The following is a 72,089-nucleotide window of genomic DNA, read 5'->3' on the forward strand; positions in this document are numbered from 1 at the left end:
TCCAAAACCATAGGTTCAAATACCAAGGACTAACTACCACGGACCAAAAGTAAGTTCTCCAACATATACGCACTTTTTCTTGCATGAAAGTGCATGTATACGCATACGCGCCTTTGTAACGTCTAACCCGCGTGTATACGCGCCTTTGTCTAGGTGAACCTGTGTATATGTCTTTTCCTTCATTCTGAAATCCTGAACTGAGATCTGTTACCAAAGAGAGTTGCCATCAAGGACAACACCTGTGCCATAGCTCCAAACCTGTGCCATAATGCCAACAATCTCCCCCTTTGGACTTGATGGCAACCCAAAATCCTCAAAGTCATTCTCCCCCTTTGTCATCAAGGGCAAAGGGTTGTGCTCCCCCTAAGTACATGCTGAAATTTCTGCCCTGCTGTGCTGACCATGCTCCCCCTAACTGTAGGAAAGATATGCAAAAGATGTTCTTCAAGAACAACCATGACTTATACATCATAAAAGACCTTCCTATCACCAAAAGACTCAATACATACATCCATCACCCAACCAAGTGGGGATACATCAGAAATTTATATATGACAACCAAGTTCATTACATGCTCATCCCAGGCATAGTGGGGAAACCAAAATAGGCTGTTACATGCCCTTGACACCATAAAAGAGATACCACGAAAGAGATACATGACATAGAGACGAAATATCTAGAACAAGACTTATGAAAGTCACCAATAACTGATAGCAGGAGCATCTGTCAATCACCATTCAGATCAGCAACCAAGATTTCCTTCTGTTCTCCCTCTACCTCTATTCCACTTGAAACCAACAACAATTGTGAACTAGAACCAAGAGCTTCTAAGATAATGCCAACAATGCATTATTAGAATATTATCTACTCCCCCTGAACCTGTGCCGGATGGTCTCTGTCAGACCCATATCAGAATATCTTCAACCAGAGCCTGTCCCTATTGATATCCATCAAACCTCCATATACGCGACTGTCTCTGCACAAACCAGTGTATGTACGCGGATCCTCCTCAGGCAACTCGCGTACACCCATTTTTCTCTGAAACAGACAAGTTTTAACAGCAAGATGATGTATCAACTACTCCCAGCTTTTGTCTGAGGTATTCAAATGTCTCCTTGGGCAGTGTTTGGTGAGAATATCAGCAACTTGTTCCTTAGAAGGAACATACTCCAATTTGACCTTTTGTTCCAACACTTGTTCCCGGAGAAAGTGATACTTGATCGGTATGTGCTTGGTCTTTGAATGCATGACTGGGTTCTTTGAAATGCTGATTGCACTTGTATTATCACATAAGATGGAGATAGGTGGTGTACAAGTGATTTGAAAGTCATGTAAGGTTTGCATCATCCAAAGAAGTTGAGTGCAACAAGATGCAGCAGCCACATATTCCGCTTCAGCTGTAGATAAAGCAATCGAACTCTATTTCTTGCTGAAACAAGATACTAATCTGGAACCCATAAAGAATGCACCACCACTTGTGCTCTTCCTGTCATCCACGCTTCCAGCCCAATCTACATCTGTATAAGCATGAAGAGTGAGATCTGCATCTCTAGGATACCATAAGCCATAGTTTTGAGTTCCTTGAAGATACTTGAAAATTCTCTTCACTGCCTGAAGATGAGTTTCCTTTGGATTTGCCTGAAATCTTCCAACTATTCCCACTGCATGCATGATGTTTGGTCGGGTACCTGTCAAATAAAGTAGACTTCCAATCATAGATCTATAGGTTGGTTGATGTACTACTGCTGATTCATCATTTGCACTGAGACTACATCCTGTAACCATAGGGGTACATACTGGTTTCGAATCTTCCATGCCATGCTTCTTTAGAATCTGCTTGAGGTACTTGGTTTGAGACAAGAAGATACCACCTTCATTTTGTTGGATTTGCAATCCAAGAAAGTATGTCAGTTCTCCAAGCAAGGACATTTCGAATTCTTTCTGCATCACCAAGGCAACGCTTTGACTCATAGCTTCTTCATTACTGCCAAAGATAATAGCATCTACATACACAACAAGTATTAGCAATTTGTCATTTTCAATTTTTATATAGAGATTGCTATCTGGTGATCCTTTTGAAAAACCTTGTTGATGAAGATATTTGTCCAAATGGTAGTACCAAGCCCTTAGAGCCCGTTTAAGACCATAGAGAGCCTTTTTTAGTCTACATACAAGATTTGGATCATTCCCAAGAATGAAACCATCTGGTTGCTCAATGTACACTTCTTCTTCTAAGTCTCCATTCACAAAGGTTGATTTCACATCCATTTGAAATACTTTGAACTTCTGAAAGCTTGAGAGAGCAAGGAACATTCGGATGGCCTCAAGTCTAGCAATGGGAGCAAAAGTTTCTTCAAAGTCTATTCCTTCTTGTTGAGCATACCCTTTACACACAAGTCTTGCCTTGTTTCTGATTACTTCTCCATTTTCATTCAACTTATTTTTAAAGATCCATTTTGTCCCTATGTCATTCTTATCTTTTGGTCTAGGAACCAACTCCCAAGTGTTTTTCTTTTCGATCTGCTCAAGTTCTTCATCCATTGCCTTGACCTAGCATTCATCTTTGCATGCCTCTTTTACATTTTGTGGCTCAGTGGAGGAGAGCAAAGCCAAATAGCTTGAGGCTTCTGCAATTTTTCTTCTTGTTTGTATACCTGCCTCTTTTTGCCCCAAAATTTGAGATTCTGGATGATTCTTCTGAACATACCTGGATGGAGTCTTCTCTTCTATCCTTATCTATTCCTCTGGTGCCTCTTGAGGTTCTTCTTCATCATCAGTCTGATTTGGAGAGTACTCTTCATCCTCTTCAATATTTTCATAATTTACTTGCCTAGGAATGTATCCTTTTTCATCAACCACTACATCAATGCTGTCAACAATTCTTCCAAGTCTTTTATTGTAACACTTATATGCTTTGCTGTGGGGAGAATAACCAAGGAGAATGCCTTCATCTGCTCTAGGTTCAAGTTTGCCAAGCTGTTCATCATTATTCTTAATATAGCATTTGCTTCCAAATATTTTGAAATGCTTTACCGAAGGAGTCTCACCATACCAGAGCTCATGAGGAGTTTGAGTTCTATTCACTCGGACATTTTTTTTGTTGAGAATAACAACCGCAGCAAAGGCAGCTTCACCCCAGAAGGTTGCGGGAGTTCGAGACTCATCAAGCATAGCATGAGCCATTTTTTGGACTGTTCTGTTCATCCTTTCCACCACTCCATTTTGCTGAGGAGTCCTAGTTGTAGAGAATTCCCTTCTTATTCCATGTTCTTCACAGAAATCGAAAAATTCATTTGACGTAAACTCCCCACCTCTGTCGGACCTGAGGCACTTAATTTTGTGATCTGATTCATTTTCAGCCAAGGCTTTGAAGGATTTGAATTTCTCAAATGCTTCGTCTTTGTGCTTCATAAGTCCTAACCAAACCATCCTAGAGAAGTCGTCAATGAATAATATAAAGTATTCTTCTCCTCGAGGTGACCTTGTCCTAAATGGACCACATACATCTGTATGGACTAGCTCAAGAGGCCTGCTAGCTAATCCTTCCTTCTCAGGGAAGTTAGTTCTGGTTTGCTTACCAAACTGACATGATTTGCATATTGTGTTATCTGGAATTTTGATATCTGGAAGACCACGAACTGCCTGGTATTTGCATGCTTTCCTTATTTGTGAAAAGCTTAGATGCCCCAACCTCCGGTGCCATAACCAGTGTTCATCATCCTTGCTCAAATAGCATTGTTGTTGTCCTTCTTCAAATATGTATAGATTATTTGGAGTTCTTCTACCTTTGATCATTGTTTTTCCTGTTTCAAGATCACGAACACTACATCCATTTTATCGAAATATTACCTTGGTTCCTTGATCGCACATCTAACTGACACTCAGTAGATTATGCTTCAAGCCATCAACATACAAAACATTTCCAGCTTTGACCTTTTCTTTCAACTGAGTAGTGCCTCTTCATTTTATGACTACAGGGGTATCATTTCCAAAAGAAACTTTCTTTCCCTTTTCTAAAACACTATATGATTCAAGTTTTTCTTTATCACCTGTCATATGCTTCGAACATCCACTGTCGATGTACCATAGATTTTCCTGTCCTTCTGCATAAAAAGCTATCCCACATCTTTCTAGTTGTGGTTCCTTCATTCTCCATGTTTTGGCACTTGAGGTTTGTTCCTTCTGAGTTGTCTTCCAAAACTTGCTCCTGCATTTAGAATCTTCATGACCGAAGTTATTACAAATAGAACATTCAATTTCATTTTCAAGGGCAGAAAAGTTGTTATAGGTCCTTTTTGTGATTCCAGTCATACTTCTTTGTTTTTGAGCTTCTCTAGTCATGATTGTCTTATAGGCAACACATTGAGCTGCTTTGTGACCAAAGTTATGGCAAGAGAAACATTGGCCATTGAAGAAACTTCTGCGATTATCAAATCTACCAGCCAAATGATTATAGTTTCGATTGTCATCCATTCTTGAAGCAAATTGAGAAGTTTTTACCTATGGCTGGTTGTAGCTTTTGTTCACCCTCAAGATGCATTGCCCCTGATTTACCTGGTGGTCTTTGTTTATTCTTGATGTAATTCATCCCTGTTTTACCTGGTGATCTCCATTGGGCTTTTGCTCATTCCTCCTTGCTGCATTAAGATAACTCTTTGAGGTGGATGCTTGAGATGCTTCTCCATTATACCCCAGACCTGTCTTGATTAGTGGAGAACATTGTACATTGATAATCTCATCCAGAGTTTTAGATCCTTTAACAAATTTAAGATTAAGAGCCTTTGTTTTCTCAATTTCTTTTCTAAGGCCAACAATTTCACATTCTAACTTCTCAAGAAATTTTCCTTTTTCATCAAGTTGGAATTGTAGATTATCAATGATCATATTCTTTTCTTCTAAACATGTTTTGAGTCTAGAAATCTCTTCATAAAAACCATCTACATCTATAGCATCCATGTAATCATCATCTTCAAAAGCCATTAAAAGTTTATAATCATTACCTCGTTCATCTTCGTCACTGTTTGATAGGCCATCACTGTCTTCATGAGTGTAGTAACTTTTCTTAGTTGCATTATGTTTCTTGTTCCATCTAACAGGTTCCTTCCCTTTGTCAACCTTATCCTTATGAGGACATTTGGAAGCATAGTGACCGACTCTTCCACAAGCAAAGCATTTGAAAGGTAACTTACCTCGGAATCTTCCGGCCCCCCGTTGAAGGTTTTTGACAAAATTTGATTCTTCTTCCTCTTCTGATGCATGTCCTAACTCATAGTAGTCTCCTTTGCTTGAAGCCTTGAAAGCTGCTTCTCTCCTGTCTGATGGTCCTCCTTTCCTCATTTCATAAGTAGTTAGGATCCCATGTAGCTGTGACATGGTAAGGTTTCGAAGATTCTCCTTTTCTTCTATTGCAGAAACTTTAGATTCAAACCTAGGGGACAAAGATCTTAGAACTTTTTCAACCACAATAGCCTCTTTTATTTCTTCACCCAAGTTTTTCATACAATTAACAATCTCATCCACACGAAGGAAATAGTTAGCCACACTTTCATCATTGTGCATTCTGATATTTTCATACTGAATCCTGAGGGTTTGAAGTTTTGCTTGTTTTACCTATTCATCTCCTTCATAGCTCAGAACAATCTTGTCCCATATCTCTTTTGTGGATTTAAACTGCATTACCTTGACAAATTCTGATTGAGATAGGCATCCTAATAGAGTATTGACCGCCTTTGCATTTGCTTCATATTTCTTCTTCTCAGCCGGATCTGTAGGAGTTGCTGATGGAACAGTATACCCTATATCTATGATATCCCAGACTTCTGTACCAAGCTATTGAAGATAGGCAGTAACTCTTACCTTCCAATATACGAAGTTTGTCCCATCAAAAATCGGTGGCCTGATTGATTCTTCCCTCTCATAGTTGCTCATGATGAAAGATCTTCCTTCAAGTGATCAAGCTTCTTCTGAAGAACCTGCTTTGATACCAATTGTTGGAAATAATACTGAGAGGGGGGGTGAAACAGTATTATCAAGTCAAATATTCCTTTTCCAAAATCAAATGATATACACTACTTCAGTTAATTAAACCCGCATATATACGCAACTATGCAGAAGGAAACCTGCGTATACAATGCAAACCTTTTAATTTACTTTATCTTTCTAATGTTGATTGTTAATCTGTCTTTGAGAATCAAATAACCAGTAACCAGAAACAATAAAACAGAGTAGAAAGACAATCTCACACAAGAACACAAGATATAAGGTGGAAACCCAATGTGGGTGAAAACCACCTGCTGCAATTCGTCTCTATCTTCTCTTTAATTATAAACTTCTTTTTACAATTGTACTGGTGCAATCCTTTACCAGTACGCAGGTTGCAACCTGCAGAGAGCTACAACCCTCTCTCGTTTTCCAGCTTCTCCTGGAAGGGAGATACAACCCCCTTAGCTCTTACACTAGCCAAGATACTAGTACGTAGGTGCTAGCCTACAAAAGGCTAAAACCTTCTCTTTCTTTCAGGGACCACGTTTCATAAATTTTCAGACTGGATCCACAAATAACATCAATCAAACATCAAGAATTTCTGCATCAACCAATCACCTTTCCACCAATCAAAACTGAATCAAAATAAACACTTCTCTGACGACTGTACCCAGATCACAGTAACAGTAACCACACACCAAATCTGAACCCAGAACACTGCAGCAATAAACAGAAGCAGCTAGATCACAACTCAAAAGATATACGCTACTTCAATAACCTAAAACCTGCATGTATATGCTTCTGCGTATGGAACAACTTGCGTATACGCTGTTTTCATTCACTGAACCGATGTGTATACGCGCCTTCGCTTCACTGAACGTGCGCACAGATCTATAAAGGATAATTCGCTTCTTCAGATATTCAAACACTAATTAACCCAGATTATCAGATTTATAGATCAAGCAAGCACCACATATAACAGATCAAAATCATACAAAGATACTATCATTCAAGCTTAAATATTATGATCCATCAATAGAACTTATCCTTCTCTTTTGTGCTAAGGTTCCTCCTTCATTCAGATCCAGATCTGCACCATAACCCAATTACCAGTATTCCAGATCTAGCACTTTATCAGATATTCAATAATAATTCAGATGATCCTTTGCCAAATGATTTCCTTCCTCTTTTATAGTCTTAAGCCTTTCACAATACCACAGTCCAAAACCATAATAAACAATACCAAGGACCCAATACCTGGGGTCAACACTTCTGACGAGATACCATGGTCCAAAACCATAGGTTCAAATACCAAGGACTAACTACCACGGACCAAAAGTAAGTTCTCCAACATATACGCGCCTTTGCTTGCATGAAAATGCGCGTATACACAGACGCGCCTTTGTAACGTCTAACCCACGTGTATACGCGCCTTTGTCTAGGTGAACCTGCGTATATGTCTTTTCCTTCATTCTGAAATCCTGAATTGAGATCTATTACCAAAGAGAGTTTCCATCAAGGACAACACCTGTGCCATAGCTCCAAAGCTGTGCCATAATGCCAACATACAGGTGGCTTGGAGGTCGACTCTCCCTGCTTGGCTTGCAATGCTTTTTCCAATTCTTGCTCCATTTGAATTATCCTTTGATTCATCCTCATTAGCAGATCCATCATATCTTCACCTTCCTTTTCTTGTACAAGTTCTGTAGTTTGAGGGTGCATGGTTAAAGGCAGCCTCAATTGCTTTCTAAGTGCAGCAATATCTTCTTCTTTTTTCTTTATGAGGGCCTTGATGCCCTTGGCATCCTTAGGATCATGCCCTAGTTCCATAATAATTTCCTCCAATGTCTTTATTCTGTTGTCTTTGGCCAAGGAAGACATTTTCTCCAAATCCAATTGAGTAGATGTATTTCTCAATGATTCCTTCAATTGGTGGGCCAGCATTGCCTTGTCTGCTAGTGTAGCATAGACCATTTCACCTGTTTGCTTGTGTAGCTCAATTTGGTCCATTGGGTGTATGTTCTTGGCGAGGACCTCTATGTTTGTCTTTATGTAGTCTGCAACTGTCTGTGGCTATGGTACCTTGGGCTTGAAATGACTTAAGATCATTTTCTCCTCCTTAATGTCATAAGCTACCATTAATCTCTACTATTTGGAGGGTGTTGTATTAAGAAATTGATCATACAACTGTATTCTCAATAACTCATTTTGGGCCTTGATTTCCATGAAAGTTCCTTTAATACCATATGGTTGTGCACCTTGCTACCTTGAGGAGGATACCTCCATACCATGTTGCCTCTCCCTTTCTTGCCTGTGAGAGCTGGTGGATGTTTGCTGGCTGGTTTCCCTCTCTCCTCTTGGGCTCTCTATGATTTCTTCACTAATTTCCTCTTCAATTTGAGGATCTACTCTCTGCCTTTTGGCCTCTGTCTGTTGTGTTGACCCACTTGTAGGCGTGGTCTCTTCCCTGTCCTGTTTATTGCTCCTTTCCTCATTAAGAGGAGTATGTAATGATGGAATCTATGGTGCCTCTGTCTGTAGTGGAGGGGCTTGCTGTTACACTAAAATTTGTCACCATGACTATTTGCAGTTAGTATGGCTCCATCAACTATCATACTATCCTCCTTGGCAAGTCTTATACCTCTGCTCATCATGTCAAACTCCAAGAAAGAGAGAAAGTCCTTAAAAAGTCAATTAACTCTGGTTACGCAATTTCTCTTAACGTTACCTGCATGTACGCACCTCAAGTTCACAATACCTGCGTACTTGTACGCTCTGTCTGTAAAGGGTGGGTGCGTACTCCTGTAAAGGTCAAAAGGCACGAGTTTTACTTCAAAAAAGTTACTTGTGGTCGATTCTAGAGCATTCTAGAAGATGGTTTGACGTGTATTGAGCGCCTCTAGATGGTTCATGCATCCCAAAGAAAGAGGAACTTATCCCATCAAGAGGGGAGCTATCCCATTGAAAGAGGGGCTTATCCCATTGATGGTGGACCTGATTAACTTCCTCCAAAGCATTATAAATACAGGCATTGGGCCAGAGGGAGGGGAGGTTGAAAGCTGAACATTCCTAAGGGTAGATGCTGCTGAAATTAGGACTCCCTTATAGAGCTTGAGAGGAGAGATTCCCATCCTTTCTTAGCTTCATTTGGAAGTGGGTGAGCTGATCAAAGTAAAGGAGAACTCTTGCTGGACCCTGGGAGGGACCTGCACAACACCAAGGCACTGGTTGTAAGGTTTCTTTTGTTTCCAATTAATACAATTAAGTTCATTCTTCTCAACAAGTTGTTATATATAATTTGTTTCATATACTCCTTGGTCTTTATGATGAATATGTTTTATTTTATGAGTTATTCAGGTGCTATGTAATCGTTTGCTTGTTAGTGAATGCAGGTTTCAAAGAGAAGGAGGAGCTCATCTGGATCGGAGAGGCTTGGCTGCTACAAACAGCGTTGGACTAAAGGTATGTTTTAAACACCTGATTGCTCGTATCTTAAATGCATATTTAGGGAAGGATAGTGCTTGATTGTTTTGTTTGTCACTAGAAAGCCTTAGCTTCTAGGGAGGTTGGTTTTGTCCGCAAAATTGACTCTTTCCGCATGACAAAATGGCGACCATACTGGGGAATCCATGGATTTGATTGATTTCTCTTTTGATTGATACTTTGATTTGAGAAAAGTCGATTTCTTTCTGGTTTTTGACTGATTGACTGTGAATTTGGGTGGAATAGCTTAGGGTTAAGTTAGTTTTTATTTTTCTTGGTTTTGAGAGCAGTACGCACCCTCTGCGTTAAGCACAGTGTGTACCTGTACGCACTGCAGCTTTGTACACAGAGCGTGGCCGCACCTGTGCAAACAGGCTGCCTATGTACCCTGTCAAAAATTGAGAAAACTCCAATTTTTTCCTTTTTACCTCTTAGATTTTGTTTATAATTTGTTTTTACTGCCCAGATCCACTGGTTACCTGTCAGAGATCTTCATCTAAGCTTGTTTCGTTAGCATCAAGGGTTTTAGTGAAGTTCATAGAAGTTCTAGCCCTAGGGTTGATTTTTGTTTGGTCTTGTAGTGACTTTGGCTTTAGAAGTTGTAAAAACCTTGGGTCTCCCTGGTCTTTTCAATCTTCTTAGGAGTCGGACCTTTCGTAAAATCCACCTTTGTGAGAAACCTACCTTTGTGTTGTCTCTTTGCGGAATTTCAAGAAAGCTTGTTTGTTAAAGCTGTGAATTTCATTCTTAAGAAAAAGAACAAAAGATTTTGATTTTTGTTTTTGACTGGTTTATGATTCTGCATGAACTGGTCCTTGGTTGAATTGTAACTGAGTAAAACATCCTGGAATTATATTTTGTAGGCTTTTTCCTCATTAGATTTGCTTTTAGGTAAATTTCTCTTAGATTTGCTTTTAGGTAAAGTTGATTTGATTTTCATAGATTTGTCAAAGTTGATTTTTGTTAAGTAGTCTTAGATGCTTTGTTAATATAGGAAAAAATACCAAAAACTCTTTTGAAAAAGTTTGCTTTAGTAGCATTTGAAGTCTTTGAAAAGAGAAAGGAATTTTCGTGAAATAATTAGTGGTCATGTGTTGTATGCTTTGGAAAAGATAAAGAGATTGTTTCTTTGATTTTCATTGCCAAGAAAGTTGTCTTTATATAAATTTTGCATTCTCCAACTCTCTTAGCTAGGGAATTCATTGAAAAAGGAAAAAATAGTTTAAATCATCTTAGGTGCATCTTTTTAGTGGATTTGAGTCGAGTCTACACACCATCAGTTTCATCTCCACTACCTTTTGTCCTAAAGAAAAGCCATAAAATTAACGCTTAAAGTAAAATTAACTTAGTAACTTTTTATTTACTAGGGCTCTGAAACACCAATATAGATCAGGCTAGTGTCTTGGAGTAGGAGAGTAATTAATTCTCCAAGACAGCAAAACCAAACAAGTAGCTCATCTTGTGTTAGGATAAATCCAACTGTTACATTTATGCTCTGGGAAAGCTCCTCTTAAAGGAGAAGCACGAGATCGTGTCCGAACCAGTGAGGGGATCAATCCTCCTTCATTGGGAACGACGCCAGATACGCACATACTACAAACGGTAAACCTCAGATTATTGTCGAGGAGCCTGGGGTCACTTGTTGGTAAACCTTGGATTATTGTCAAGGAGCCGATAAGGGGACTGAGCTTGTTACTCTGCCCTTGCGTGCTATTGGATCGTAGACTGTTCCCCCAGGTGTATTTGTTGTTGTTGGTGACCTTAGTGACCATTATCTTTAGGGTTCTATCCGAGGTGACGGTGGAGGGAAGATCCCACTTTACCTGGAGCAGACGTCGGCTAGACTCACTTGGATTTTCTGGGAGGTTCACTTCACTCGAGACGGTTAAAGTGGAGGAACTTGTGCCAGTCTATTCATTAAGCAGGTTGCCGGGGTAACTGTTCCACCCACCACTTCTGTACTGAATTCGACGATGTTGGGCTTCATCACCAACTAGTGTTTTTGGTCCGGAAGGTTACTGTTTGTGTATGGTTTGACGCCCTAGATTCTTTAGGCGTGTGATTCGAATTTGTTTGGTTCTTTAGAGACTTTAGGTGGTTTGCTTTGAGATTTTACTTTGTTTGCGTGTGCAGTAGTTAAAAGTTTTTAATTGTGGCTAAATTACCGAGACAGTCCCCTAGAATTCGGGGCCAGTCTCCTGAGGTTGTAACCGTGGCTGATTTGTTGAGGAGGTCTCGTAGACTTCGGGGCCAACCTCTTGAAGAAGTTCCGGGTCATTACGAAGGTTTGAAAGTCCTTGTAACTCCTAGTGGCAGTAAAGTAGGTTCACCTGAAGAAGGAGAGTCTTCGTTGGTAGTTCATCCTGATTACCAAAGTCTAGAAACAGGTTATAATCCTGAAGCTATTGCAGTTTCCGAGCTTGCTGGTAGTTTTTCATCTACTAGTGATATAGGCGAAGAACCTAAAGTATCTGAACCTGTTACTCCAACTTCTAGTGCTCCTGATTCACCTAGGGTAGAAAGAGTCATCACCGAAAATCTTCCTTCTGGTTTGATAGCTATTGAAGAACTTGCTCCAGAAGAAGAAATAGGCATCCCTATCCCTAAAGATCAACCTACTATCGATCTAAGGGAGCGTGAATCCATTTTTTACAGTCCACCTAGAAGTACTACTTGGTATCTTTCTTTAACTAATTATTTGAACAACTCAGGGTCAAGTTTTTCCCCACCTCGTACTCCTTATCCACCTGGAGGTATTTATACTCCTGTAAATATGTCAGGTCAGTCGTCCATGTTTACTCAATCACCCGAAACTTTTTTGTACGGCGGTCCTTCTGTTCCCTCTGGGTATCAGTCACTTTCTGGTACTTTTGCGGGGGCATCTCCTCAACCCATTGAACATGGGTTATTAACTGGAAAGAATGGTAATAAATCGTTGGGTGTAGGAGACATTTACATGATGTCAGGTTCAGTTCCCAGTTCTCAACCTCAAGGTGGCCAATTACCGCCTGGGGGCGCCTCAATTAACGCCTGGGGGGAAACCTCAAGGTACGAAAATTGTGTCTGGGGGGCAACCTCAAGGACAGTATGTACCCGTGCTGCAGTACATTCCTCAAGGTCAACCCCAGCCTCAATATGTACCAAGGAAAATTTTAAGGATGGAAAATTTTCTTGAAGTTTAAAACATTGGCGAATCTCACTAATCCTTAATATGGTCAACCTCTAGTATCTAAAATTTAATCGTCGGAAATTGGCGAATCTCATGGAAAATAACATTAGCCCCTAACCATGATATGTACCCCAAGGTCAACCTCAGTATCAATTTATACCTCAAGGTCAACCCCAGTATCAGTATTTACCTCAAGGGTATCTACCCCAAGGTCAGTACTCGAGTCAAGGTTACCAACCACCCCAAGGTCAATCTTATGTTCAAGGTACGGGAAATGTACCTTTCAATTATCAATCCTACCCTCAATCCGGTTATGGATCTCAATATCCTCAACCTGTTATGGGTCAATACCTCAGAATGAACATAGTGTGGGATCCATCGCAAGTTCAACAAGTGTTGCAGCCAAGTGTACAGTTGTCATCTCAAACTGGACAACCCTTAGTTTCTGGTTCACCCTAGCAACCAGTCCAGTCTAATATTCAAACTTCTGTACCTTCGGTAGTTTCTCAGTCACCTATTGCACCTAGTACTCCATCTCAAACGACTGCTGCAACTACCGCAACATCTGTTCAATCTACCCCACTTACTTCTGGAGTATCGACGGCTCCGGTTTCTACTGTCTCTGTACCTACTCCTCAGACATCTTTACCATCGTCTGGGTCTACGATTCAAACTACGGTTCAGATGCCTGTAGGACAACCTGGTTTAAGTATGGTTGTCACTAGTCAACCACAATTCACTTATCAACCGTACCAGGGACAGTATCAATACGGTCATGTTGTCCAGCAGCCAGTTTACCAGTATCAACCGTATCCTAGGTACACTTATCAACAATCAAAACAACCCCAGTACAGTCCAGTTAATCCTGGTTTTCCGGGAGGATACAATATCCCGAACACGATTCCTATTCCTAGTTATCCTGGATATCCTCCTCCTGGGACTGGTCTTGTGACCCAGAGTTTTAGGGATCCTAATCGGCAATTACCGTTTATCGCAACTTTGGATTTACCAAACTTGTCGCGCCTAACGAACGATCCAATAAATTATCTTCCGTTTTGGCCGCCAATGCCAAATAAGTTGCCCAGTGACATACCCAAGTTCGAAGGTAAGTCTGGAGAGGACCCGTCGAATCATGTGATGACTTACCACCTCTGGTGTGCCTCTAATTCCATCTCGGATGATTCGATCCGCTTACGTCTTTTCCAGCGTACACTCATTGGTCTCGCGGCCAAGTGGTACATTGAGTTACCACGGGCCTCTTGTTATAATTTTAGCCAATTAGCTACCTCGTTTTTAACTCATTTTCAGTTGCCAGTCAGATATGATAATGGCACAGAGTTACTAACTTCATTAAAACAATCGACGTCCACTTATATTTCTGATCATATTCATGAATGGAGACGTCGAAGGCGGTTAGTGAAAGTTTTTATCCCGGACCAAATCTTAGCTGAATGGTTTGTTAAATCATTGTTACCGAAGATTACTGAAGACGTAGCTAAGGCCAGAGTAGTTACTGAGGAGCAATTGATTGCTCAAGTGCAGTACCTTGACTTAGTTTATACTTAGTCAGGTACATTACACGAAAAGATCCCAGATCTTCCTAAGTCAAATCAAATCGCTGCTGCTCCTTCGGGGTCTCATGCCGCTGATGGTATGATTGGTACGGTGAATACTAAAAGTAAGAAGAAATCCTCAAAGAATTCTTCTCCTATTATAACCTTACCAGACTCCCCGACAGGAGAATCTTCTGCTGAAGTTTCTACCGATATTCACGCTGTAGAGTCATCTACAGCTAAATCAAAAAACGGTGGGAAAAAGAAAGGTAAGAAGAAGAATAAAGCAGACAAAACTCCAAAGGAGAAAACTGAAAAGTCGGAAACCAATGACGAAAAGCGCAAACCTCGTTATCCTTGTCTTATTTGTGAAGAGGATCATTTTACAAGAGATTGCCCTCATCGGGCAGAGGTTGTGAAAATCGTCAAAGGTTCCCCAACTCCTGCTGTTTTGAAAGATCCATTTCCAAAGCAGGAGAGTAAGGTGATAGGTTCTTCCTCAAGTGCCAGTGAAGAACCCATATTAATGATGTCTCATGTACGGATTGCGACTCGATCGCAAGATTATGGTAGTAAAAGTCCTGTTGATGGAAAAGAAGCAGAATCTTCTCATTCTAACCCATCAACCTCAGCTCCCGGTTCTGATCCACTACAGATCGAGAAACCTAACCCAGACTTAGTAATCAAACTGCTCGCCAAGGGTATACTTCGAAAGTCTGCTTTCAATCCACATGCGAGAGCGGCCCAGAATTATAACATTGTTGAGGACTTAGTTGTTTCACCCTCAGCAATGTCGGCTTTGGAAGTGCTGCAATCATGCCCAGCACAACGCAAATTACTTTTGTCGATTATAGGAGCTGTTGATGTTCAGGACCCGAACCTAATAATCTTTGATCTAGAAAATAGTACACCGCGTTTGCCTCATCAAATGGCTTTCCAGATCCCAGTGATAGTCAAAAACATGCCTATTCATCGGACTGTTATTGATGAGGGAGATTCCACGTGTATTATGTCGATACAGTGTTGGAGATCGCTTGGCTCTTCTTCGCTAAATCAATCCCGACAATTCTTAAGGCCTTTGATGGCTATGGGTTTCATCCGTTTGGCATTCTACAAGATTTTCCTATAGGGGTTTAAGGAAAAACCGTTAGTCTGGATGTGGAGGTGGTTGATGCCCCTCTGGACTACAACCTTCTCTTGGGTCGAAGTTAGTCTTACGCTATGATAGCGGTCGTTTCATTGGTCTTCCGAGTAATAAAGTTTCCACATAATGGCAAGATCATAACAATAGACCAGCTGGCTTACTTTTCATCCGACCCAACCTCTTCAGAGAGTATTCAGCATGTCGGTAAAACGACTATCCCATATAAGGATGTTGGAGTAGGATTAGTTAAAGATGCCGGTTTACTGGGAACTTTTCATTTTCCTCCAATCAACGCATTGTCTTCGTTTGCATCCATTCATATGATTACATCAGACACCATTGTTTATGATGATCCTTGGATCGTCCCTTCTGAATCTGAGATAGACTCATTTGGTGCTGCTATGTCTTTGAGTCCGTATGAAATTGCCTATGAAGCCGTGCAGTCTTTTACCGACCCGCGTTCAACCAAAATCGACCAAATGAATGTGGTCCATGAGGAATCACTTTTCACATCAACCTCGAAGTTAATAGCGTTTCCTGAAGTTGTGTCATCTGACGAGCAACTTCGTGAAGTCCTGTGTGTAGACGATTTACCATGGGAAGATCTCCATCACAGATCTTCGTTTTTACCTGAGGATGGTTGTTTTGAAAATGATTTCTCATCAATCTTTACAGCTGAATATGTCAAAGAAGCTCAGAATCCAATGAAACATCCTGATTCAGAGCTGAATTTGGGAAACATTTCTCGTACTATTCCCATTGACATTTCAGTCAAGCCTGGAATTGTTGAGAACATTCATATAGGTGCCTCGTGTACAGATGACGAAATTCAAACATACAAGGCCCTATTTCAAGAATTCTGCGACGTGTTTGCCTGATCCTATGAGGAAATGCCAGGAATTGATCCCGCGATTGTTGTCCATGAGATCAAGACTTACCCGGATGCTAAACCCGTCCGGAAACGTTTGCGTCAGATTCACCCACGAAAAGCGGCTGCAATTAAAGCAGAAGTTGAGAAATTGTTGAAAGCATGGTTCATTTATCCGATCCCGTTAACGGATTGGGTATCGAATATTGTTTTGGTTAACAAAAAATAGGGAACAATAAGAATATGCATCGACTATAGGGATATTAATCGAGCTTGTCCGAAGGACAACTACCCAATGCCCTATATCGGTCAAATAATTGATGATTGTGCCGGCAGTGAAATATTTTCCTTTATGGACGGTTTTTCCGGTTACAATCAAATCAATATTCTACCTGCCGATCAACCAAAAACGGCTTTCATTTGTCCATGGGGGACATTTGCTTACTGCAAATTACCTTTTGGACTTAAGAATGCCGGAGCAACTTTTCAAAGGGCGATGTCTTACGCGTTTCATGACATCAAACACATTGTGCAACCGTATCTCGATGATTTGCCTGCTCATTCTTTACACCGAGCTGATCACCTTGTCCACTTACGAGCAATTTTCATGAGGTGTAGGCATTATCGAATTCGGTTGAACACACACAAATGTGTCTTTTGTATAGAAGTGGGACGATTTCTTGGATTTGTAGTTTCAAAAGCCGGCATTCGCGTCGATCCCTTGAAGGTAGAAGCTATCATCAAATTGCCTCCTCCTTCAAGTCTTCGCCAACTCCAAAGTTTGCAGGGGAAAGCAAACTTTTTACGATGATTCATTCCTAACTACGCCGAGGTTACAAAGGGTTTCACCCGGTTGTTGAAACAGAACGCTCAATTCTCTTGGGATGAGATAGCTCAGAAATCTTTCGATGCACTCAAGCACGCGTTGACCCATGCACTGTTGCTGCATCCTCCCAACTACAACCAGGATTACTTTTTGTACCTCGCCGCCGCTCATTCCACCATCGGGATGGTCTTAGTTCAGGAAGATGAATTCGGAATGGAACATGTGATATATTACCTTAGTCGGACGTTAAACCCAACTGAGCTGAAATATTCACATGTGGAGAAATTGGCATTGGCAGCCGTTCAACCTGTCCAACGTTTCCGTCACTACATTCTACTCCGTAAAACTACAGTGATTTCGGATTGCAACCCTATGATCTACATTTTGACTAAACAATTGCTAGGGGGCAAGTACTCTAAATGGATCATTATCCTGCAAGAGTTCGACTTGGAGTTTGAGAAATCTAAGTCTAAGAAATCTTTAGTTTTTGCAGAGTTAATGTGTGACTTCCCGCGTGCTGACACAGAAACTGTGGCAGAGGAGCCCATTGCGGACGAATCTTTGTTTCTCATCAGCACTTTAGATCCGTGGTATGGGGATATCATCGTCTATCTCCAGACCCAATCCTTTCGGCCCGAAGTTTCAAAGTCAGAACGTCGGAAAATTCGATTCCAGTCCCAACAATACAAAATTATTGGAGATACTCTTTATCGTCGTGGGGTGGATTTGGTTTTTCGACGTTGCTTAACTCATGAAGAAGCTGAAAGGGTTCTAAATGACTGTCACTCTGGAGCGTGTGGCGGTCATATGTCTGGGTATGCCACAACCCAAAAGATATTGTGCGCTGGCTACTTCTGGCCGTCCTTGTTTAAATATTGTATTACAGCGGTCCGGAAATGCCACAACTGTCAGGTGTTTGATCGAAAGATGCGCGCTCCACCTACTCCTCTCCACCCTATAATTGCCGTTGGTCCTTTCGCCAAATGGGGTATCGATTTTATTACATGTAACCCTCACTCGGCCGGGGGGCATGAGTATATCATCCTTGCGGTTGATTATTTTACTAAGTGGGCCAAGGCGATGCATACATTCGAGGCATACGGCAAGACAGCTGCAATTTTTGTATTCAATCACATTATTTCTAGGTTTGGTGTCCCACAAGCGATAATCACTGACCATGGGCGCCATTTTTGAAACGTTATGATGACAGAACTTACAGGCCAGCTTGGTTTGCGCACGATAGTTCAACTCCTTATTATCCACAAGCGAATGGTCTGGTTGAGTCCATCAACAAAGTTTTAGTTATCATGATCGACGAATCATTGGTATTCATCGGTCGAATTAGCACAACATGTTATTTTCAGCGCTTTGGGCATACCGAACCTCAGTGAAAACATCAATAGGGTTCACTCCTTTCCAACTAGTCTATGGGTTGGAAGCTGTGTTGCCCAATGAATGCGAAATCCCGTCACTGCAAATGGCCATCGAATTACTTCCAGCTACTTCCGAAGAGGAGAAGCGTTTATTATACTTAGCTCAATTAGATGAGACTCGACGTGATGCTGCATTAGCAATCGAGACTCACACAAAACGTATGAAAGCTCAGTATGATCGAAATGTGACCCCTCGAAATTTTTCGGAAGGAGACCTAGTGTTATTATATGATCAAGCTAATGATAAATTAGGTGCTGGAAAATTCGTTCCTATGTGGCATGGGCCCTATATTGTCAAGCGAAAGCTAGCAAAAGGGGCCTATGAGCTGGTAGACTTTGACGGGGACTCTTTGGGTAAACCCAGAAATGGACTTTACTTAAAGAGGTATTATGCTTAAATGATGGGTATGGAGATTTTAGTTAGGTTAGGTTTTTCTTTCTAGCTGGTGTGTTTGTTAGTTTAGACAGTGTGCTTAGCTTAGAGAGTGTGTTTCTCGTCGTTATTCTGGCTTATCTTGGTTTTACTCTTGATATTGCAGATGTTGATGCCTCTCCAAACGTACATTGGATTCGCCGATGGTGCTTCTCATAGTACACGGAATATATCTTCTGCAGCTTGGGTTATCTATTCGACCTCTGATGAGTTAGTTTCTATGCATGGGGTGAGCCTCGGTCAAACAACAAATAACATTGCAAAATACAGTGCAGTGATTGAGTTATTGTCTGAATCTATTTCATTTGGGATTCGGAGTTTGATAGTGAGGTTAGATTCTGAACTCATTGTATTACAGCTTAATAGAGTCTATGCCATTAGAAATCCAGTGTCATTAAGGTTATTTTTGAGAGTGCGTCTCTTGGAACGTGAATTTGATTACATTGAATATCAGCATATTCCAAGGTCTTTAAATGCATTAGCAGATGCAATTGCTTCTCGAATGTTAAATAGACATTTGCAATAATCATACATGTAAATTTAAAAACATTTCATCACACATCTTCAACAGATAAGCCGGTAATAATGATATATATAGATAGGAGTGTGTAAAAAATACATCGTCTTCGATCATAGGTTGAAAAACACCTTATGATCGGCAAAAATGATAAGTACAAAAAACCAAAATGTCACATGTGTCTACAAAGTGACCATCTAATCACTGGTGATGTTCTCTATACGACACCACTGCACGGGCTACCCTACACAAGAATCTCCTAAAAGGTCCTGGGACTCCGACTACATAGCGCTGAAGCCTGATAGGAATATCATCTATAGTAGTCTCTGGTATATCTGTCATTAGACGCTCTAGGTCTTGTTCCAACTCAGCTAAGGTCTCTGTGGCCTCGTCCTGTGGGACCGATGCCGGTGCAACTGGTAGTCTCCTCTCGAAAGGCCGAAGATTGGCTGGACGCCGTGGGCCTACATCTACATTTTGAGAATTTTTACTGTCAGTTTTGAGACGATATAAAAAACAAAAAAAATAGATAATTTAAAAACTTGTGAAAAATGAATTACCTGTGTCGTCCCATTGTTCTCCCGGTGGAAGAACCATGTCCGGATCTCCACGAAAATCAACTCTGGCATAAGGAAAATCCTGTATAGAGAAGACCTAGTCCTCTAACCAGCGAAAATACTCCGGAGTAAATCGGACAACCCCCGTTCCGTTGTCAGGATGACGGGCCATAACTGCAACCCATCGCATCAACTTAGGCTCTCGGGGAAGCCCAACCTCAACAGTGAGATGTTGTGGGATCAGCATCGGAACCCTCTCTAGGCCAAAACTCACAACTAAAGGCCCATAACCAAAAGTCTTTAGTTGCCTGTTTTTTTCCCTAGTTAGTTGGCCCTTTAAATTGGCCAACACAGCATCACACCAGTTGAAAATGGTGCCTCGATAACAATCAATCGCCATCCGCATCTGGGATCCAGTGGCAATGTGCAAAGCGGCAGCCCTGCAAAGTCTGGTAACTGTAAAGGCAATCACCATAAGTTCAGGTCGGGATATAGTTTTGATCTCTATCCCCTTCTCCTGGTTCTGAGTGTTACACCACTCTAGTCGGAGACTAGTGATGGACTGGCCACCCGGCCTAGTCCCGTACAGAGTCAAGTGTTCGCCTCTCTTGGGCAAACCAGTGAGAAAATAAATGTCTGAGGGCTCTATCTCGAGCTGATGCCCTCCAATGTAAAAGCACTGATCCTGAACATTCCACCTTTCAACCAGCCACTCTAGAAAGCGCACCTGGGCCCTCATGCCAGGTATGGCCCAGTATTTGTAAAGGTCGCATGCCTTCAAAGCATCAATGGACGGTTGGTGATTAATGGCGGCCAAATCAACATCTTCGTGTTCTCTCTCATGCCAATCAAGCATGGTGGGCAATCTACACACCATAAAACATCTGTTAGAGTCCATAAAATCAAAATTTTTTGGTCCATTTTGGAGAAATTGGGGTTTAAAAATTCGTTTTGCGGGGTACGCACCCCGCCTTTAGGAACAGAGCGTGGGTATGCAGGTTCCCTTAAGGCAAGGTTCGTACGCCTGACATTTTCCCAATTGAGAAAATGTCGGGGTACGCAGGTCACCAGTGGAACACCTACGTACCCCGAGAAGTGGACCTTGAAACCCCAAAGCCTCCAAAAAATGAAACTAGGGCCTAAAAATGAATTCTAAACAGATGAAAATGAAGAGGAGGATGTTGTAGAATATCTTAAAGAGACGGCGTTCGATTTCGACGGTCGGATTCTCCGCAATGTCCACGGGAAGTTTCTTGCCAAAAGCCCTTTTTCTCTCCTCAACAGTAAAATGGTAAAAATGAATTGGTAAAAGCCCTTTTTATAGTTTTTTTGGGTAAATAAATGTTAAATTTGTTTATTTTTCACCATGAAAAGGTATTTTTCAAAGTATTTTTATCTATCTTTAAACAGGTATGAGTAATGTGTTGGTTTTTGTGCAGGATAAAAGGATTTTCAGGGAAAATTGTCATTTTTCACAAACAAAAACATCAGAGTCATCTTTAAGCCCTTTTCTGACTCCTAAAACATGAAAAGATTGCCGAGCGTTTCTTTTACACTCGTTAAAACGGAATTAAAAGACGGTCCTCTTATAGCCCTTTTCTGACCGTAAAAACACGAAAAGATTGCCGGATTTTTGTCGTTTCAAATTCGATATTGGAAATAAAACGACGTGTCTTTGATCGCTTTTTACTTTTCAGGTCAAAGACACTAATCATGAAAGTACTCCTTGGTCGTTAAGATCAAGCGGTTCTCTCAAGTATTATTTTATACTTTTTCGGGCTTGGGAGACACAAATTTACGAAAAAGTTCAACCTTGGAGTCTTCTTTAGTTTTTTCAGACTCTCTAAAATTGAAAAACGCCGAGTTTCTCCTATACTGGACTCGTTAAAATTTCACAGTAAAGGACCTGTTCGATTACAAACAGGAACGAACCACTCCTTCTTAGGGTTCGAATCTAAACTAAGTTGGACTCATCTGAAGGATGAGATTATAATCAAGCATATGTTATCCTCCTCAAGCTTGTAAAAAATAAAGAGGTACTTGCCAGAAATGGTGGGGGAAAAGAGAGAAGAATGAGCCTATTTTTTATCCTCTGTTACAGAAAAACCCTATTACCACTCTTGAACACGACACTTTTTCATTCACTTGGGTTGGGAAATCCTTTGCCTACAAGTTGATCAAACCACATTGAAAATCTTCAGCCGGTTCCGGGTATTAACTTTGGGTCAACTGTCACCAAGCCATCTGTCGTGTCGTTATGTGTTCAAGAGGTCACTGCAAATAAACCATTCATCTGCAAAATGCCTGTCATCCATCTTGACCATCCCTGAGTCAGTCCTTACAGCTACATTTCTTCAACTTGATTTATGATTTTTGTTGTGGCTTGCCTGCAATGGGTCGCTTTCTATCGACATCAGCACATTATCTAGAAATATGACCTAGAAATCGTCAGTACCTTGAAATCTGCATGTATCAATGGAAAGTTTCTCGCCTTTGACGACAGTTTACATCATTGACTTTCTATCGAAGGATTCCGTGATATGTTCGACATCAACACATCTATTCACATCTCATGGATTGTACTGGGTACTTTGAGAACCATTGACATCACTGGTGGTCTCTCTCACACTTGTTAACAGTTTACATCATTGACTGGTAATCAAGTGGTTTCTACGATGTTCGACATCAACTCATTTATTCGCATGGATAGAATCGTACTATTTCGGGAAGTAGAAATGAAGACCCTGGATCTAGTTTCCACCATCCAGGCTGCGAGGAGTTTTGTATTCATTATACAGTAGACTAATTATAAACAGATGGCTGCGTCCATACTGTGTCTACATGAGTCTATGATTATGATGTACTGCGAAACCATTCCTATATCAGAGCAGTAGTTAGTTTGTTAGTTAAAGTTTTCAATCTGACTATGGGAATGCCTACCTCAGCAATGATATGATCTTATATATGTATTTTGTGTTGAATATTTGCAGGTTCTAACTGGGCTCTCCACAAGATAATCCTTGAAATGATAAAGTGCTTCACCCTTCCTAGATGATTTGAAACCCTAATCTACTACAGGCTTCGCACTTTAGGGGGCAATCTGTTACACTAAAATTTGTCACCATGACTATTTGCAGTTAGTATGGCTCCATCAACTGTCATACTATCCTCCTTGGCAAGTCTTATACCTCTGCTCATCATGTCAAACTCCAAGAAAGAGAGAAAGTCCTTAAAAAGTCAATTAACTCTGGTTACGCAGTTTCTCTTAACCTTACCTGTGTGTACGCACCTCAAGTTCACAATACCTGCGTACTTGTACGCTCTGTCTGTAAAGGGGTGGGTGCGTACTCCTGTAAAGGTCAAAAGGCGTGAGTTTTACTTCAAAAAAGTTACTTGTGGTCGATTCTAGAGCATTCTAGAAGATGGTTTGACGTGTATTGAGCGCCTCCAGATGGTTCATGCATCCCAAAGAAAGAGGAACTTATCCCATCAAGAGGGGAGATATCCCATTGAAAGAGGGGCTTATCCCATTGATGGTGGACCTGATTAACTTCCTCCAAAGCATTATAAATACAGGCATTGGGCCAGAGGGAGGGGAGGTTGAAAGCTGAACATTCCTAAGGGTAGATGCTACTGAAATTAGGACTCCCTTATAGAGCTTGAGAGGAGAGATTCCCATCCTTTCTTAGCTTCATTTGGAAGTGGGTGAGCTGATCAAAGTAAAGGAGAACTCTTGCTGGACCCTGGGAGGGACCTGCACAACACCAAGGCACTGGTTGTAAGGTTTCTTTTGTTTCCAATTAATACAATTAAGTTCATTCTTCTCAACAAGTTGTTATATATAATTTGTTTCATATACTCCTTGGTCTTTGTGATGAATATGTTTTATTTTATGAGTTATTCAGGTGCTATGTAATCATTTGCTTGTTAGTGAATGCAGGTTTCAAAGAGAAGGAGGAGCTCATCCGGATCGGAGAGGCTTGGCTGCTACAAACAGCGTTGGACTAAAGGTATGTTTTAAACACCTAATTGCTCGTATCTTAAATGCATATTTAGGGAATGATAGTGCTTGATTGTTTTGTTTGTCACTAGAAAGCCTTAGCTTCTAGGGAGGTTGGTTTTGTCCGCAAAATTGACTCTTTCCGCATGACACTTGCCCTTGACTCTGTTCCTTTGAGGTAGTTGGCTGGTCTGTCATTGTTTCTTGCTTTGTATCTACTACCTCCTTGCCCTTTGCTTGTACCTGCTGCTGGTGTAGACCTTTCTTGGGCAGCTTGTGAGGCTGCAGTAGTTGATGTGCCCTCTCCGACTTGTTGTGGCAGTTTGAATGACACCTACTCAAAAGAATCCAAGTCAAGAGTCTTTTCCAAATCTTTCACATTTTGCTCCATTATTTCTTCTTGGGTGAACTCTTCAACTAGTGTGCCTTCCACCTACTCATCTTGGTTGGCAAATTGTTCTATCTGTTGGATTTTGCAATGTTCATAGACTAACAGCCTATATTTTATTTTCCTTGCATTGATAAAGCCATATGGGTCATAGGGTACCCACCAAAAGCTTCTTTTTAATCTGAGTTTCTCCCCCAATATTTGATCAGCATCTTGCCATCCTTCTTTTTTGTTCATGACAAAGGGGCCTAGTTGGTCTCTGAATTTCAACTGAGCCTTTTTCTTGGTGCTATGGAAATGAGTTAAATCTGAATTGATAAATTGCCTATAATATTCCAAGGCAAATAGTCTCATTGGCACATATCTTGGCAGTCTGTAGGGACACAGCTCATAGCCATATATCCTAATGACAGTGTGATTCTGGTAAAAGTACTAGTCACCTATTTTGTAGTTTTTTGAGAGCTGCAATATTTTCTGCATGTCATAGGATAGTCTAGCAGGAGGAGTTCTCTTTAGGAGAGAAGAGACTGGATAGACAAACAGGTCAATGAACTCATAGTAAGAGTAGGGAGAGCTGCGGACTTCATGAAAGACTGAGGTCCAAAAAATCATAGACCTCTTTTCTCCTTTAGAGTCCATTCTTTTGATAGGGCATTGGAAACAGTCTGGCTGATAATACAGGAATAGATGATAGATGTAGGATGAACACTTGAAGATTCCCTCCCTATCTAGCTTCAGTAGTTGGTCATGTATCTTGTTGGCAATGAATTTGGCATAATTGTATTTGACAACAGGGGGCTGTCCTGGGGTAAATGTAGACAACAAGACCAATATAGTTTCATCAATACGTTCACTTGTCTTGAAACCTAGAACATAGGATATCATATCAACAAGTAATTTACCCACTTCATTGAAATATACATAGAGAAAATGAGGTGGCCCTGTAGGCTAGCGATCTGCTCTCATGAATACTTGGGCAATTCGGGCTATCTCTGAGCTGGAGAGTTTGGGACCTTCATCAAGCAAGAATTTCATAGAAAGAGGGACCAGAAGCTGATTTGGCTTGAAGTTTAGCATTTGGTTGATGGAGTCAGGAGTTATATGAAAGAGGATGCTCCTAGATGGAGACTTGACTTGCCCTTTGAGTTGGTTCATAGTTTTCACAGCAGAGGTGAATTATCTCAATGAAGATATTGACAGAGGGGAGGAAGTATATGGGAAAATTTGATTCCCATATCCCATAAACATCATTGTTATTCAAATAATTGTTTCTCAGCTCACAGAATGTCTACAGATGGTTTCTGTCACCAACCAAGCCTTGGATTAGGTAGTCCCTATCAGCCAAAGGTAGTGCTTCTAATTCCCTGTGGGGTGCATTGAGAGGAGTGATATTCAAGGTTGTTGGAGTGGCCATCTTTGAATTTTATTTGCTTGTAATTTGGAATTCAGGTCTATGCAAAAACAGAAAACAAAGCACTGGATCTTAAGCCTTTCCCAGGGAATTTGCAGACTGAGCTTTGATATAGAAATGGCCTCACTAGACAGAACTCAGAGGAGAAAGACAAAGTCTATAGGGTTGAATTGGGAAGCTGGATAAAACAGAGGAATTGGCGCTTTTTTGCAGTGGATTTTGACGAATTAACTCACTATTTGGGTAGTTTTGGAGACTCTGCTGGCGAAAATGGGCTTGAAGTTTGGTTTAATGACCAATTTGCAGAGGAGGGCAAAGTTTGCAGGTTTTCTTTTAAGCAATGGCTTACACAGTGAATTAAAAGGCAGTGATTCATAGGTACGAGCGCATTTTACTTTGAATTCTAGTTCCTCAGGTGATTTCAATGGAGAAATTTCGAAAAACAGGGTTTAGGGGTGAAAAACGGGTAAATACTTGTTTTACAGGTGATTGGTACAAATTGCAGGTACAACACTGAGCTGAGGAGGCCGAGTTTGCAGAGTGAGCCGGTCCGGGTGGCGAACTGGAGTTCTAGAGGCGAATTGGGCATAAGTGGCATGCACAGTCTCCACAAGCGAACAAATAAAAATGAATGTAAACCATCACTTTCATGAGTTTTAACAAAATTTGGGCCTTTTAGCGCTTTTTGGTGCTTTTTTATGATGACATCATCATGACGCATTTTTGTCATGTAGTGGGTGTGGAGGATGACATGTCAGGTGATGTGGCAGATGACACGGTGGCGGGGTGGTGATGTCAACAGATGATGTGGCATTGATGCAGAGCAGTGATGGGTGACGTGGATGCACGTCATGAGGTGACGTGGGTATGACGTCAGGGGGGAGGCGGTGGGGCGGTAAGCGGTATTCCCCACACCGCCTTTGGCCCGTGGTGGTTTTGCAGGAGGGGGCTCCGATCACGCCAGGAAGCCGACGTGTGGTAGGGGTACGACAGCAATACCACCCCTCCCACAGACGCTAACTCTCGGCAGGTGAGGGGTTCCAATATTGCCACCAGCCATTGGATCTACGGCGCGGGATCAGACGGTCGACAGGAGGTGAACATGACGGAGGGTTTATGATATGGGACCTGCCGTAATATTTTAATGTTTTTAACATTTATGGGGTATAAAACTTTGGATTATGGGTTTTTTGTGGTTCATATGGGCGGCCATGGTTATTTGTTTAACCAAATGTTAAACAAAACCCATTTTAATGTGCACGGGGGGGTTAATCTATGGTTCATGTGGGGGGTTTTAGTGCGGTTATTTATTTAACCTGGTGTTAAATAAGCCCTAATGTTTTATGAACGCGGATGGGTTATTATTAAGGTCCCAAATGGACCAATAATCCCCGAACTTTTGATATAAGGCTATAGTTGCCAGGGGTGGGGATATTATCTATTTTTGGGTTTTTTATATAGTTTTTTGTAGAATAGGGGTAGGGCAAATGATAAAGGAGCTAAATAATAAAGTTAATGTTAATATGATTTTGTGGATAGGTAACGCTAAGTTTATAAGGTAATAACTTAGGTTTATTAGGGAAATGAAGTAAAATGGTAAGATCTTTTACACAAGAAATGTGGCTTCCTTTAACTAAGTAAAATCATAGTTCGACCTAGCATTTCTCATAAAATGAAGTGAAATGGGACTATTGGGCAAATCCCAAGGTCCTTGAGGGGATGTTAGTAAATGATTTCTAGGGGAATGAAAGGGGAAGTTAGTCATGCTTCCACTATTTTACAACCAAACAACTTCCATGGTACTTGTGCCATTGATGAGATGAGTCTTTCTTGACAAGACAAAAGTGATCACAAACTTGCTTCTACAACCTCAACCTTCCTACCCAGCCTAATACACCTAACATTTTTTCTTCCTTTTGAGTGGGTGTATTTGGACTAGCAAACCCTTATTTTCCTCTTTCTCTTTTGAATGCCTTCCTATCTAAGTCTACCCTTATCTCTTCCAAGGGCCCAGATTATGCAGTTGGGCTCCTTAGTTTCTCTACCTGTTTACTCATCTGCCAAGCTTGAACTGTTTGGACAGATCTTTATTCTCTATTCTAAAGACAAGTAAATTCAAACATGATCTAACCAGGATTGAACTGTCTGGCTATTCATCAACTATATGCAGAATCAACCACCTGTACACAATGAAATTCTGCAACAATGGAATAGCAGTGGCATTTAAAATAGAACACTTTCTTGGTCTTTTGGTTTGGGGTTCATTTTCATCATTTTTTCTGACCAATTTACTCTTTTTGCCCTTTGATTTTTCTTTTAGGGCATACCCTCTTTTCATATTTTAATTTTCTTCCTTTGTTTACAAAATATGGAACCTTTGCAGCATGCAAGGATGAACATATTTGGCCCTTCTACAGTCAATCATGAAAAATGAAACCTATTGGTATAGGAACCTAACAGTATGTACAAAGGTCTAGTAACTAGTAATGTAATGTCTAAATTTATTCAATCAATGGACAATAGCTAGAAGCTCCTTTTCAATCACAGTGTAGTTTAACTCGACTTTTGACAGATTTTTGCTGATGAAGTAAATGTCATAAGGTAACTTCTCATCAATCTGGCCCAGACCTACTGCTATAGGTTTATGAGAGGCATCAGCATGTATGTGAAAACGAAGAGCCCAATTTGGGCCTCGAAGAATATGTGCAATAGTCATCTTGTCCTTTAGGGTTTCTAGAGCCTCTTAGTAGCTTTCTAACCATAAAAAATCAGAGCCCCTAGCCAATAGTCCAAAGAAGGGCAAGGCTACCTTGCTAAAGTCTTTTATGAATCTCCTATAGTATCCGTCTAAGCCTAAGAAACTATTGACATCCCTCAACTTCTGAGGAGTAGGACCCTCTTTATGATAACTATCTTATTTGGGTCTACTTGCAATCCTTCCTTGGATATTGAGTGATCTAGAATAGTCACTGCAGTCTTTAAGAACTCGCAATTCTTTGGACTAAGGGATAAGTTCATTTTAGTGCATTAGTTTAACACCTTTCCCAAGTTAAAGAGAACCTCCGGGAAATCACACCCATAGGGGGTGAAATCATCCATATAAATTTCCACAGAATCATGGAATAGCTCTGCAAAGATGCTCAAGACTGCGCTCTAGAAAGTGGTAGGGGCATTGCATAAACCAGAAGGAAGGACCCTATAAGCAATGGTACCCCAGGGACAGGTGAAGGTGGTTTTATCCTAGTCTTCCAGGCTCATTTGGATTTGATTGTAACCACTGAATCCATCAAGGAAAGAGAATAACTTATTTCCTACCAGACCATCTAATACTTGGTCAATGAAAGGTAGATGGAGATGGTCATTTTTTGTGGATTTGTTTAGCTCTTGGTAAACCTCATAGATCCTCCACTTTCCATTTTTCTTTTGAACCAGAACTAGAGTATACACCCACTCACTATCTGAGATGGGGTAAGTGAACCCTGCATCTAACAACACTTTTAGTTCTTCTTTGACTATATCCTTGAGGGCATGGTTCATTCTCCTTTGAGTTTAATAGACTGGCTTGAAACATTCCTTGATGTAACTGTGGTGAGTACACACCAAAGGGTGCACTCCCTTCATTTCCTTGTAGCATCCAAATGCTTTCTTAGCATGGAACATAACTCCTCTTCTTGGTGTATAGAGAGAGAGTGGTTTATTTTCAACGCTCTTTCTGGGTTGAATTCTATCATCTTGACATGAGTAGGGCTTGATTTAGCTAAGAATAGAACAATCCAAGTGTTTCCTTTGGCTTCCTTTACTAACTCCTCAAGAGACATGGTGTTGGTGGGTTGATTATGGAGGATTTTTTCAATCAGATAATCTTCATCAGGTTTCCCCCCTCCTATAGTAACATCTAGGGTATAGATTGGGGAAGAGTAAACTTCATCTTCTTCCTCCTATTCTAACCATAAAGGTAAGTCATGATCTAGAGATGGTTGAGAAGGAGGGTACAAGACCAATTTCTTGGACAGATTCCCATTTTTAATGGTCATGTTCCCATCCCTACAACTTATGTAAGCATTAGTAGTGGCTAAACATGGCCTTCCAAGGATGAGAGGATAACCATTCAAGTTGGTATTAGGTTGGAAAAGTAAGAAGTCAATAGGGTATTCCTAGGAATCAGTGGAGACCATCACATCCTCAACAATTCCCTCAGGAGTTACTATGGATCTATCCGCAAGCTGCAAGACTATTGTGGTCTTTCTTAATGGCCCCTGGAGATTCAGTTTAAGCATAACATCCTTAGTAATCAAATTAATGGCAACCAAAGATCGATCAAGGTATGGGGGACAATGGTGCCATCGATGTGTACATCTAAAACAAGACTTCCAGGATCCAGATACTTTGGGAAAATAACCCGCCCCAACATTAAGTCGGACAGTTTTCCAATGACATTAAAGGTATGGGTGTCTTTCATTCACCTTAACGGATGTTTGAAACACTTCTCCTTTATTAACTTGTTGTAGATGGGGAAATCTTTGATAGCTTGGAGAAGTGAGATTTTGACACACAAATTTTTCAACTCACCTAGAAGTTCAGTCTCTTTTGGGATGTGTTGGACAGGATGGGTTAATCTCTCAGGAAAAGGAGGTGGATTTCCTTGAGCGACACTTTCCTCTTTTTCCTCTTCATGATCCTCAGGTGGAGATGGAAGTTGATTATCTAGAAGCACTATTCCAGACCTGAGGTTAATTTCATGAATTTCCATAGTATAGGAAGGGTAGGATGTTTCTCCACTGTAGACCTGCTATGCATGTTTGTTGTTCGGGTTCAGATTTGGTTGGGAAGGCATCTGAGGTTATTTAGCTGGATAAGGGTGTAGGAGCTGTGGTTGAGATGGAGGTGGATGCAATAGATCTGGAGCTTGGTTTTATGGGGGCCTCCACCCTTGGGATGTTAGGATATTTTGACACATAGAAAATAGTTAAGTATAACTTGTTCTAGTGTAGATTTAGGTAAAGTGTGTTTCTTTACTATGTACTTTTGTAACTTACAATCTGACGGTCACGATATTTAGTGATCCGACAGTTCATTCTCTCCTCGATATTATTGACACTTGATCCGTGGCTTAACACCCGATTGGTCCATGATCTCTATTTAAAGAGCATGGAGGGTCATTTGTAGGGTAACCATTTATGAGAGAAGTTGATGTAAATTTTCATTCTTTTATTAATAAATTGCCTGAAGTGACCGCATTGGCTCAGGCCGTGGACTGTTTCCCTCTTTGAGGGTTTTAACCACATCAACAATACTGGTGTATTGATCTGTGATCTGTTTGTGAGTGGTGTCCTTTGGTGTTCTATCTGAGGAACTTACCCTATAAATTCCCACATGGTATTAGAGCTATTTGAGGGCCGCATCTATTGGTGATCAAAATCTGAAGCCAGTAGAACTGCATCCAACTGTCGTTTCCTATATCTACTACTACTGACTGCTTTCAGCCCGAGAGGACTGCTCTATTGTGTTAGGAGCATTTGTTCCAATGAGGAACCCCTTTCGTTTGACGTAAAAAGTTTTCTGGTAGCCCTAGCTACGTCATTTTTAAGATCTAGAGGTATACAATGTTTATTTCTAGTATTTAGTTATTTTCTCTCTGTTTATTTCGGTTTATTTAGCTCTTTGTTATTTTATTACCAGATCTATACCTTTCATTTCTGAGTATGCTCTTTGTGCTGCAACTCTATGTGATATGGGAAAATTAGAAATAGAAACGAAGGATTTTTCTCATGCGTATGCTCTTTTCCACTGCGCTTTAGTGTGATCTCAAAAAATCAGAAACATTGAGGAAAATATTTAGTTTCCGACTAAAGCTAACTTCAATCCGTAAGGTTTGTTTTTTTTTTTATGTCCGTGTTGGGTTTTGTGTTTTTTGTTTTGTAGGAAAAAAAGAGCTCTCTCAAGTAAGCATGCACCCCAAAGCTTCAGCGACTAAAAAAAAAAAAAACTCCCCTTTCCTCTTTTTTAAAAATTACTAACCTTTTAATCTAGCTCACTTGGTCCAAAGCTAATTTATGAGAATAGAGGTCTTGAGTTCAAGTCTTTCTTTTTGTTGAGCTAATTAGATTAATTTTGGAAAGGGGGTGGATTTTTTTTAAAATAACATTATCATTCATTTCCACACATTCCCGCACTTCGTCGACATCTTCAACAACTTTTCTTCAAAAAGTCGTAACTTCTTCATCTGGAAGCCATTTTCAGAGCCGTTTTTTTTAATCAGCCTAATTTTTCAAGATCTTTCCATTGGAACACTAGTTTCAGCATCTATAGCTTGTGTTTCTGTTAAAATGGAAATTCCATGCCAAGTTATTCTTGACAACACCAACTACTTCCAATAATGGTCCTACATTGTGGATTTAGTTAGAAGTAAAGGTCTTTACAGAATAGCCTCAAGCCAAGAAACCAAACCAAAAGATGAAGATAAGGTAGCCAAATGGGAAAATAGGCAAGATCAAGCATGTGGGTTGATAGGGATGTCTATTTCTCTAGACCTTAGATTCCATATCACAGAACTTGATACTCCTAATGAAGCAATGAAACAGATCACTAAAGTTTTTGGAATTAAAAATGAACTTAGAGCCCATCAACTCGAAAATGAGTTGCTTACATTGGACCCCAATAATTTTTCTTCCATTGAAGATTTTTTGTCCAAGTTCAAGACCCTTAGACTTCTCTTGGAAGGTGTTAAGGTTAAGAAAGAAGATGGTAACCTTATCTATTCCATTCTTACTAAGTTGGGACCAGCCTACTCTGTGCTTGTTTCCACCTTCCATTCTGCAAGAGAAGCCTTCATTTCTCAAGGACAAGACTACAAGTCCCCTTCCTTTGATGCCTTTTGTGATTCTTTAATAAGATAACAAGAAAAACTCTTACATCTTGGTCTTCTTAATCTTGGAAACTCTTCTAAGAAAGCCTTAGCTGCCCAACAACAACCAAATTCAAAGAATCCTAAGAAGCAGTATCCTAAAAAGAATGGTCCTAAACCAAATAAGGGTCCTAAGCCATTTCAGTCTCAAAATGAAAAATCATTTCAAAAAATGATAAGGCAAATAAAAACAAAGGGAAGAAGACTGATAGACATTGCCACTTTTGTAATCGAGATGGCCACTTAGAATCCAAATGCTTTAAGAAGATGGAATCCTTGGAAGCAGAAATGAAGAAGCATAACATCCATTTGGAGCACTCAACAACTTCCTCTTCATCTTCAGGAATAACACTTTCTACATGTGGTTTTCAATAATCTCGGTTTGGATATGCACTAAATGTATCTTCTTCTTCTCATTGTCATGAGTGGTTCATTGATTCTGGAGCTTCTTATCACATGGCCAAAAACAAAGCCATGTTTTCTTCTTTAAATGATTGTAACACCAAAAATATATATGTTGGTGATGATAGATCTCTTAGTGTTGTAGGGATTGGAACTGTTCATATAGACAATGGTCAATCCAATGATATATTATGTGTTCGAACCTTATCCTACAACCTTCTATCTGTATATCAAATAACTCATTTAGGTGAAGGTAAAATCGTTGAATTTTCACCTCACAATGTTGTAATTAAGGATCTAAGAGATCCTAGACATATTTTAGCTACTGGAATTGTTGATGATTCTATAAGGATGTATAAGCTTAACAACTTTGGGTCATCAAATCTTCCCTCAGTATTTGTTGCTCATAATGATGAAGTGAGAAAACTTTGGCATGAGCGATTTGGTCACTTAAACTATCGCTCCCTTCAGAATCTATGTAAAGAAAATATGGTGACAGGTCTTCCAATGGTATCTTTCAGAGATGGTGTTTGTTCTAGATTTATGATCGGAAAACATCATTGAGGTAGTTTTGAAAAACATGCCTCTTGGCACGCCTCAGCCCCTGTACAGCTTGTGCATAGTGATTTATGTGGTCCACTTCCAGCTGTTTCATTATCTGGCTACAAGTATTTCTTAACCTTCACTGATGATTTCTCCAGATGCACTTGGGTATACCTCTTAAAACTCAAGAGTGAAGTATTTAACATGTTCTTGGCCTTTAAGGCCTTTGTTGAAAAATAATCTAGACATCAAATTCTTAAGCTAAGATCTGATAATGGCGGAGAATATGTTAACAACAAATTCATCAAATTTTGCACTGCGAATGGAATTAAAATTCAACATACTTCTCCATATACTCCACAACAAAATGGTGTAGCTGAAAGGAAGAATCACACCTTAAAGGAAATGGCTAATTGTATACTTCAATCTAAAGGAATTAGTCTTAATTTTTGGGCAGAAGCAATTAACTGTGCAAATTACATAATAAATCGCACTTCTACTAAAATTTTAAAGAATATCACTCCAGAAGAAGCATTGAGCTCAATTAAACTAGATGTAATTCACTTTCGTGTTTTTGGGAGTGAAGCATGTGCCCATATTCCAGATGAGAAACATAAAGCTTTAGAACCTAAGAGTGAAAAATGTATTTTTGTTGGATATTTTGAAGATGTCAAAGGATACAGACTTATTCTGCTTAAGTCCAAAAATGTTATCATTAGAAGAGATGTAAAGTTTGTTGAAAATATATCGGCCTATGAGCCTACTTCAGCAGATGTGCCACCTCTCTCTATCCCTTCTACTTCTAAAAATATTTCTTCTTCAGATGATGACAACAAGGATGAAAATCCTCCCCCACCTTGTCAGGATCCTCCTTCAGCTCCTCAGCTTCAAAAATGGGTCTGTGCTACTCAGGATCCAGCAGGTGCTCTTGCCAATGATCCTACAGATCAACGATGTACACATTCTCAGTTTGATAGAGCCTCTTCTTTACTAGCTCAAGCTTAAGCTAATTATGATCCTGACACCTTTCCAAAAGCTTTAGGCCATCTAGATTGGGACGCAGCTATGAATGAAGAATATCGTTCATTATTGGCAAATGATACATGGGATCTTGTTCCCCTTCCAAAGTGATGAAAAGTTGTTAGATGCAAATGGGTTTACAGAAACAAGTATGGACCAGATGGAAAAGTTGATAAACATAAAGCTCTTCTTGTTGCTAAGGGTTTTTCACAAGTTGAAGGCATTGACTATACTAAAACCTTCTCCCCTATTGCCAAAATTAACTCTATTTGGATTGTTCTTTCCCTTGCTACCTCTTTCAAATGTGAAGTCCATCAGATGGATGTTAAATCTGCCTTCTTGCATGGGGACTTGCATGAAGATATCTATATGGAACAACCTACTAGCTTTATACAAATAGACTCCAGCCTTGTATGTCGGCTTAAGAAATCCCTTTATGGTCTCAAGAAAGCCCCTCAGGCTTGGTATGCCAAAATGGATAGCTTTCTTTTAGAAACTAGATTTTCTAGGTGTCATTCTGACAATACTATCTACACAAAGAAAGTGGGCAAGCCTCTTATCATTCTTGTTCTTTATGTTGATGATCTTATCCTTACTAGTAGTGATCCCAACCTGATAAACTATGTGAATTCCAGCCTTAAAAAGAAGTTTCAAATGACAGAGTTAGGACACTTGCATTATTTTCTTGGTCTTCAAGTCTTGCAATCCAAGGAAGGTATTTCCCTTTCCCAGTCCAAGTATGCATGTGATCTTCTACGCCATTTTCACATGGAAGACTGTAAGCCATCCCCTTCTCCCTTCCATTCTGGAGCCAAAATTTCAGTGACTTGTACTTCCCCTGAAGTTGATGCTATTGTATATCATCAACTTGTAGGAGAACTTTTGTATCTGACCCATACTCATCCTAACCTTTCCTTTGTTGTTGGCCTTGTTGCTCGGTTTATGAAAAACCCACATGAAAGTCGTTGGAAAGAATCTAAAAGAATACTTCGTTATGTTCGAGGTACAATTTAGTTTGGGATTCATTACAGTGCAGAAGCATCTCCTCTATTGGTTGGTTTCACTGATTCTGATTGTGCTGTTGACCCTGATAATTGGAAGTCTACTGCAGGTTATGTGTTCAATCTTGGTTCAGGACCTATTACATGGGCTTGCAAGAAACAAAGTGCCATTTCTCTTTCTTCAGCAGAAGAAGAGTATCGTGGTGCCGTAGAAGCTAGTAAGGAAGCCCTGTGGCTTCGTCAGATCCTGTCAGAGTTTGGCTTTCAGCAGTAGCATCCGACTACACTTTGGTGTGATAATCAAAGTGCTATTGAACTATGCAAAGATCCAATCCAACATCAACGTAGAAAACACATTGAATTGCACATGCACTTCATCAGAAAGCTCATTCATGACCATGTTCTTGAAGTGCAATATTGTTCAACAGATGAACAAGTTGCAGACATCTTTACAAAGTCTCTCACAGAGGCGAAGTTTACTAAAGTTTGATTTATGGTTGGAGTTCAGGAAGTTGTCACTAAGGGGGGATAGGCTCTAATGCCTCCTTCCTTCTCCTATTGTGTCATATTTGTACATCCTTCAATCCTATCCCAAGTTGTTCTTAAGGGGGGATGTTAGGATATTCCGACACATAGGAAATAGTTAAGTATAACTTGGTCTAGTGTAGAGTTAGGTAAAGTGTGTTTCTTTACTATGTACTTTTGTAACTTATAATCTGATGGTCATGACATGTAGTGATTCGATGGTTCATTCTCTCCTTGGTATTATTGACACTTGATTTGTGGCTTAACACCCAATTGGTCCATGATCTCTATTTAAAGAGCATGGAGGGTCATTTGTAGGGTAACCATTCATGAGAGAATCTTATGTAAATTTTTATTCTTTTATTAATAAGTTGCTTGAAGTGGTCATGTTGGCTCAGGCCGTGGATTGTTTCCCTCTTTGAGGGTTTTAACCACGTCAATAATACTGGTGTATTGATCTGTGATCTGTTTGTGAGCAATGTCCTTTGGTGTTCTGTCTGAGGAACTTACCCTGTAAATTCCTACATGGGTTGGTCCATTGCGTTGAGGTTGTGGAGGAGCATATGGCTGAAATGGTTTGTTCGTAGATTGGGAATGTTATTGAGGTGAAAAAGACGAGGGATAACGTGTGGACCACAAAGGATGAGCAGGAGGGCACCAAGGTGGAATGAATGTATTCTTATTAGGGTTGTAATATGAATAGGATGCCCCTTGCATGCCTTGCTGGTATGGTCAGGATCCTTGAGGCCTTCTTTGGTTGATGTAGCAGAGTTGTTCAGTCACCCCTTTAGTTCTGTGATACAAAACTTTTAATCTAGGCAGGGAAGGGAACTTGTATGTGGAGTGGTTTTCCTCATAGACCAAGCAAATTTCTATAAGATTCAATGGAAATTCATTCCTAAGGTGCCTCCTGGTGCATCTAGGGAAGAATATAGCTAACGATTTCTATGCTTCCTCTTGGTTCCCCTTGATCTGCATGGTGTCCATTTGCAAAGAAATGGTATGCTTCATTTCACTCTTAAAGTATTCCAACATGTTCCCAATTTCACCTTTTATGGATGTGTTGGAAGAGGACGAATTGGCCACAACTTGACTAGCCCTACCTTTCTTTCTAACCTCCCTAGAATGATTCTTGAAAATTTCTTGATATCAATGTAGGGTAACTGGTAGATGTCCCCTCCTAAAAGAAAGTTTAGGGTTTCTAAGAGATCTTCCATGCTCTCCCTAAGAAGGACTAGCTTAAGTGATTGGTGCAACCCTAAGGCTACACAAAATATATACCTTAACGGGACTTAAATTTCCCTTAATGTCCCTTTATTAATTCTTTACACTACCATGCCCTTATGTATATATATCGGAAGCGTTGTATACCTTTAAAACCCCGATGTATGCCTTTAACTAGACTTCAAACATTACAACCGCGTTCATCACCCTATCGGTCCACACATCATCCCTGTACCATGGTATTAACATAATATCATTGTCGCATCCATCACCAGCTCATATATACCAAGATATGTGAATACGCAGAATTATATTGAAAACCTCGCAAAACCATGCCTTTTTTTACCTTTTCCCAATGACGCACTTACCGTACGTGAAAGTAAACTCACCAAGCACTTGTGACTATTGATCTGGAGCGATAAGATCTAACGGTCCAGATCAAATCTCCTTATCGGTGATCGGAGGTCCCATTGGTTTGCAATATCGGCGCTATCCTTTGGCGGAGTCCGATGCGATAATCGCTAATCGCTATCGGTGACTACCATAGGTCCACATTACTAAATGTTGCTTCCCCTTCAATCCTCCGATGCGATCGCCGTTGCGGATCCGAAAACCTATCCAACCACCCCTATGTTGTTTCGGGTCTGGGTATGTCGCGCTATCAGAATTAGGCAATTATAAGCCGGTTCCCTTCCTTGGCAGCGATGCAATTATAGAACGAACCCGATAAGGTTCAAAAGCATAGTTTATAATATTCCAAATCCACTTCAATGAATCCACTACGTGTTAGCATGATTTTCGTTTAGAAAGGGTTTCAGCGATGTGATATGGAAAATACAAAGGACCGATGTGATTTGGGTTCTACGGACCTGATAACTTTAGAACTCTCATCTATAATGATTTGAGGTCTACATTCTTAAATCCAACTACGTTTTATGCCGATAATGAATGTATTTGGGTTTTCTGCCTTCAAACCCTGTTCAATGGGATGTGCCTGCAAAATGATCCTTCAACACAGTAATTCCATTAAAACATATGAAAAACATAGCCTGGCACCAAGAGCATTCAAAAATAGATAGAAAAACAAGAATTCAAGCCTCCACGGGCTGATTTTGTGATTATAAATGCACACCGATTATTCCCAGCAAACGATCATAGAGCTTCGCCCTTCTGCTTGATCACACAAGTAAAGCCTCTACCCAAAAGAAATGCATTCAATCACATAGTTCTGTCACTCCAATCAATCCTCTGTATACAAACATATATTTGAAGGCTTTTTCCGTTCTCAGGCCTGATTAATCTAATTAATGGCCTCTTCCTCTCATACTGCTCGTAGGCTTACAAATGCCTCGAACCTTCTTCTATCTCGCTCCCCTCTCGCATCTCACTTATTTCAAAAAATAAGGGAAATACATATATGCCCTGTATAACAATTTCCTTCCACAACTGAAGGAATTCACTCTATTCCTAGAAATCATATCCTACTCTAACTAATAAATATAGCTAATTGGCTTGATCTCCACATAGGGAGGATCATTTGCCTTTTATTCTCAATTCTGTGCAGAATTAGGAAAAAAATTAACCACTTACATTTATTTGAAATTAATACAAATTTAACAACTAGTCTTCCTCCAAACTTGTATTAGCCACAACATGTGACCACTCCATCACATTGATGGCTAGGCCTAGATGCTCCTGCATCAGACTCCCAAGGTTTAAGTTAATCATGATCTCTTGATCATGCACTTCTGATCTGTGTCCTCCTAGATCCCATACTTGGTTTGCTATTTTGTCCTTGGTTACTGCTGTTGTTGTTTGTCCTTCAAGTCTCCCTCCTTTATGTTGTATTGTCCCATCAGTCATGCTCTCACTGTGTGCTGATGTCGTTTCCGTATATATTACTCCTATTTTTTCATCATTATAGTTTATGCCAGACTTCCACACTTTAATTTTCAGTATACCATTACCTTCACCTATACCATTCCTTTCAGACAATCTCCCTTCCTTCTTTTGGCCTCCATTTAGTTTATTGGAATGCTACTATTTGAGTCTCCATAACTCACCCAGTTCTTTGTCCACTTCACTCCTCATGTGTTGAATACTATTCTCCTGCATCTGATTGTATTCTTGAATAAGAACACCATAATCTCTATGCCCATATTGTTCCATATACATTTCTGAAATGTATAAATGCCTCCTCCATTGATCCTCTGCAATGACTTCACTACTTCTTACTTCAATTCTCAGCATACCTGTAACTTCACAAATTCCCTGAAAACTCAGAATTCTTCCTGCTTGTTTAGCTACTTGGAATATTTCTTCTTCCAGTAACTTCATTTCTGCACTCTTAAGGATTATGGCATTATATTTGTCTACTCCTAAAATCTCATCTTCAGCCTCTTCTCCATCAATAAATCCTTGTAGCACAATAGTAATTATGTTACTATCATCTATTGAATTCATTTCTAGTTCAACACTCCCATATTGTAGATTCAACACCATTCCATCTTTATGAGACATTTTGATCTCACCCTTCATTAATTCGATTTGATCTTCAAAATCAGCTCATTGTTTCACATTCATTTCACATTGCCTTGTACTTGCATATAAATCTTCATTAGATTTAATCAATTCAACGAACACAATTACTTTACCTCGCTTCCTCATTATGCCAACAGTTTTGACAATTCCTTTCTCATATTTGTCATTCATGGCTACCTTGCTCTCATTCAGTTTTGTTTGTACAATCTGATCACTTATTCCTTGATTTCCTTGCCTCCTCTTCAAAAGACTTGACTTATGCCACAAATCTGCCACTTCATTTGGAATTTCTCCTAAAAGCTCTGCACAATCTTCATTGTCTGCATCATCGGTCTTTAGTCCTTCTTTACTTCGGATTCCTTCAACCTCAATGATCTCCAATGATTGTTTAATATCTACATAGTTTACTATACCAACCTTCAATATCTGTCCTCTTTTGGCTTCAATTTTAAACAATGGTCTAATATCTACATAATTTACTACAACTATGATTAACAGCTGCTCTTCCCTCTGCATCACATAATTATGTGAGTTTCCTTCACTTATGATAGCACTAAACAATTGCCTTATTTTAGTGTATCCTTTGATTTCAATAATTCTTTTGCCATCCTCCTTTTGACTTATCTTTTGGATGTCATCTGACTGGACATCTTCCTGCACTTGGCTGTAACTTTCCTCCTTATTCTGCATATGACTATGAGTAGTCATCTCTCCACTTGTTAATATAACAGTTCCCAATGACTGCTTGTCTTCCCTCAAGTCTATAAGACCTCCAAACACACAATAACTTTCAGTTTTCAAAATACAATACCTTTCATCTTCTTTTGATGCTTCAAGCACCAATCCTTCATCATAGATCTTTTGGATTTCAGTAGATCCTTCTCGTTGTGACTCCATTTCTCTGATTCTTTCCTTCTTTAACAAATCAATATGAATCTGTTCAAGTTCCTTGAACTCATTCATCAGCTTTCCATTCCACCTCTGTTGTAATAGCTTCCACTTGACCCTTTTCTTAACTCTCCATCTATATCTTCAGTCTTCACTTGTCTTCCTTTATAGTGCCAAACTAATTTCTTGCTCTTGCTTTTGCTGCCAGTTGCTATACTTCTGCAATCTAATGCCTTCCTCAAATTCACTCTCATGTAGCTGATCATCCCTTTCAAGTTGCCAGTTCCTTCAATCTTCATCTTGCTGAATTAATACTTCTATCTCCTTCATGTCTCTGAGGACATAACTTCCTTGTTGCTCCTGATCTTTCATCTCACCTTCAAATAATCTCTGCTCAATTTCTCTGATTTCAGCATCATATTTATTAATGCTATCTTCCATGCCATGCATAATAACCATAATCTCCTCTTTATTAGGTTTTGAAAGCTTCATTTCTCCTTCAGGTTCCTTGAGTAGTCTTTCCAAGAATTCTATTTCCTTGTGAAATTTCTCCAGTAGTTCATCACAATTTCTATTCTCAGCTTCATCCTTTTCTTAGAAATCCTCCTGAATTATCTTGGTTTCTACACTATCATATGGCAAAGTTCTTTCATCAATTTCATTAAAAAAATTCATTTGTTTACCTTCTCGTAGTACCACTATGGCATTTGCGTTAGACTTCTGGTCCATATCAACTTCATCTGACTGTTTCACACCAAATAGAATTTCATCTATGAACTCCTTCTGCTGCAATAGATCAACACCTTTTTCCTCTAAAAGGTATTCTCCATCATACGTCACCTTAAGAGCTTCATTCCTACTTATGAAAATTTCACCAGACTGTCCATCATCCTCTGCATATCCTGCAAACATACATAAACTATGAGAATAAAAATCAAAAGGCTTCATTGCCGCATATGCTTCTATGGTCATCATATCTTCTAATGGTTCTGAACTATTCCAATAGTCCATGAGATCTTCAGTTGATCTCTCATTATCATCTTCACCCAACATTTCACCTCGTTCTGGTCTATAAATGGAAACTTCCATTTCTGCTTCTGCTTCTCTGAGTTCCTCTGATTCCTCTTGAGCACTAAATATCTGTTCAATCTTTCTCAACTCTTTTACTATCTCTAACTTCACTTGTTGATTTCTCTTCTCTTGTAGCCTCTACCACTTTACTCTTCTTCTCATGGTCCAACCATGCTTCTAGTGTTTATCACTTCTCTATAGCATCTCCATCAATATTCCAATCTGGAAATCTAGCTCAGTTTTCTCTCTGTCAAACTCTTCTTGACTCATCCTCATGCCATTTGCTTTGGAATATTTCCTTTTGTTTTGGATTATTTTTGAACCTCTGCTATGACTAACAATACTCATCTTCTTTTCCTCTCTTTCCATGAGCTCCTCACTCTTTTACAACAAGCCTATACAACAACAAGTCCTCCTTACTGCAATCTTACCTCACTAAGCTCTCCTCACTCAGTCTTTTGGTAAGCACGGTTCTCTATCTGGAACCTCCTCTTGAGCAACACCTTTTCTCCCTCTAGGCTTCTGCAATCTCTCAATCTCTCTTGAGAACACTTCAACTATCCTCTTTGTCCAATTTCTTGTTGGATTCTTCAAGTTCACTAACACTTCAAAATGTTGTCCCTTGCGCACTTTTAAGAATACACCTGGTTCTTCTCTCACAGCTTCTCTTGTTCTATATTGCTACAGTCTTCACACTTTCTTATCCTATCACCTGTGTTTGAATGGATTTCTTCTGTCACATTAGAATCTTCATAAGCAAACATACCTTCATAGGAAATGTTTTCCTTTTCCTACTCTGATACCAAAAATGGTGCAACCCTAAGGCTGCACAACATATATACCTTAATGGGACTTAAATTTCCCTTAATGGCCCCTTATTAATTCTTTACACCTCCATGCCCTTATGTATATATATCAAAAGCATTGCATACCTTTAAAACCCCACTCTATGTCTTTAACCAAACTTCAAACATTACAACTGCGTTCATCACCCTATCGGTCCACTCATCATCCCTGTACCATGGTATTAACATAATATCGTTGTGCATCCATCACCGGCTCATATATACCAAGATATATGAATATGCAAAATTATATTGAAAACCTCGCAAAACCATGATTTTTTTTACCTTTTCACAGTGGCGCGCTTACTGTACGCGAAAGTCAACTCATCAAGCACTTGTGACTGTTGATCTGGAGTGATAAGATCTAATAGTCTAGATCAAACCACCTTACTGGTGATTGGAGGTCCCATTGATGTGCAATATCCCTGCTATCCTTTAGCGGAGTCCGATGCAATAATCATTGATCGCTATTGACAACTGCCACAGGTCCACATTACTAAATGTCACTTCCCCTTCAATCCTCCGATGCGATCACCGTTGCGGATCTGAAAACCTATCGAGCCGCCCCTATGTTGTTTTGGGTCCGGGTATGTCGCGCTATCGGAATTTGGCAATTACAAGTCGGTTCCCTTCCTTGGCATTGATGTGATTATAGAACAGACCCGATAAGGTTTAAAAGCATAGTTTATAATATTTCAAATCCACTTTAATGAATTTTCTATGTGTTGGCGTGATTTTCCTTTAGAAAGGGTTTCGGCAATGCGATATGGAAAATACAAAGGGCCGATGCGATTTGGGTTTTATGGACCCGATAACTTTAGAACTCTCATCTATAATGATTTGAGGTCTATATTATTAAATCCAATTGTGTTTTATGCCGATACTGAATGTATTTGTGTTTTCTGCCTTCAAACCCAGTTCAATGGGATGCACCCACCAAATGATCCTTCAGCACAATAATTCCATTAAAACATATGAAAAACATAGTTTGGCACCAAGAGCATTCAAAAATAGATAGAAAAACAAGAATTCAAGCCTCCACGGTCCGGTTATGTGATTATGCATGCACACTGATTATTCACAGCAAATAATCACAGAGCTTCGCCCTTCGGCCTGATCACACAGGTAAAGCCTCTGCCCAAAAGAAATGCATTCAATCACACAGTTCTATCACTCCAATCAATCCTCTGTATACAAACATAAATACAAACATATATTTGAAGGCTTTTTCCCTTCTCAGGCTTGATTAATCTAATTAATGACCTCTTCCTCTCATACTACTCGTAGGCTTACAAATGCCTCGAATCTTCTTCTGTCCTGCTCCCCTCTTGTATCTCACTTATTTCAGAAAATAAGGGAAATACATATATGCCCGATATAACAATTTCCTTCCACAATTGAAGGAATTCACTCTATTCCTAGAAATCATATCCTACTGTAACTAATCAATATAGCTAATTGGCTTGATCTCCACACAAGGAGGATCATTTGCCTTTTATTCCCAATTCTGTTCAAAATTAGGAAACAAATTAACCACTTACATTTATTTGAAATTAATACAAATTTAACGACCAGTCTTCCTCCAAACTTGTATTAGCCACCACATGTGACCACTCCATCACATTGCTGGCTAGGCCTAGATGCTCCTGCATCAGTGATTCAGGGTCAAGGGTGCACCTGGGTTTCTTTATATTTTCATTTTATGAATGCAAATGTTAATCTTCTCTTGTTCTTTGGCAAGGGAGACAGGTAAAGAGGAAGAGGGTTAGATTGGTCTTAAGTGTATCGAGCTCAAGTGGAGGGCTAATCCCAACTTAAGTGATGATTTTTCTAAATTCAAGCTCAAAACATGCTACTACAGGATTTCCTACAGGAAAACTACAGGATGTCCTATTTCTAGTACATGATCCCCTTGTTTCAGTACATGAAACATGCCGAAAGATTAGGAAGTGGTATATAAGTTGGAATGAGTCGTGGGAAAGGTAGATAATGGGAGAATAAGGCATGGAGGGGGTGAACACTATCCATGGCTTAATCAAGTGCTTCAAGATGGTTGGATTTGCTCAATGGAAATGGAAATTTTTTCTTATAAAACAAGAATACAGATTGAGCTTTTAATGGATTTTGGCAACATGGATGGATAAGGTTTGGAGGAGGAAAATGAGAAGAGGTCTCCCTACAATGTAGAAGCTCCTGCAACAACATACATTCTTGTCTCCATCTATGGAAAAATTCATCTATATATGGGAAAGATTTATTAAATTGAAGAAAACAGAGTTATTACCATCTACTGGCTAAGTTCATGAATGAAAGTGCTTTGAAACCAATGCAAAACTTAAGAGATAAAGAATGACAATTGTAACTTAGCCTAAGAAACTTGAAGACAATGAGCTACCCATCAAGAAACACTAGATTATGTAGCAAAGCAAGAAATTTGTTTTTTGGTTGTATGAAAGTGTTCCTCAAGTCATGATCCCAAAAGAGAGATGAGGTGAAAACCACTATCACCATATTTTCGGAAATGTCTTATGTCACTATGATAACATTGTTCTAACTATCCATAAATGGAAGAAAACTAATTAATCATTCCAATACTTTCAAATTAACAACAAAAAAATCAGTTCAACAACTAACTATGAATGTAATCTAAGCATACATATACAAAAACATGAACCTCTGCTACTATGGTTGTGCCTTAACCCAAGAGATTCAGACCTATGAGTCAAGTCAGTGTTGGATGAAGGGAATGCTTCTCATTTTCATTAAAATATCAAAAATACATGAGTGATCAATCACAATGTCTTAACTCGAAAATTCTTCTTGGCTACAATAAGCAAAGTTGAATCCTAATGAGACTCTAGGCCTTTTTATTTATACAACTAAAGTTACCAACAACTTCCTTAAATTTAGGGAGGCTCAGCTCCCAAATCGAGATCAACTGGTCTTCAACTATCACTGGCTTGGTTTCCAATGACCTTAATGGCTCGGCTACTTGCAACTACGAGTTGATGAGATTTGAAGGAGGAATCTTCGAGTGAGTGAGGAGTTAAGGAGCGATATTCCATCTCCTAAAATCCCTCTTGCTTGTCTCCTTCGAGTTCCTGCACTTCAATTAGCCAAAATTTTCTCAAAAATCTACAATCAATGCACACTACACCACAAGACATGACATATCATCTTTACCCTTCTCATAGCAAAATATAACAAAACATGGAAATAGTTACGAGAAAATTTGATCTTAGTAAGCTGGAGAGTTCCATTAAGGTCCATAAAATTTACCCATTGATGATCCTCATCAATACCTTGGATAGGAGACGTGATGGATACATGTACTATTCTAGTTTTTGTTCTGACACGTATCATGGTCATCATCGTTGTCATCCCTAAAACAGGAATGAGAGGGGATATTTCTAGATGAGTTCAAGAAAAAAAAGCCAACTACATTCAATGAGGAAATTAATAAGTCACAGGATGTAGCATCATGGTTGCTTGGTATGAATAACTTCTTCAAGTTTCATGATTACTTAGAAAACATGAAAGATGGATAACAACATTCAGTCCTAAAGGTAAATAAAATATCTAGTGGGAACATGTAAAAAATGTCATAGGTATTTATTAAGAGGAATTGACTTGGAATGAGTTTGAGAGACTATTAAGGGAGAAGTATCTATCAGAGAGATACTATGTTGATAGGGAAATATAATTTTATGAGCTGAAGATGTGATCTATGACTGATGAGGAGTAGACTAGAATATTCTTGGAGTTATTGAGGTATGTTCCTTACCTCAAGGAGGAGAAGGTCAAGATTCAATGATTTAGTAGTGGGTTCCCAGTAGCATTCAAAGACAGGATTGAGTTTGATAAGCCTATATCATTGGATGAGGCCATCCAAAAGTTAAAGCAATGCTTTGAGAAATCAAAGCGTAGATATGAGACTAAGCGGGACTGGAAAGGCAATGATAAGAGTAAAGGAAAATGGGACAAGAAGCGAGATAGGCCTTAGGACAAAAGTAACAAAGAGAATGCAACCCCACATAAGAATTTCAATGCATCTGATAGAGGATAGGGATTTTGGTCTGAGGAGAAGAAAAAGGGTGATGGCTGGAAGCTCTTTCAGTGTTGGACTTGTGGAGGAGACCATCACAGGATAGATTGTCCACAACATTAGGATGGTAGGCCTCCTATTTATAGTACACAGGATGCGCAGATAGTTGGGGATGTTGGGGAAAGCATTACATGAATCTATGCATCAGTGAAGAATAGAGAGACATATCACCGGGCATCTATTATTGAGATGGATAGTAAGCTTTGTGATCAAGTTTCTTCTATTTTGATTGACCCTGGATCTAATTATAGTTTTGTTAATCCTGACCTGGAGGACAAGTGTGGTTTGAATAAGGAAGTGTATGCAAAATCTTCGTTAGTGTAGTTGGATATAGGTTCAAGGAAGAGAATTCATCACTAGGTAAGAGCTCATGTATTTTAGTTGAATGGTATGCTTACATCAACACATTTGAATGTACTTCCATTAGAATAATATAATATGTTGTTGGGCATGGACTGGTTGTATCTTCATAAAACTAAGTGGATTGTTATGAAAAATCCATTGAGTGATTGGATGACAATAGAGAACAAAGAGTCTTACAAGGTAATAAGAAGGTAACATCAGTCAAAATGGTTACAGCTAGGCAGGTGAAGCGTAGTCACATGAAAGTGTGCATGTTATTTGTAGTGTTGAAAATAACAACAATAAATGCTAAAATAGCATTCAGAATATTCCAATTTTAATTTGTCCTTGAATTAAAATTGAGAATTAAAATTCAAATTTAGTCTCACCATCTACTTGAAAAATAATTAATTCATCTTGGATTAATTAGTTGGAGAAAGTCAAGCTAGAAGTCTTTGTGAAGTCATGCAATAGTTATCTCTTAAATAAGGAGATTATCCATTAATTAAGGAGATAAGGATGAGTTGTATTTGAGCTGTAATTAGTTATCTCAATTAACTGAGTTATGTCCAGTTAAATTAGTTCCAAACAGTTTGAGGAACTAATTGTGAGTTTAGTCAGTTAATACATGCATGCATCAAACTAGTGTACTCCAGATAACTGAACATTCTCTCATCGATAACTCATGCATGTCTATTCTGAGAAAGACCCAGTTGAGATTAAATACAGGGACATTGTACTATCAATTGCATGAGTTTTCCTATAAAGGAAACTCATCCATGCAGAAGGAACAAGGTTCCTTGAGGATTGCACAGTTCTAACAGTGTGTTAGAGCAGTGTGTGAGAGCAGTGTTCCACTGGGTGAAGGAATCATCCTAGAGGAATTGTGCAAAGAAATAGGAGCCTGGAGGGCAGAGGAGAAGGCTTGTGAGAAGCCTTTTTGCCTGTGAGCATCCAGGAGGATTGCACTGAGAGCTGGCTAGCTGTGAGAGCTAAGGCTTTGTGTAATTCTGATATATTTCCATCTTGTATGATAATACAAATAGTGGGGTTTCTAGCTGAGGCTTTCCCCTCGGTATTTTCTATGTTTCATGTGTACTGATTCTTCATCTTATGGTTATATGTGTTTAGCTCGATTCTTGCTCGATCTTTAAACTTCCACAAGTTTGATAGTAGAAGTAGATTATAGTATTTTGATTTGGTTATATTGCATTATCAGGTTAATCTACAGTCAGATTTTCTACATAGGTCTCAGAGCGAGATTTGTATAGAATTTGCAGGAATTTTTACGTGGTATTAGAGCAAAGTTTATCGGGGCACTGAATAGTATATGGAGAAGAGAATTCAAATTTTGAAGTTCTGGATTGCAGGTACAAATCGAATTCATCTCATACTCCAGGTTGGTCAATGGAGTTCTATGGCTTGAGACTCAAGTATGCCTTGGATGGCAGCTCGAATTACATAGCATGGAAATATCGCATGGAGGTTGTATTAGAAGAAAATGGCTTAAAGGATTTCATTGATCAAGAAATCCCAAAGCCAGGTTCAACTAATGCACAAGAGTTGGCTGAATGGAAGAAGTTTGTGGTGAGGGCGAAGCGGATCATCCTTGAGGGAGTTTGAGACCATATTGTCTCGGGTCTCCATGGGAAGGACACTCCATATTCAATGTGGAAGACATTGAAGGACCTCTACTAGAATAATAGCGACAAGAGGAAATTGGTGCTCAAGGACAAACTTTGAAGAATCAAGATGGAGAACGGTGATACTATTTCCACGTATCTGAACAAGATCACCACCTGTAGAGATGAGCTTGGAAGTGTGGGAATAACTACTGCCGATGATGATATGGTGAGCCTTTCTCTCCTCATTATTCCAAAGAGTTTGAATAGCTACCACGACTCTGTGAATGGAAGGGAGAAACTATCAGATTGGGAAAGACTATGTTGGATCTCATGCAGGAGGAGATCAGGAGGAGCACACGAGATGGTTCTTCATCCACGGATGATGAAGAAAATCTAGCCTTAGCAAGTAAGGCAATGAAAGGGAAGGGGAAGGCATCCAATTCCGAGTCGAATTCTTCTCATGGAGGGAAGAAGGTTGACAAGTCTAAAGTGAGATGCTTTAATTGTCACGAGATGGGTCATTATGCGACTAATTGCCCATCTAAGAAGTCCAAGAAGGGATCCTCGGATGGATCAGAAGGCGAGGCATTAACCTCTCAATTCAAATTCGAGATGGACTTCACCCTCATCACATGCATGGTGTCATCGATGATGGGTTGTGGTTGGTTTCTTGACAGTGGAGCCTCATTCCACATGACCAGCCATAAAAGTTTATTTAGTACCTTGGAGGAGAAAGACCTCAAGATTTCCGTAGAGATGGGTGGCGATGAAAGGTATAGTGTTTTAGGAGTGTGCACGGTTGCTTTTCAGAGGGAGCATGGAGCTCTTATCACCTTGACAAATGTGAAGTATGTGCTTGGACTGAAGAAGAATTTGATATCGATCACAATGTTGGAGGACAAAGGCTACAATATTGTCTTCAGTAAGGGAAAGGTTTTCCTTAGACACATCACCATGAGACAGGTGAAGCAAATCGGTTCACAAGTCAAGAACCTGTATGCTCTTGAGGTTCAAGATGCATGCAAAGCCTTAAGGAGCAAGGCAAATGTTAGAGACTCGGTGGTTGAGAGGGAGAGTACACTACCTCTCAACATGCAGTCCCAGAAGAAGTCTCAGACAATTGTGGAGGAGCCACAATTGGAGATGCTGAGAGAAGACCGAGTGGAGGCGTCCACCCATGCAGAGAACTCTAGTAGGGGGAAATTTCGAGCCAAGTGGGTAGAGGGATCAACTGCAACCATACCTCCAGGTGTGAGGTGGGGCGATGTGAAGTGATAGTCCCAAGAAGGCTGAAATTTGGCAGGGTCCATTGAGAGGTTTATCTCATGGATCGTACCTTGCTACGGGAGCCCAAAGTACATAGTAGCGGGAGGAATCAGTTGGATTGATGCAGTCAGAGATCAAAGTGACAGGGGCTAGAGAAGTTATAAACTGAAGAGCGCAGAGAAGGATTGACAATAGTGCATAAAGGAAAAGTCAGCAGAAGCATAGAGTTTTCAGTTGACAGAGGAAATAGCAGTTAGAGACTTTGATGATAGATGCATCATACTGATCCAGGTTGGATATTTTTTTTGTTTATAGAGTTGTTGGAGCAATAACACTAGAGAGAAGTGTTGCATGCAGAACATTGCAAAGGTTCAGGATCGGGATTGAGTTGAATTCCTTTCCTGTTGAGAGGGAGTGTTGAGAATAGCAACAAGAAATGCTAAAAATAGCATTCAGAATATTCCAATTTTAATTTGTCCTTAAAATGGAGAATTAAAATTCGAATTTAGTCTCACCAGCTGCTTGAAAAATAATTAATTAATTCATCTTGGAGTAATTAGTTGGAGAAATTCAAGCTAGAAGTCTTTGTGAAGTCACGCAATAGTTATCTCTTAAATTAAGGAGATTATCCCTTAATTAAGGAGATAAGGATGAGTTGTATTTGAGTTGTAATTAGTTAGCTTAGTTAACTGAGTTATGTCCAATAAAATTAGTTCCAAATAGTTTCAAGAACTAATTGTGAGTTCAGTCAGTTAATGCATGCATGCATCAAACTAGTGTACTCTAGATAACTGAAGGTTCTCTCATCGATAACTCATGCATGTCTATTCTAAGAAAGACCCAGTTGAGATTAAATACAGGACATTGTACTATGAGTTGCATGAGTTTTCCTATAAAGGAAACTCATCCATGCAGAAGGAACAAGGTTCGTTGAGGATTGTTCAGTTCTAACAGTGTGTTATAGCAGTGCGTGAGAACAGTGTTCCACTGGGTGAAGGAATCATCCCAGAGGAACTGCACAAGGAAATAGGAACTTGGAGGGCAGAGGAGAAGGCTTGTGAGAAGCCTTGTTTGCTTGTGAGCATCCAGGAGGATTGTACTAAGAGCTAAGGCTTTGTGTAATTCTGATATATTTCCACCTTGTATGATAATACAAATAGTGGGGTTTTTAACTGAGGCTTTCCCCTGAGTATTTTCTGTGTTTCATGTGTATTGATTATTGATCTTATGGTTATATGTGTTGAGCTTGATTCTTGCTCGTTCTCTAAGATTCCGTAAGTTTGATAGTAGAAGTATATTATAGTATTTTTCTTTTGTTATATTGCATTGTTAGGTTAATCTATAGTCAGATTTTCTACATAGGTCTCAGAGCGATATTTGTAGAGAATTTGTAAGAATTTCTACATGCAGTGCATATTTCTAGTGACAAAGGTAAGGAAGTTGAGGATGTGGATGTCTTTAACAGGTACCTAGTTCTACAACAGTTTCAAGATGTGTTTCTGGTAGAGATTTTAGAATTGTTGCCTCATAGGGTTGTAGACCTTTCTATTGAGTTCATACCAGGGGAAGCACCATCATCAAAGGAACCTTACTAGATGAGCACACCGAAGTTGGTGGAGTTGAAGTTGCAATTGAAGGAAATGCTTGACAAGGGATACATTACGCCAAGTGTGTCACCTTGGGGTGCACTAATGTTGTTTTTGAATAGGAAGTATGGTACTCTCAGGTTATGCATTGATTATAGGTAGTTGAACAAATTTATCATCAAGAACATATATCTATTGTCGAGGACTGATGACTTGTTTGATTAGTTGAAAGGTGAAGCGATGTTCTTGAGGATTGATATGAGATCAGGATATCATCAGGTACACATTAAAGAAGAGGACATCTACAAGACTACTTTCTAATCCATGTATGGGCATTATGATTTTGTTGTATTTCTGTTTGGTTTGACTAATGCTCCAGCTAATTTTATGTGATTGGTGAATAGTGTGTTGTGTCCTTATCTAGACAAGTTTCTTATTGTGTTTATTGATGATATATTGGTATATTATAATATGAGGAAGAACATGTCGAATATCTTGATCCATGTGGATATTGGTGGTCACCCTCTTATTCCACTTGGACCCTCAACACTATCTCTTTCAAATTTTGAGTTTCCTTAATTGTAGCAAAATTTACTATTTTTGGCAATTTTTCGGGTGCTAAAATTTCGAAGCTGTTTTGAGACCCTAATTTTTTTTTTTTTAGGGAAAACAGATAGACAAGTAGGGACCAAAAATGGTTTGCTTTCTTAATTTCATCCTACTCTTCAAGATCTTCAAAACAAGTTATTATGTTAGCCAAACGGAGATCGCATTCCAAAATTACGACCCCGAGAAATTGATGTACCAATTTACCCAAATGAGGCCCACAATCTTGACGCTTCATCTCCTAGGGTTAGGTTTCTAGATGTTTAGGGTTTTCCATTGTTTCTCAATAATAAATAGGCCTTGGAGCCTCATTGTAACATAGATTTCAGAGGCATGTAGCCGCTACATCTCTTCTCAGAGATGAACTACCGTTGCCCAATCTAGTTTATTTACATTATGTTTGTAAGCATATTTCAGTGTTTTGATATTAATGAAGTGAAGTGTTATTTCTGTTGTATCTATGTATATATTGTTATATTTGTAATTTTTTGGGTTCCTGTTTAATTTCCGATCAATGTTATCAGAGCAGTCTGCTCATTCTTTGTTTTTCTTTGCATGTCCCCAACGAGGTCAGGGTATAAGGAGTTAGGGCTCGATCTATTTGAACCTTTGCAAGACCAGCCTCGCAAAACCTGATGGCCTCCCATGAAGAAAGAAAATAAAGATGAGGAGGTAGGAGATCCTTTCAAAATATTGCTTGAGGAAGACCTCGAGCACAAAGGAACACGATGATGGATAACTTTTCCCAGGTCCTTTGACGACTACCCACAGGCAACACATCTTTATCCAGTAGCCACTCTGGAGGCACCACTCCTTTTAAGGTATAAGTTAATTACGATATTCCCATATTTTAGGGCCAGATAGATGTAGACGTTGTAGATAATTGTTTAATCTATTGGAAGGATCATGACTTTTCCAATCTGGAAATGATTACTTTTGCACTTCTCAAAGGCGCCCCACGCGTCAAGGACTAGTGAGAAACCTACTTTGAACAAAAGGAAGAGAGTGAATCCTCACTATTTTCAGCCACAACTACTTGGGATCCTTTCCGAGATGCCATCAAGGAACAATATTACCCTATGGGGAGCTATGAAGATAAATACATAAAGTGAACCACGCTACGGTAGGAAAGGGACGAAGATGTGCCAGAGTTCAAAAAAAAATTCCATACCCTCCGCATGAAGTTGGGTATCAAGGATTCTGAGCAGAATTTGGTACTCAAGTACCGTAGCTTTCTACACAAGTACCATCTAGGAAGAGATGGAGTTCCTGGACATCTCCTCACTCGACACAGCATACTGATACGCTATCGAGATCGAGCATAATTTTAAACAAAAGAGATGAGACTTTGGATCAATGAATCCCAAGCAAGGAAAAGGTGCCCCCACATCCCATAGAAAAGGCCAAAGCTAAGATATGGAGACGCAAGACAACCTGCTAAAGCTGCAAGAAAAGAACAACACCATGAAGCCAAAGAAGGACACAGGAAAATGATGTGAGTTACATAAGAGCTCCACTCACAACACAAGTGAGTGTTGGGTCAACTAGTCACTGGTGGCAGAGATGAAGGCTTCTGAATCAGATGCAGGTTCTGACTCTGAGTCAGAACCTAACAAGGGGAATGACAAAGGGAAGTAGATCACTGATGCAGAGCCTAGTGCCACTGTGGCAACCACCAAGATCCAGAAAGATGAGCCTGAAGATCCAGAGGAGGGGGAACACCTCTTCCACACACAAATGTGAGTGAATGGTTCTCCACTCCACTTCATTGTCGACAGTGGGAGCCAAAAGAAACTCATTTCAGTAGAGGTTGTGAAGTGGTTGGGCCTACCGATGAAAACACATCTGAAACCATACACCATTGGGTGGCTTCACCAAGGACGAGATCTTCACATCAGCCAACAGTGTCACCTTCCTTGTAACATCAAACCCTTCACGGATGAGGTACTATGTGATGTTTCTCGTCTTGAAGTTTGTGATGTATTATTAGGACAACCATACTTGTGGAAGCGACATGTTGTATATGAGTCTAGACTGCATTATGTGATTATTACTTTGGGGAATAAGTTGTATAGGATACCAGAGGTGGCATCACCTACCGCCATCTCTTTGATCACTACAAAGAAATGCAGTAAGATTATTTCCCAGACCATGAAATTTGTTTTCCTTATGATACACCTTCAGGGCAAGAATAAGGTTATGGCCATGGCTTCTAGACAGGGCTCCACCACATAATAGCAACAGATGGCTAAGGTCGTGCAGGAGTACACATACATTTTCCCTCACCTACAGGGGTACCTATGCACTGTCGGGTAAAGCACTCCATCAATCTGACCACGAGCATGCTGCTACCCAATGAACCGATATATCGATACTCTGTTCTAGATAACGATGAGATCAAGAGGCAAATTAAGGAGATGTTGCATAAAGGGCACATTAGGCCAAGCTCATCATCCTGTGGGAGCTTGATTGTATTAGTATAGAAGAAGGATGGGACCTAGAGACTCTGCATTGACTCTCGAGCGCTAAACAAGATCATTATCTGGAATAGGTACCCAATCCCATGGATTGATGACCTTCTGGACCAGCTCAAGGGGGCCAAATACTTCACCAAGATTGAATTAAAGTCTGGCTATCACCACATGCTTATGGAATCCTCTGATGTGTGGAAGATTGTCTTCAAATCGAAGGATGGCCTTTTCGAATGGTTGGTAATGCCTTTTTGGTTGACGAATGCCCCCGCAACCTTCATGAGATTTGATGGGCAACATCTTGCAACCTTCACCAAAGCATTCGTGGTTGTGTATTAAGATGACATATTGATCTCTAGTAAGAGTTTGGAAGAGAACCTTCACCATATTCTAGAGGTCCTTCAAACCTTGTGACAACACGAGCTATGTGCCAATTTGGAGAAATGCACTTTTGACCTGAACCAGGTTCAATATCTAGGGTATATCATTGATGAGTACGGTGTGCATGTGGATCCAGCCAAGATTCAAGTCATTCAAGATTGGCTAGCCCCAACCACTCTAATAGAGCTCTGTAGTCCGGGTCTTGCCAATTTCTACCGCAGGTTCATGTTGGGGTTCTCTCATATCACTTGGCCTTAAAGTTGAGTCACTAAGGGTGGAGCGAAAGAAAAATACTTTTGGTATGAAACCCAATAGAAGGCGTTTTCTGAGTTGAAGCATTGCCTCTGCTCTACACCAGTGCTCACATTACCAGACTTGCAACAACCATTTTAGATTGAGACAAACACCTCCCACTATGTTATTGGTGCAGTTTGTACTCAACAGGGGCGTCCAATGGCTTACCACAGTGAGAAACTTTCAGACACAGTCCGAAAATATCCCACTTATGACAAATAAATGCATTCCATTGTGTAGGCCTTCCATCAAAGGAAGCATTACATTATGGGGAAGGAAACAATCATCCACACATATCACCGACCCTTGTAGCTCATACAGACACAAGGGAGGTTGCAGAATGAACGCCATCAAAAATGTTCCACCTACTTACAATAGTTCCATTTGAACATTAAGTACAAGAAGGGTAGTCACAATAATGTTGCAGATTTCCTCAATCGAACACCAATCTTGGCGCTGATAATGTTGCTTGACTCTTGTGGGCACAAGACTTTTGGGTGGCCGCATCCTTACCAGAGTGATCTAGAATTCAACCGCACGTGCCAAACATTCCTCAAAGGGAAGAAATTTCCAAATTTTCACCTTCAGGATGAAATGTTATGCCACCTGGGACACATATGTGTTCCTTCAAGCAAGCGTGCCAAGATGATTTGGGAGGTGCACTATAGTCGGGTTGCTGGACATTTCATTGTAGTGAAAAAAATGGCGGTATTGCAAAAGTATTTTTAATGGCCAAAATGTCATCAAAATGTTGGGAAGTACATTAGATCCTATACCGTGTGCACCATTTCCAAACCAATCATCAAGAATTAAGGCCTATATAATCCTCTACCTACTCCTAGTTGACCTTGGGAATCTATCTGCATGGGTTACATGTCGGGCCTTCCTTCTACTATGTACGGCAACAACTACATTTTCATGGTCATCGAGAGATTCTCTTATATGGCCATCACGATGTCCTACAAGAAGAATATGACAGTAGAGGCCACTACTAAGCTCTTCTTTGAGCGAGTATGCGTACATTTTTGGATCCCATATTCCATTGTCTTAGATTGGGACAACATATTCCTGAGTTCATTTTGGTCAAGTCTGTGGTCGATGTTGGATACAAAACTTACTAAGTCCATAGTTTTTCATCCCCAAACTGATGGCTAAACAAAGGTTTTCAATAAGATGATAGTACATATTTTGTGCATGTACAACTAGAAGCATCCACACACATGGGATGAAAGTCTCCCTTGTGTCTAGCACAGCTACAATAGAGCTCTCCACAGTTCAACGTGCCACAACCCCTTTCAGGTAGGGTTGGGATTTAAGCCATTATGCCCCATTGATGTCGCCATACCATTTGCAACTACTCAAGTAGATTCGACTCATGTCTAGTTTGAAGCCAACAGGGCTAACATCTTCATTGAGCACATTCAACACATCTACCAGCCGGCCCATGATATATTGGACAGAGCCAATGCTAAGTATAAGCAACACCATGATCAGCATCGGGGTCACACAAGTTCTAGGTGGGCGACGAAGTTTGGCTACATTTGCAGAAGGAGCCCCTCATTAGACCCCATCGCAAGATTCACCCACTCTGATATGGGCCATACACCATCACCAAGGTTGTAGGGGACAATGCCTTTGCTCTTAGCATTCCACCATTCCTTGGTCTGCACCCAGTGTTCAATGTAGACCATCTTTAGTCATACTTGCCACCATTGCTGGACACAGCCCACATCACAGAACAACTCACACCAACAAAGCCACACCTAGATTGCATGGAACATGCCAAAACTGATCAGATCATGGACACATAGATAAAAAAACTCGCCAACAAAATATCCAACTGTATTGGTTTGTCAAATCTGGCCAACTCCTACACCAAGGCAAGTGGCTCACCAGGGATGAAGTTCATCAGAAGTTTCCCCATCTCATTGAGACATTGAACGCGATGGATACCATTTTTTCCTAAGGGGGGAGGAGTGATCCAAGTGGATATTGGTGGCCACCCTCCTACTCCACTTGGACCCCCAACACTGTCTCTTTCAATTTTTCAGTTTCCTTAATTGTAGCACAATTTACTATTTTTGGCAGGTTTTTGCGTACTGAACTTATGGAGCCGCTTTGAGGCCCTAAACGACAATTTTAGGGAAAACAAAGAAGCCAATAAATTCTCCATCAATTTTTATTTTTATCTTATTTTATTTTATTTATTTGTTTATTTATTTATCTTTTTCAGCTTACTCTTTGATATTTTCAAAACAAGGTATTATGATAGCCAAATCGAGATCATATTCCAAGGTTACGACCCTGAGAAATTGATGTACCAATTTACCTCAATGAGGCCCACGGTTTTGGCGCTTTATCTCCTAGGGTTAGGTTTCTTGATGTTTATGGTTTTTCATTGTTTCTCAATTAAATAATAGGCCTTGGAGTCTCATTGTAACACAGATTTCAGAGGCATGTAGCCACCACATCTCTTCTCAGAGATAAATTACCATCGCCCAACCTAGTTTATTTCCATTCTGTTTGTAAGCATATTTTAGTATTTTGATATTAATGAAATGAAGTGTTATTTCCGTTACATCTTTGTATTTATGGTTATATCGATAATCTTTTTTGTTTCAGTTTAACTTCGGATAAGATTGTTGAGAGAGCATTACTTGTATGCTAAGCTCGGTAAATGAAGTTTCTTTTAGACATAAGAATATTACTTGGGCCACATAGTCTCCAAGTAAGGCATAGCAGTGGATCAGCAGAAGACAAGGGCTATCATGGAATGGGAAGATCATAGGAATGTGGATGAGGTAAGATCATTCATGGGGTTAGCAGGTTACTACAAGAGGTTCATCAAGAACTTCTCTTGCATTTCTTATCCTATTACATTGTTGCAAAGGAAAGGTAAGGAATTTGAATGGACAGAGCAATGTGTAGCAAGTTTTGAGCAGTTAAAGAAACTGTTGACAAATACTCTATTGTTAACGATTACAGATCCATAAAAAGATTTTGTGGTATGTGCATATGCTTGCAAGAGAGGACTTGGCAGAGTCCCTATGCAGGAAGGACAAGTAGTATGCTACAAATCAAGGAAGTTGAATGAGCATGAGAAAAATTATCCGACACATGATTTGAAGTTGGAAACGATTATCGATGCTTTGAAGATGTGGAGGAACTATTTTCTTAGAAGGTGATTCATATTGATGAGTAATCACATTGGATTGAGGTATCTATTTGACCAACTAAATATGAATTCGAGGAAAGCTGGATGGTTGGCCACGATCAATGAGTTCGACTTTGAGATCAGGTACATTAAATGTAAAGGGAACAAGGTTTTAAATTCTCTTAGTAGGCGGATACAGGTAAATCACATAGCAGTGATTAGTTATTATGGGACAAATTTACAATATTGGATCTTACAGGCAAGACAACAGGATGAAAGGTATATGGAGCTTATGCACAAGTTACAACAAAGTATAGGTACAGGTACAGGTGCATGTTGGGTCAATTTACTAAGTAAACCAGCACAGGTGTTTTACTTGTCAATTTGGATTTGTAAACTTGGAAGCATGTCCAAAGTATATGGATTTTAGGTAAAGTCAATTTAGGAATGCAAGAATACAACATTAAAGGAAGTGGATATTACAAATATATTCTATGTTTTAGAAGACTAAAAAGTTTATGGTTTAAGATGTAGCAAGCAAGAGAAGAGGCTCCAAACTTAGGAGGTCCTGATTGTCCTTCCTCATAGTATTGTCCCAAAAACAATGTAAACTTTGAAATGGGAATTGATACAATTACCCGTTTCGTTGAGGTAGCAAAAAAGTCAACTGATTTTGAAAAGTGGTGATGTAGAATACATTTTTTTTTTCGGAGGATATTTTTGACACTTTAAATTTTCTTATGTATCAAATATAAATATTCGTTTTTAAATGTTAGTGATTTTCATGTCGATTTTGAAACGTGTTGATGCAACATCAACCTTTTTTTTAGAGGGCTTATTTTTGACACTTTAAATTTTTTAATGTATTAAGTGAGGATATTTTTATTAAATGCTACATTTTTTGACACGTTAAAAATTTTTATGCCCATTTTTTTTTGAAATCATAATTACTTAACAAATTTTATAGTTGTCTTATTTTTCTTTTTTTAAATGTTGATTACTCAAAAAAACAAATATAAAAATATATATAAAAAAGATTAAAAAAAACATAAAAAAATGTAAAAAAAAAGATTATCTTGTAAATCATAAAAAAAAAAAAAAATTGAAAAAAAAAAAAAAAAATTGAAAAAAAACTATAAAATTAAGTAAAAATAGAAAAAATTAACAAAAACAACAAAAAATAATTTAAAAAACTACTAAAATTAAGATTAAAAACATTTAAAATGAAACCTTAAAAAACAAAAAACATACTAAAAAAAAAAAAAAGCCAAAAAATAATTATAATTTAAAAAAGTATATATATTTTCAAATTAAAAAATAACAAAAACCCAAAAACATTTAAAATTTAAAAAAATATATATATCTTTTTGATTTAGAAAAAAACAACATTTAAATTTTAATACATATATATATATATATATATATATATATATATATATATATATATATATATATTTGATTTTTAAAAAATGATTTAAAATTTTTAACAAAATAAATATTTTTTATTAAAAAAATTAAAATCTCGCCCTGCCGGCCACCTGTGGGGGCGTGGCCCTAGGTGGTCGGGTGATAGCAGGGTGATTCTTAGAATTGACCTGCCACCGCCTGGCCGGCTGTGGGGGCGCAGCCCTGGGCAACGGAGCTACACACAGCTCCATTGCCTAGGGTCACACCCGCAGGGCAGCCAGCGGGGCACAATTTTTTTTGTAAACAAAAATACATATTTTGTTAAAAACTTTAAATAATTTTTTTAAAATCGAATATATTTAATTTTTAAAAAAATTTAAATGTTTTTTTTTTTTTATCTAAAATATATATTTTTATAAAAAATTTAAATGTTATATATATATATATATATATGCCATTTATTTTTAATTTGAGTATATTTCTTCTTTTTTAGTTTTTTTTTTTTTAATGTTTTAAATCTTAATTTTATAGTTTTTTTACATATTTTTTTTCCAAATTTTTTTATGGTTTATGAGATAAATTTTTTTATTTACATTTTTCTTGAAAATATGCTTTTCTTATTATCTATTTCTTTATATTTTTATAATTTCTTTTTAGTTTTTTTTATTCTTACCTTTTGTAGGTTAATTTTGTTTTTTCTTTAAACCTTTTAATGATTGATTTTTTTTTTTTTTGGTTTTTTTTTTTCTTTTCTTTCTTTATGTTTGATTTTTTTATTGTCTTTTTATATATTTGATTTTTATTGTTTTTTTTTTTTTTTTTTTTTTTTTTTTTTTTTTTTTTAATATATATTTTTATTTACATTTTGTTATTTTTTTTTTAACTGTTTTTTTTGTTTTAATTTTTGTTTTGATTTTTAATTTTATGTTTTCATTATTCTTTTGAAATTTTGATGTTTTTGGGAGTCATGATAAAATATTTTACGCCATTATTTGAAAATGTTGAAAATTTACCTTAGAAAAAAAGAGTTCTACTGCAACATTAACACTTTTCTTTTTTAGGGTGTTTTTTGCACTATTTTTGCACAAAATATTGGTTTTCACGGCCATTTTTTAAACATGTTGAAAATTTTCCCTAGAAAAAAAATGTCATTCTAGCATCAACACTTCCATTTTTAGCATTGTTTTTCATGTTTTTTGGGCATTTTTTGGCTAGAGTTCCCATTTTGAGTTTATAGTTCCCGTTTCAAAGTTTACATTGTTCCAATAAGAGAAAGTAAAGAGCAGTGGTTTGTAATGTGTAGATAGCAAGAGAAGAGGCTCCTAACTTAGGAGGTCCTGGTTATCCTTCCTGACAGTTCTACTCCAATAACATTACCATTACATCAAATAAAAACTGTAATTCAAGAAATAATACATGAAATACAAAAAGGATGATTTCAGTTATGATTCATAACTTGATATAAAGAGAATTTAATTTAAATCCTTGTTTGTCCTTTCATATGCAAATTCAATTTTAAATTAATATCATCCAAAAATCAGACAAAAACAACCCACATCTAAATAACTGAATAATAAATATGAAACAAGAAATATTTAAATTAAAATTATGCTAATTTAATCAAAGTGTACTTAGCTTGGTATGGGGGCCCTCCATCCTTGCCTTGTACATCTAAGAAACTCTCAGATACAGCTAACTTATGAAAATATCCACAACATGAACAACAACTAGAATAGTAGAAAGTTTTCTTCAAATTATCAAAAAGTCTCCAATAGACTCAATACAAATTAAATATATGAATGGTTCATAAACTCGGTTTAAATAAGCAAATAATCAACAAACTTTGCTACAATGGATCTAACAATCTTATCTATCCTAAACCATCCATTCAGGTTGAACATATCAAGTTTGGTTCAAAAAATTAGGAAAAATCCCCAAAAATAATATTTTGCCCCTTTTTAATAGGGATTTTCTAAATGAGAGGTTAAGTATGACTAATGTTGATCGGGCTTGTGTTTGCTCAGTTTGACTGAACAAATAGGTGTTCCCTCATTCGTGGTTGCCAAGCTTTCCAAATATGCGATGAGTTTTCACCTAGGTCTCATGCACATATGACTTTAACGAAGCTATTATGGGAATTTTTAATGCGGTTCAAATTTACTCTTAAAACCAAAATTTTACAAAAATTTCTAAAAATTGAAAACTTATTTTAGTTACCTTAATATGCAAAATAAGAGTAAAATGAAGCATATGTAAGTGAAATACGATGAAATAGGGTGGTAAATGAATGGGTTTAGGATATGCAAAAATGATCAAAATTGAGGGCCAACATCTCCCCCTTGCTGATGTTCAAGCATGTCTTCATGCTTGCTTCCTTTGTTTGGACCTTCTGAGTGATGATGCCCCTACTATACCTAGACCTGTAGCCTCTTCCTATGCAGCTCGAATTAGAATGTCAATGCCCTCATGTTCCTCCGCTTTGTAGATGACTGTTTTTACTTTTGTTTTTCATATTTATATTGCCATAACTTCTTCTCCTTTAGCCATGTGTATGCTTGTTTGGAAATGAGCATATTCTGAGTTTTAAGCTTTTTTATTTTCTTCTTCAATTTCTTTTTTCTTTGACTATTTTGTTGTTGTTTTCTTTGTACATTTTGTTCTCTCTCTTCAAGTGTCTTTCCATGATTTTTCTGTCCTCTAGCTCACTTGTCAACTCTGTTATTTTCTTAAGATATTTCTCATTGTGCAATTCTTTGGATTCTTCGCTTTCCTCTTTGGCATATGAATGAGATGAGGTGGCTCCTACCCAATCATCCTCAAAATAAGAGCCTTTTTCTATGGGCTCTTCCTGAAATTCCTCCTCCAATCTCTGTATAATCTCATCAATTTGTTTCGATGTTTGTGGAGGCTCGGTTTCAATAATTTCAATTTCTCGATCTTTCCCTTGGTTGCTTGGTTCTTCTTGTGAATTTTTTCTTGATTTCCTAGGAATGGAAAAAAATATTTCTCTTTCTCAATCATAACACCATCTTGCTTCTTTTCCAATCTTGTCCTAGGATATAAAGGAGAATTCATGATACCTTTTGTGACATGTAATTGCTCAAACCTTTCCTCATTTCATGTTATTTGTTCTTCAAAGTGATGTTTGGCCAAAAACGCATTCAAAAGTATCCCTTTGTTCCTTTCCTAATACTCAAAAAGTATCCTGATTAACCCACAATGATAGATATTAGCTTCTATTTTGTTTTTTACATTTTCTATCATTTTAGTTAATCTCTTTGTATAGAGGTAAGGAATATTGATTTTACAGTCTCCCTTGATATGTTGAAGCAATTTTATATTGTAAAAGTAGACTATATTGTGCCGATTATCACAAGTAAAATATTTTTGCATAATCAAAATCAATTCTAACCAGGGCTCTCTGAACCAATCTCTTGAAATTCCGTTTGTCCTATCAAGGGTCCCCTTCCTTTGTTTTCCAGGAAAAAGGTCCATCAATTTTCCTTAAAATGCAGACCTTTGTGATATTCTTCTCCCCTCAAAGGAAGTTCCAATGCTTGAGATATTAAAGTTGGGTTCACGGGTATAGGAATTTCACCCACTTTGGTTTTCCCATTTTCAAAATTTTCTATGAATGCTTGTGTGATTTTGTCATTATGGGCTTAAAATACATAAGGAACTCCAGTAATCCTACTTGGAATAATTTCTCCACTGCATCCTTACTCAAATTTTCTACTTTGAAGTCTCTAGGTTTAATTTTATTGCCATTTGCATATGCTCTGTATACCAATTGATATAACCTTGCCCAATAAATAATCTCATTATGAATATAACAAGAAAAATATTCCTTATTCATGCAAAATAATGTTAGTAAATGCACATACCAGATCTCCCTAGCTTTGAAAAGAAATGAGATTACTTCTTTTTCCTACAAATCTTCAATTTCCTTGACTTCTGCTACAAATAATATCAACACAAGGTCCTCTATTTGTAAATATGAGTGAAGAAAAATTATGACTGTGTGAAAGATTATAAAAATATCTCAACTGTAAGGAAAATGTCTCACTATTTTACAAATCATATTTAAATCTCTCTCCTTTTGAAAAATTTCCTCATAAAAATTTATGAAAATCCTTCTCTGTTTCAAAAACTGTGTATTGTGTATTTGAAATAACTCTCATTGTGCAAAGTTTTTGACAAAAAATGTTTGAGGAAATTGTGGTTTTGAAACTTGAATTGCAAGAAGAGTTGTAGAAAACTTGTAGAAACTCTTGTTAATGATTTGTCTTTCCTATGTAAACGTATAGTTTCAATTAAACTTATTCTTTAGCATCTCGAAAAATTGTGGATTCTACAAGTAGCAACATATTTTTAAGATGACAAAGCATTGAAAATCTAGAACTGAAGTCATATTTTTCTCTCATTATGACACATATTAAACAAAATTTGAAGTTAGGCTTTTTTGAAATTGTTTTAACTGTTGAGGAGTATTTGGAATTGACACTTACCTTATCACTGAAATCACTACGTAAATTGAGGAATTCTCTGCGTAATTTGTGGAATTTGTTGGAGCTTGGCGTAGAGGAAATCTCAGTCACTTTCTCCTTCCTTAAACAAACAAAAAAAATTCCTTTTAATTCTTCACATAGCACAGGGTTCTTCTCCCCTTATTTCTCCATGCAGCTCAATGTTATCCCCTTATTTCTCAACGCAACTCTTTCACACAATCTCTCCACTACATAGGGTTTCTCTCCTATGCATTTACCTTTACTCTCTGTGTCTTTTTCCTTTGATCAGGGCTTCCTTATGCTATGGGTGAATGCGCAGTATTTCTCTCTGAATCTGAGCTAAGTTTGGCTATGATGATGAAGGAGAATATGTAGAGAAAACCTTTGAAATGTTTTTGACGGTTTCATTGCTTAACTATCTTGTCCATTTTCAATTTTCGCTTCCACTTGTGTTAATGCATCGTGGTTCATTTACTTATGACCATGTCATCCTTTGTACACTCGTTCAACACTTGTTTTATGTCCTCTAAGGTTGCATCACAGTTTATATATTAGTGTTTTTAATACTCATGACCATTAGGACCTTAGCTTATGATTTTGTATTGCATGCACTATGTTTTCTTATTCATCATACTTATGTGCATGTTGTATATTCATTTTTTTATCATTGCAACTTTGTTCTTTTTCATCATATACTTACGTATTTGATTTTGAAATGACCATAATCTTAGGTCATTTCAAATAAAATTTTCTTTATAGTTTTACAATGATACTAAATTCTTGTTCTTGTTTTGTAGATACATAAACTAATTCTTCTCGTTGTATAGACAATGTTTCCATGATGCAACAAACTTTTTTTCAATAGGAGATGTGGCCAAAAATATTGGTCAAAAATTGCAAATGATATGGTTGAGTAATGAGATGTGAATGTATGGTTAAGTGATGAAATGAATGACTATGCAGGATGATGTTGGATAGTGTGAAATGATATATACGTGGCTAGGAGTATTGCATATTCAAGTTTTAAACTAGATTATCAATCTTAGAAAAAATTTCAAAACCAAAGTCATTAAGAATGCTTTAAACTTACAATACATTCCTTTTACTTGATAGCTCATTGTCAATGAGTTTCTTCTATTGATGACCTTAACTCTTTTGTCAAAACTTGTTTTCAAAATGAATTCTTGTCAATACTAGACTGTAGATATATGCTTGTAGCTGCTTCTCAGGTCCCCTTAATGTTGATTTGAAATTGAATAATAAGGTCCTTTCTATATATGATATTGACCTTGTTCAGGTCCCTTATTGATAAATGTTGATTATGATGTATCAGGTCCCTTCTGTAATACAACTGCTTGATATTAAACCATTGCATGGTTTGTTGATTTATGATGAATCTTCCCCCCTTACTAATCTTAAGACTTGTACTCAATCGTTTAAATTTTGGAGGATGATTCTGCAAAATAAAATTGAAAAATGTAAAAGAGAATTCATATTGGCCAAACAAGTTGTTTTCCTATTATTTTTTATTTCTTTCTCTTTTTCTTTTTTCTAGATGGAGGTGGGGTATAATGGTGTATGGAAATCTTATGAAAGTATGTTAATTTGAAGTTATGATCGAGGAGTAGATGAATAGATAAATAATAAGTCTGGACTTCAACATGGTATATCTGAATGATTGTGAATCTTCGCATACAATATGGTAGATGAATGAAATCATGAATAATATGGCTTATGAAGGCTTCTTCGGAAATGAATGTGACTTGTAATGGTACGAAACTTAACTTCTTCTTCTGATGATTAGCTTCATGCGTTTTTCCTCAATCTCGATTCATGTTGTAGGGTTGTTGGTGTTGTTGGTTAGCAACTGAAAACAAGCTTCAAGAGTTTTGAGTTTCTTTAAATGAACTCTACATCAGGTGAATTCCAATTTAATTTGACTTGGATATTTTCATTTCATATTCATAGATATGGGATTTTAAAAATTGACTTTGAAAAGTCCTTAATCCATAGAGTTCACTCCTTAATTCTTCTTATGACCCGCAAAAACATAGCATTTTCCTTCAATATAATATTAGATGTTGGAGGGAAAAAGGTGTACAGTCTCTCTTCATCCAATAAATATGTAAAATAATTACAATTATTTCTTAAAAAAAAAGTCCAAAGATGATATACAAATAAAATGCATTTGTTTACCCTTGAGGAATGGTGACCAACGTAGACCTCCTAGTGGTAGTTTGTTCACAAAATATCTATTTTATGTCCAATTAGAGTGATTCCAAAGCCAAGTTAAAGTGAATTTATATTTATACTTCCATTATAAATATTTTTTTCAAAATGGTTTAAAATGATATGCTATAATGATGAAGAGTAACATGTTCTATAGTGGTGCTTATGAATTTTTTACTAGACCAATAGTCACTCTTTGGAGTGTAAATTTTTCGTTAAATTTTAGATCGATGTGATTCCACTTGAATATTAAAGTCGGTTCATTTCTATCTATCTATTATAAACATTTTCTTAAAATACTTCTAAGGTTTGATATGACGAAATTGATGATGAACAGACCTAGGAGGTAGAGTTTTACTATGCTGATTTGAAGACATACAGTCACTAAATGTGGCATAACGTTTTCATTTGACCTCCAAATGGGATGATTCAAATTGTTTATTTATAAATACTTGAATATATATTTCCCATATAAACAAGTTTTGAAAGTAATATGAGTTGGTATATTAAACATGCCAATGAACAGTCAAGACCTAGAATTGTCACCATGCTGATTGTTCGACAGGCTGTTAGTATTTTGAGTTTACGTTTTCATATGATATCGGATTGATGTGATTCAAATTGATTTGGAAACTATATTCCAAGGGCTATATTCCCTATAAATATAATGTAAAACTGTTTCTATTGGACCCCTCAAATGAAGGTTGTACTAACTTTGTCCTCAAACTTTTCACTTGAGACCTAGTTTTTATTTTGATCATATCATTTTTATTTGTTATCAAAACATGAAAATTTCAAAATCGATTTAAATAATACATTTCAAGAGATACCTTGTTTAAAAACATGCTTTGAAAATGATCTTAGATGTTTACCCAAAATATGATTGTTCTTACTGCATTTTGTCGTAAAAATAATTCCAAATGAGTATTGAACAATGATTTGAAAAATTATTCATGAGAGTTTGAACAAAAAGGTCTTATTGTGAACTCATTCTACCTATTTATTTATTTATTCTATTCTGTCATACTCTATTGTATAAAAATAAGTCATTCTCTCAAGTATAAGAGACTTTCCAATGCATCCATTTGTGTAACAAGATCATAAATAGACTTACATCCAAGTTTGAAAAATATACCTTAATGAATACTTGGACTTGAAAAAGTAGTTGATCATAAAGATTTTATGCTAAAGAATGTTGAAAAATGTAGTGTTTTGGCCTAATGACTATTTGAAACCAAGTTTTGAAATGATCTTTGTTTGTTTCTCCTTAATTGTCATATCACAAAGTTCTTCTTATGGAATGTGTTCAAAATCATGAATGCACAAGGGATCATCTGCTAGATATTCTTGAATTTCTAGATCTATTGTTTGAAATTCATTGCATGTGATCCATAACTCATTAATATCCTTACAAATATAACTAGAAGAAGCTTCTAGCTTCTCTTCTTGTGGATCCTCTTCATGGATGCTTTGTTCCTCTTCTATCTTTTGAAATGAAGATTCATCCCCAGTGACCATTCCAAATTGTGGAAAAGGGTTTAAGAAGATACTTGTGGTGGCATAATGTCATTCTTTAAATGATTTCTTTAACATCATGTTTTGTAGATCTTTTTTTTGCAAATGGCTTTTGTAGTTAATGAGTTTTTGTTAGTTGGTTGGGGGTTTTGTTTTGGGATCTACCTTTCTAATTATTGTTTAAATGTAAATAACTATATTGAATTTTTTTTTTTTTATTTTTTTTTTTGTTTAAAGCTTCCTATTTTTACTAAATCTCAATGTGCTTCCCCAGAAATGACACCAAAAATGTTGGGTGAATTTACTTAGTAAACTAACATAGGTGTTTTACTTTTCAATCTGGGTTTGTAAACTTGGAAGCATGTCCAAAGTATATGGATTTCAGGTGAAGTCAATTTAAGAAGACAAGAATACAAGGTTAAAGGAAGTTCATATTACAAATATATTCTAAGTTTTAAAGGACTAAATTTTTTTTGGTTCAAGATACAGCAAGCAAGAGAAGAGGCTCCTAACTTAGGAGATCCTTGTTGTCCTTCCTCATAGTATTGTCCCCTAGAAGAGAAACTAAAGAGCAGTGGTTTGTAATGTGTAGATATAAATAGAAGAGGTCCCTAACTCAGGAGGTTCTAGTTGTCCTTCTTCACAATTCTACTCCAATAACATTACCATTACATTAAATAAAAACTGGAATTCAAGAAATAATACAGGAAATGAAAAAATGATGATTTTAGCTATGATTCATAACTTGGTAGAAAGAGAATTCAACTTATATCCTTGTTTGTCCTTTCATATGAAAATTTGACTTTAAACTAACATCAATAAAAAATCACACAAAAAGCACCACACATCTAAATAACTGAGTCATAAATCTAAAACAAGAAATACTGAAATTAAAACTATGCTAATTTAATCAAAGTGTACTTAGCTTGGTATGGGGGCCCTCCAACCTTGCCTTGTACACCTGAGAAACTCTCAGCTACAAGTAACTTATGAAAATATCCACAACATGAAAAATGATTAGAACAATAGAAAATTTTCTTCAAATTATCAAAAAGTCTCCAATAGTGTGAGTACAAATTACATATATGAATGGTTCACAAAATTAGTTTAAATAAGAAAATCATCAACAAACTTTGCTACAATGGCTCTAACAGTATTATATATCCTAATCCATCCATTCAGGTCGAACTCCTCAAGTCTGGTTGACAAAATTAGGAAAAATCCCAAAAAATAATATTCTCCCCCTTTTTAATAGGGATTTATGAATGACAGGTCAAGTTTGACCATCGTTGATCAGGCTTGTGTTTTCTTTATTTGAACGAACCAATAGGTTTTCCTTCATCCATGGTTCCCAAGCTTTCCAAATACATGCTCAACTTTCACCCAGGTGTTATGTACATATGAATTTAACGGAGCTATTATGGAATTTTAAATGCAGTCCAAATTTACTCTTAAAACCCAATTTTTACAAAAAATTCTAAAATTTGAAAAACATAATTTAGTTACCTGAATATGAAAAATAAGAGTAAAATGAAGCATATGTAAGTGAAATAGGATGGAATATGGTGGTAAATGAATGTTTTTAGGATAGGAAAAAATGACCAAAATTGAGGACCAACAGTGCAGTTATCGACATATAGGATATAGACTATCATCTCACAATAAGTGGCTTGGTCAGATTTAGGAACATGATATATGTGCCAGACATTAGTGAACTCAAGAATCTTATCTTAAGGGAATTCCATGCTAATCCATATTCAGGTCACCTTAAATATCAGAAGACATTGACAATAATAAACAAGTTCTATTATTGGCCGAATTTGAAGTGGGAAGTGGCAGAGTTTATGGCTAGATGCTGGGATTGTCAACAGGTAAAAGTAGAGTGTAACCATACAAGTGGACTACTTCAAACTATTATGATTCCAGAGTGGAAGTGGGAGGTCATTTCCATGGAATTCATTATAGGTTTTCCGAGGACATAGAGACAACATGATTCTATCATGTTTTTTGTCGACAGGTTGACTAAGGTAGCACACTTCTTTCCAGTGAAGTCTACATATTCAGCGAATGATGTAGCACAAGTATTCATCAGGGATATAGTGAGGTTTCATGGTGTACCAAAGAAGATTGTATCAAATAGGGATGCCAAGTTCACTTCTAGGTTCTGGAAAGAGTTATGTGCAGGTTTGGGTACAAAGTTGGCTTTTAGCATAGCTTATCATCTATAGACAAATGGACAGATAAAGAGGGTCAACAATATATTGGAGGACATATTAAGGACGTATTTCATACATTAGTAGCAAAAGTGGGAAGAGTATCCTCCACTGGTTGAGTTCGTTTACAACAATGCTTATCATGAATCTTTGAGGATGAGTTCATTTGAGGCATTGTATGGGTGAAGTTTTAATACTCCCATCAGTTGGAGTGATCCAATGAATAGGTTGTTGATTGGACTAGACATGTTGGTAGAAATGGAACAAGAAATGCAAGTAATCAAAAAGAATCTAAATGCAGCACAAGATAGACATAAGAGTTATGAAGATCAGAACATGTTGTTTAAGGAGTTTCACATTTGGGAATAGGTGTACTTTCACATCATGCCCAAGAAGAGCTCCTTGAAGATTGGATGATGTGCCGAGTTAACACCTTGGTTTTGTTGACATTTCAAGATTCTTGAGAGGATTGGACTAATATCCTATCGATTTGCACTACTCCAAGAGTCAAATTCCATGATGTTTTCCATGTGTCATTTCTTAAGAAGTATGTTAAAGATGGTGATCATGTGATTAACTGATCTATATTACAGGTGGAGCCAAAAGAATAATTTAAACGAGAACCTCACTGCATTTTACAAAGAAAGATGTTCATGCTCTGGAACCAAGCAATCAGCAGGTTAAAGTGAAGTGGAAGAAATTAGGGCCTGGCGAAGCTACTTGGGAGATGGTGGATCAGATGCGGGCTATGTATCCTTATCTATTCATTGGTTGAGTGATTTTTTTTTATATTATTTGGTATGATGTTTCCGTATACGTGTATATGTATATCGATGTAACTACCACCATGAGTTGTGTTATAAATCTTCAATAAGTGGTACAAGTGTCAAGTCATTATGATTATCATCTTCTTATGTTATCATGTTCGTTTGTTTTCCAACAGGATGATCATTAAAAATACTGCAACGAGCTAAGTTATAAAGCTCCATGGGAAGTATGTTTTTATTTTCAGCAGTCTTGCTGGCTATAGGTGTCACTAAACACTGAGGATGGTGTTCCCCCAAGGGGTAGGGTTTTGTAACATTCCTGCTGAAATTTCTATGTAACAAAGTTAATAAAGGAAAAATAATAAACATGGTGATGGGACACGTATTCCAAGATGAATATTGGGAAAAACAATAGAGATGGATATCACTTAATTAATGCCTAAGGAAATTGGCAAAGGAAATGGCAAAGGCTTTGGAAAGACATGAGGCATTAATTGGAGTTCTAGTTATGAAAATCATGGAAATTAAGAGAAAAGGAAGGCTAAAGGTCATAGGTTTCATGTGAGGATGAAATTGAAGGAAATTAATGGAAAATTGAATAAAATAAAGGCCTCATTAATAAAAAGGCTTATCAGGACAAGTTGACAGATTTTTTCCAGTTCAGTTTTGGAGCTCTCTCTCTATTCTCTCTCTGTCATACTCTTGGACACTTAGAGTTTTATTGGAGCAATCTTGGAGGAGTGTGGCATACTTAGATTTTTGAAGCAAGAAGGAAAAGAAATAGCATAAAAGTGCAAGAGGACATCAGGATTAGAAATGACAATGATTTTTCCTTGTAGGTATCGAGTTGCACGTATGATTTCCTTACTAATATTGGCATGCATGGCATATG

This window comes from Pinus tabuliformis, chromosome 3_2, assembly GCF_031772625.1.
Source record: "Pinus tabuliformis cultivar Carrire ecotype Pingquan chromosome 3_2, CPIR1, whole genome shotgun sequence".
Lineage (NCBI taxonomy): Eukaryota > Viridiplantae > Streptophyta > Pinopsida > Pinales > Pinaceae > Pinus > Pinus tabuliformis.